This window comes from Musca domestica, unplaced genomic scaffold (genome assembly GCF_030504385.1).
Source record: "Musca domestica strain aabys unplaced genomic scaffold, Musca_domestica.polishedcontigs.V.1.1 14, whole genome shotgun sequence".
In the NCBI taxonomy this organism is placed as follows: domain Eukaryota; kingdom Metazoa; phylum Arthropoda; class Insecta; order Diptera; family Muscidae; genus Musca; species Musca domestica.
Genome location: NW_026712192.1, coordinates 18,262,354 through 18,334,442, shown reverse-complemented (window position 1 = coordinate 18,334,442; position 72,089 = coordinate 18,262,354).

The following is a 72,089-nucleotide window of genomic DNA, read 5'->3' as shown; positions in this document are numbered from 1 at the left end:
TTTAGCTATTATTTGTGATCACTTTTACAAGGGTGAATTAATAAAAACTTTAAAATGGCCATAACTCCTTAAATATTGAGTTTTTGGCGTTTTTAGCTATTATTTGTACTTTTACAAGGGTGAATTAATAAAAACTTTAAAATGGCCATAACTCCTTAAAAATTGAGCTTTCGGCGTTTTTAGCTATTATTTGTGATCACTTTTACAAGGGTGAATTAATAAAAACTTTAAAATGGCCATAACTCCTTAAATATTGAGTTTTGGGCGTTTTTAGCTATTATTTGTGATCACTTTTACAAGGGTGAATTAATAAAAACTTTAAAATGGCCATAACTCCTTAAATATTGAGTTTTCGGCGTTTTTAGCTATTATTTGTGATCACTTTTACAAGGGTGAATTAATAAAAACTATAAAATGGCCGTAACTCCTTAAATATGAGGTTTGGGCGTTTTTAGCTATTATTTGTAATCACTTTTACAAGGATGAATTAATAAAACTTTAAAATGGCCATAACTCCTTAAATATTGAGTTTTCGGCGTTTTTAGCTATTATTTGTGATCACTTTTACAAGGGTGAATTAATAAAAACTTTTAAAATGGCCATAACTCCTTAAATATTGAGTTTTCGGCGTTTTTAACTATTATTTGTGATCACTTTTACAAGGGTGAATTAATAAAACTTTAAAATGGCCATAACTCCTTAAATATTGAGTTTCGGAGTTTTTAGCTATTATTTGTGATCACTTTTATAAGAGTGAATTAATAAAAACTTTAAAATGGCCATAACTCCTTAAATATTAGGTTTTCGGCGTTTTTAGCTATTATTGTGATCACTTTTTCAAGGGTGAATTAATAAAAACTTTAAAATGGCCATAACTCCTTAAATATTGAGTTTTCGGCGTTTTTAAACTTTTAAACTTTAAAATGGCCATAACTCCTTAAATATTGAGTTTTCGGCGTTTTTAGCTATTATTTGTGATCACTTTTATAGGGTTGAATTAATAAAACTTTAAAGTGGCCATAACTCCTTAAATATTGAGTTTCGGCGTTTTTAGCTATTATTTGTGATCACTTTATAGGGTTGAATTAATAAAAACTTTAAAATGGCCATAACTCCTTAAATATTGAGTTTTCGGCGTTTTAGCTATTATTTGTGATCACTTTTATAGGGTTGAATTAATAAAAACTTTAAAATGGCCACAACTCCTTAATATTGAGTTTTCGGCGTTTTTAGCTATTATTTGTGATCACTTTTATAAGAGTGAATTAACAAAAACTTTAAAATGACCATAACTCCTTAAATATTGAGTTTTCGGCATTTTTAGCTATTATTTGTGATCACTTTTACAAGGGTGAATTAATAAAAACTTTAAAATGGCCATAACTCCTTAAAAATTGAGTTTTCGGCGTTTTTAGCTATTATTTGTGATCACTTTTATAGGGTTGAATTAATAAAAACTTTAAAATGGCCATAACTCCTTAAATATTGAGTTTTGGGCGTTTTTAGCTATTATTTGTGATCACTTTTACAAGGGTGAATTAATAAAAACTTTAAAATGGCCATAACTCCTTAAATATTGAGTTTTCGTCCTTTTTAGCTATTATTTGTGATCACTTTACAAGGGTGAATTAATAAAAACTTTAAAATGGCCATAACTCCTTAAAAATTGAGTTTTCGGCTTTTTTAGCTATTATTTGTGATCACTTTTACAAGGGTGAATTAATAAAACTTTAAAATGGCCATAACTCCTTAAATATTGAGTTTTCGGCGTTTTTAGCTATTATTTGTGATCACTTTTACAAGGGTGAATTAATAAAAACTTTAAAATGGCCATAACTCCTTAAATATTGAGTTTTTGGCGTTTTTAGCTATTATTTGTACTTTTACAAGGGTGAATTAATAAAAACTTTAAAATGGCCATAACTCCTTAAAATTGAGCTTTCGGCGTTTTTAGCTATTATTTGTGATCACTTTTACAAGGGTGAATTAATAAAACTTTAAAATGGCCATAACTCCTTAAATATTGAGTTTTCGGCGTTTTTAGCTATTATTTGTGATCACTTTTACAAGGGTGAATTAATAAAAACTTTAAAATGGCCATAACTCCTTAAATATTGAGTTTTTGGCGTTTTTAGCTATTATTTGTACTTTTACAAGGGTGAATTAATAAAAACTTTAAAATGGCCATAACTCCTTAAAAATTGAGCTTTCGGCGTTTTTAGCTATTATTTGTGATCACTTTTACAAGGGTGAATTAATAAAAACTTTAAAATGGCCATAACTCCTTAAATATTGAGTTTTGGGCGTTTTTAGCTATTATTTGTGATCACTTTTACAAGGGTGAATTAATAAAAACTTTAAAATGGCCATAACTCCTTAAATATTGAGTTTGGGCGTTTTTAGCTATTATTTGTGATCACTTTTACAAGGGTGAATTAATGAAAACTATAAATGGCCATAACTCCTTAAATATTGAGTTTTGGGCGTTTTTAGCTATTATTTGTGATCACTTTTACAAGTGTGAATTAATAAAAACTTTAAAATGGCCATAACTCCTTAAATATTGAGTTTTCGGCGTTTTTAGCTATTATTTGTGATCACTTTTATAAGAGTGAATTAACAAAAACTTTAAAATGACCATAACTCCTTAAATATTGAGTTTTCGGCATTTTTAGCTATTATTTGTGATCACTTTTACAAGGGTGAATTAATAAAAACTTTAAAATGGCCATAACTCCTTAAAAATTGAGTTTTCGGCGTTTTTAGCTATTATTTGTGATCACTTTTACAAGGGTGAATTAATAAAAACTTTAAAATGGCCATAACTCCTTAAAAATTGAGTTTTCGGCGTTTTTAGCTATTATTTGTGATCACTTTTATAGGGTTGAATTAATAAAAACTTTAAAATGGCCATAACTCCTTAAATATTGAGCTTTCGGCGTTTTTAGCTATTATTTGTGATCACTTTTACAAGGGTGAATTAATAAAAACTTTAAAATGGCCATAACTCCTTAAATATTGAGTTTTCGGCGTTTTTAGCTATTATTTGTGATCACTTTTACAAGGGTGAATTAATAAAAACTTTAAAATGGCCATAACTCCTTAAATATTGAGTTTTGGGCGTTTTTAGCTATTATTTGTGATCACTTTTACAAGGGTGAATTAATGAAACTATAAAATGGCCATAACTCCTTAAATATTGAGTTTTGGGCGTTTTTAGCTATTATTTGTGATCACTTTTACAAGGGTGAATTAATAAAACTTTAAAATGGCCATAACTCCTTAAATATTGAGTTTTCGGCGTTTTTAGCTATTATTTGTGATCACTTTTATAAGAGTGAATTAACAAAAACTTTAAAATGGCCATAACTCCTTAAATATTGAGTTTTGGGCGTTTTTAGCTATTATTTGTGATCACTTTTACAAGGGTGAATTAATAAAAACTATAAAATGGCCATAACTCCTTAAATATTGAGTTTTGGGCGTTTTTAGCTATTATTTGTGATCACTTTTACAAGGGTGAATTAATAAAAACTTTAAAATGGCCATAACTCCTTAAATATTGAGTTTTGGGCGTTTTTAGCTATTATTTGTGATCACTTTTACAAGGGTGAATTAATGAAAACTATAAAATGGCCATAACTCCTTAAATATTGAGTTTTGGGCGTTTTTAGCTATTATTTGTGATCACTTTTACAAGGGTGAATTAATAAAAACTTTAAAATGGCCATAACTCCTTAAATATTGAGTTTTCGGCGTTTTTAGCTATTATTTGTGATCACTTTTATAAGAGTGAATTAACAAAAACTTTAAAATGACCATAACTCCTTAAATATGAGTTTTCGGCATTTTTAGCTATTATTTGTGATCACTTTTACAAGGGTGAATTAATAAAAACTTTAAAATGGCCATAACTCCTTAAAAATTGAGTTTTCGGCGTTTTTAGCTATTATTTGTGATCACTTTTATAGGGTTGAATTAATAAAAACTTTAAAATGGCCATAACTCCTTAAATATTGAGCTTTCGGCGTTTTTAGCTATTATTTGTGATCACTTTTACAAGGGTGAATTAATAAAAACTTTAAAATGGCCATAACTCCTTAAATATTGAGTTTTCGGCGTTTTTAGCTATTATTTGTGATCACTTTTACAAGGGTGAATTAATGAAAACTATAAAATGGCCATAACTCCTTAAATATTGAGTTTTGGGCGTTTTTAGCTATTATTTGTGATCACTTTTACAAGGGTGAATTAATAAAACTTTAAAATGGCCATAACTCCTTAAATATTGAGTTTTCGGCGTTTTTAGCTATTATTTGTGATCACTTTTACAAGGGTGAATTAATGAAAACTATAAAATGGCCATAACTCCTTAAATATTGAGTTTTGGGCGTTTTTAGCTATTATTTGTGATCACTTTTACAAGGGTGAATTAATAAAAACTATAAAATGGCCATAACTCCTTAAATATTGAGTTTTGGGCGTTTTTAGCTATTATTTGTGATCACTTTTACAAGGGTGAATTAATAAAAACTTTAAAATGGCCATAACTCCTTAAATATTGAGTTTTGGGCGTTTTTAGCTATTATTTGTGATCACTTTTACAAGGGTGAATTAATGAAAACTATAAAATGGCCATAACTCCTTAAATATTGAGTTTTGGGCGTTTTTAGCTATTATTTGTGATCACTTTACAAGGGTGAATTAATAAAAACTTTAAAATGGCCATAACTCCTTAAATATTGAGTTTTCGGCGTTTTTAGCTATTATTTGTGATCACTTTTATAAGAGTGAATTAACAAAAACTTTAAATGACCATAACTCCTTAAATATTGAGTTTTCGGCATTTTTAGCTATTATTTGTGATCACTTTTACAAGGGTGAATTAATAAAAACTTTAAAATGGCCATAACTCCTTAAAAATTGAGTTTTCGGCTTTTTTTAGCTATTATTTGTGATCACTTTTACAAGGGTGAATTAATAAAACTTTAAAATGGCCATAACTCCTTAAATATTGAGCTTTCGGCGTTTTTAGCTATTATTTGTGATCACTTTTACAAGGGTGAATTAATAAAAACTTTAAAATGGCCATAACTCCTTAAATATTGAGTTTTCGGCGTTTTTAGCTATTATTTGTGATCACTTTACAAGGGTGAATTAATAAAAACTTTAAAATGGCCATAACTCCTTAAATATTGAGTTTTGGCGTTTTTTAGCTATTATTTGTACTTTTACAAGGGTGAATTAATAAAAACTTTAAAATGGCCATAACTCCTTAAAAATTGAGCTTTCGGCGTTTTTAGCTATTATTTGTGATCACTTTTACAAGGGTGAATTAATAAAAACTTTAAAATGGCCATAACTCCTTAAATATTGAGTTTTGGGCGTTTTTAGCTATTATTTGTGATCACTTTTACAAGGGTGAATTAATAAAAACTATAAAATGGCCATAACTCCTTAAATATTGAGTTTTGGGCGTTTTTAGCTATTATTTGTGATCACTTTTACAAGGGTGAATTAATAAAAACTTTAAAATGGCCATAACTCCTTAAATATTGAGTTTTGGGCGTTTTTAGCTATTATTTGTGATCACTTTTACAAGGGTGAATTAATAAAAACTTTAAAATGGCCATAACTCCTTAAAAATTGAGTTTTCGGCGTTTTTAGCTATTATTTGTGATCACTTTTACAAGGGTGAATTAATAAAAACTTTAAAATGGCCATAACTCCTTAAAAATTGAGTTTTCGGCGTTTTTAGCTATTATTTGTGATCACTTTTATAGGGTTGAATTAATAAAAACTTTAAAATGGCCATAACTCCTTAAATATTGAGTTTTGGGCGTTTTTAGCTATTATTTGTGATCACTTTTACAAGGGTGAATTAATAAAAACTTTAAAATGGCCATAACTCCTTAAATATTGAGTTTTCGTCCTTTTTAGCTATTATTTGTGATCACTTTTACAAGGGTGAATTAATAAAAACTTTAAAATGGCCATAACTCCTTAAAAATTGAGTTTTCGGCTTTTTTAGCTATTATTTGTGATCACTTTTACAAGGGTGAATTAATAAAAACTTTAAAATGGCCATAACTCCTTAAATATTGAGTTTTCGGCGTTTTTAGCTATTATTTGTGATCACTTTTACAAGGGTGAATTAATAAAAACTTTAAAATGGCCATAACTCCTTAAATATTGAGTTTTCGGCGTTTTTAGCTATTATTTGTGATCACTTTTACAAGGGTGAATTAATAAAAACTTTAAAATGGCCATAACTCCTAAAATATTGAGTTTTTGGCGTTTTTAGCTATTATTTGTACTTTTACAAGGGTGAATTAATAAAAACTTTAAAATGGCCATAACTCCTTAAAAATTGAGCTTTCGGCGTTTTTAGCTATTATTTGTGATCACTTTTACAAGGGTGAATTAATAAAAACTTTAAAATGGCCATAACTCCTTAAATATTGAGTTTTCGGCGTTTTTAGCTATTATTTGTGATCACTTTTACAAGGGTGAATTAATAAAAACTTTAAAATGGCCATAACTCCTTAAATATTGAGTTTTTGGCGTTTTTAGCTATTATTTGTACTTTTACAAGGGTGAATTAATAAAAACTTTAAAATGGCCATAACTCCTTAAAAATTGAGCTTTCGGCGTTTTTAGCTATTATTTGTGATCACTTTTACAAGGGTGAATTAATAAAAACTTTAAAATGGCCATAACTCCTTAAATATTGAGTTTTGGGCGTTTTTAGCTATTATTTGTGATCACTTTTACAAGGGTGAATTAATAAAAACTATAAAATGGCCATAACTCCTTAAATATTGAGTTTTGGGCGTTTTTAGCTATTATTTGTGATCACTTTTACAAGGGTGAATTAATAAAAACTTTAAAATGGCCATAACTCCTTAAATATTGAGTTTTGGGCGTTTTTAGCTATTATTTGTGATCACTTTTACAAGGGTGAATTAATGAAAACTATAAAATGGCCATAACTCCTTAAATATTGAGTTTTGGGCGTTTTTAGCTATTATTTGTGATCACTTTTACAAGGGTGAATTAATAAAAACTTTAAAATGGCCATAACTCCTTAAATATTGAGTTTTCGGCGTTTTTAGCTATTATTTGTGATCACTTTTACAAGGGTGAATTAATAAAAACTATAAAATGGCCGTAACTCCTTAAATATTGAGGTTTGGGCGTTTTTAGCTATTATTTGTAATCACTTTTACAAGGATGAATTAATAAAAACTTTAAAATGGCCATAACTCCTTAAATATTGAGTTTTCGGTGTTTTTAGCTATTATTTGTGATCACTTTTACAAGGGTGAATTAATAAAAACTTTAAAATGGCCATAACTCCTTAAATATTGAGTTTTCGGCGTTTTAACTATTATTTGTGATCACTTTTACAAGGGTGAATTAATAAAACTTTAAAATGGCCATAACTCCTTAAATATTGAGTTTTCGGAGTTTTTAGCTATTATTTGTGATCACTTTTATAAGAGTGAATTAATAAAAACTTTAAAATGGCCATAACTCCTTAAATATTAGGTTTTCGGCGTTTTTAGCTATTATTTGTGATCACTTTTTCAAGGGTGAATTAATAAAAACTTTAAAATGGCCATAACTCCTTAAATATTGAGTTTTCGGCGTTTTTAAACTTTTAAACTTTAAAATGGCCATAACTCCTTAAATATTGAGTTTTCGGCGTTTTTAGCTATTATTTGTGATCACTTTTACAAGAGTGAATTAATAAAAACTTTAAAATGGCCATAACTCTTTAAATATTAGGTTTGCAGCGTTTTTAGCTATTATTTGTGATCACTTTTACAAGGGTGAATTAATAAAAACTTTAAAATGGCCATAACTCCTTAAATATTGAGTTTTCGGCGTTTTTAGCTATTATTTGTGATCACTTTTATAGGGTTGAATTAATAAAAACTTTAAAGTGGCCATAACTCCTTAAATATTGAGTTTCGGCGTTTTTAGCTATTATTTGTGATCACTTTTATAGGGTTGAATTAATAAAAACTTTAAAATGGCCATAACTCCTTAAATATTGAGTTTTCGGCGTTTTTAGCTATTATTTGTGATCACTTTTATAGGGTTGAATTAAGTAAAACTTTAAAATGGGCATAACTTCCTAAATTTTGAGTTTTCGGCGTTTTTAGCTATTATTTGTGATCACTTTTATAGGGTTGAATTAATAAAAACTTTAAAATGGCCATAACTCCTTAAATATTGAGTTTTCGGCGTTTTTAGCTATTATTTGTGATCACTTTTATAGGGTTGAATTAATAAAAGCTTTGAAATGGCCATAACTCCTTAAATATTGAGTTTTCGGCGTTTTTAGCTATTATTTGTGATCACTTTTATAGGGTTGAATTAATAAAAACTTTAAAATGGCCATAACTCCTTAAATATTGAGTTTTCGGCGTTTTTAGCTATTATTTGTGATCACTTTTACAAGGGTGAATTAATAAAAACTTTAAAATGGCCATAACTCCTTAAATATTGAGTTTTCGGCGTTTTTAGGTATTATTTGTGATCACTTTTATAGGGTTGTTCATAATATTGCTATTAATTTGCCCAACACTGTTGGTTGGGCATTTACCGGCGGCCGCATAAATGGCATCATAACAAAATGATGTAAATAATGTAAATACATACACATACACACATACATTTATGCAGCCACCGGTAAATTCCAATGCTGAATTCTAATAACTAAGCATCGTCAACAGCCAAAACAGGTTTGATGTGACGATGCAAATTTGGCAATAATCAGTTCTTTTTCAATTACCGTCGCGAGCGCAAGTTTCCCCCCCGAGTGACAAGTGTCTGTGCAAAAACAAAAAAAGCTAACAACATTTATATTTTACAAAAACCAGTGAACATTGAAATACAACAAAAGGTATCAAAATTACAAAAAAACAGAAAATTACAAATCTATATATATAAAAGAAAGTTGTGTTAGTTACTACGCTTATAACTTAAGAACCGCTGGACTGATTTTAACGATTCATACAAATTCGGAATTGTCTCCTCTCCGAAAAGGATAATATCCAAAAAAATCGCGTAAAAATGTGATATTTTAACATTTTCATTTTGACTTTTGAAATGTACAATAGTAATGTTTTATTTTGCATGATTTTTTTCCATTTTGACTTACTTTTTTCTAATGTACATTTGTAGTGTTTTTTATTTTTTATTTTTGAATTCAAATATTAATACCAAATTATTTAATTGACTTGATTTCTTGAGAAATGAAATTGATGGCGAGTTACATGGAAATGTAGTACCAAATTATGTGGTGGCGAAACGGAATAGATGATGTCGAAATAATTTAATGGAATCGAATTTTAAAATAGAAGTACATTCTATTGACAAACTATATAAGGATCTTTAAACATTTGCTGTAAAAAATCAGCGAACAAGTTGAAGATTTTTTCAATGTGTTATTCTTCTTTTGTCATTTTTTTCAATTTGTATTATCCAATTGAATTCAGTAATTTTTTTTGTGAACAAAATAAAGAATAATTTTTCACTATATACAAATTTTCACCAAAAAATGAAATGAGTGGGAAATACGATGTTAACTGACATCTACCTTTCAACTCCAGCGCCTACATCGTGGTTCAGCTTGAAGATGCGAACACATTTAAACAAACAAAAATGACCGAAAAAGGCTAATGGGGCTCATTTCAAAGCGTGGAACTACTTATTTCCTGTCACAATAATCCGTCCAATGTACAATCAGAAAAATACCAAATATAAAGGGTGGAAAATAGTAGAGCGAATGGGATTCTTAGTAAGAAAAGGATTTCTATCCTTCCAGAAATTCTTCCCAAATATTCAAGATACCTTAAATGTCTTTTGCAGGTCATGATCATGACCATCATACAGATAATTGCCACATAGGAATTTATTTAAGTAAAGTCCCCACATTGGAGTATCCCCAAGTCCACTTTCACATCTAATTGGTGGTCAGAAAAGAAAATTTTGTTTTCTATTGAATTTGTAACCCCCAAGAGAATATTGGTTGGGCCACGTTTTGGTATAACCCTTATATAAATGTATCCCTGAATTCAGCTGTGACCGTGGTCTTGGCCACGTTTTTCAACTGATTTGGCCATTATTTGCTGTATTTAGGCTACTTTTTGAGTACAGAACCATCTTACAGAAAAATGTCAACATACGTAAATATTTTGGTACAGTCCCCATATAGTCCTCAGGCCTGCCGATCTATAGTGATGTTTACCGATTGGCGGACAACAACGCGGGTATTGTTTAATCGTCATTGAATTTTACTATGAACAAGAAAATATACTTTTTGGGGACTCTCATGCGCAATTTGATGTGCTATGGTAATGGGTGTAAAAGCGTAATTAACTTTGACTATTCAGAAATTATTTTGCCCTCCTTCCATAGTTATTTATTTCTACTTAGTCGAATCAATATTTATATTAAAATTTGTTCACCTTTATGAGGTAGATTTGTAAAATATTATGCTCTGCAAAATTTGCATTAAAGACTAAAACTACGGGCCGGCAACGCGGACCGGGCCAGCTAGTATATATTAAACAAAAACTTTCTACAACCTACAATATACAACAAAAGGGTTAAAAAATTGTAGAAAAAGAATAAGAATCATTGTGAAACTAATTGCTAAAACTTACCTGCTAACTTAAAACTTATAATTAAGATAAAACTTAAAACCTAGTGAATTACAAACTAAATATAATTATATAAATAAAGCAAAACTTATGAACTAGTGAAAACTTAAAACTATTTTATATCTAAAATTGCACTACCCCAAAATCCAAATAAAAGAACTAAAAATTAAACAAAAAATATTTATTATAATTTAAGAAGGCTCAAGGCAAAAAAGGTAAGCCTAAAAACATTTGGTCCTCCAGAGCCGGATCAAAAAGTGAAGTTTTTTAAATTATTAAAAACGAAAAAAAAAAAACTTGTGAGGTCCGTCCAAAAGAACAGTGAAATAGAAAAAAAAAAAATAACAGTGGGTGTAAAAAATAAGTGCAAAGAAAAAATTAAATTAAAAAAAAAAAAAATAAAATTTTTAAAATTGTAGAAAAATTAATTTTTTCTTCAATTTTAAAAAATATACAATTTACAAAAAAAATTACAACAAAAGAGACTATACACAGTGATACACGAAAGACAATATACAGTGACACAAAAAACAACCACAACACGGAGAATTTTGGAGCCAGCAGTAGGACGGACACACGCAGCACAACAACAACAAGGTACAACATCGAGACCCGGAAAAACCCCAAATTCAAAGTGAGTACTCGTGAAATTTTCTTTTTTGACACAAAAGGGCATTTCGGGAGCAAGCAAATCTTTAATATTTGCATTGACCCGCATTTTCCCATAATTTGCATTAACACTTTGACCCATATTCAAAGCTGCTAGTTGCCCACTCAGACACAGTGACGGAAAATTTCCCAATTTTGAGCCATTTTTCTGGACGGACATTTGGCTTTTGACCCGGGAAAAAGCAGGCAGACATATTCTTTTCTGAAAAAACGGGAATTTTCAGCCATATACAAATATATATATACTAAAAATTTTGGAATTTTCTGAACGTGGAGTTCAGGTGAATACATAAGCGCCATATTGACACAAATACATAAGCTTTTAATTTTGGAAAATTGGCGTCACTAAACTTGGCAAACATATAAACGCCATATTGCAAAAACTATATACAATTTTTTTTGGAAACAAAGCGTCACTCGAAATATATAGTCGCCATATTTTTTGGAAAAATTTGGCGTCACCCGAATACATAAACGAGTAAATAAAAACCGTTTAAAAAATAGCGTCTGGTGGACAGACAAAAAATAACCTAAATTTTTTTGAAATTTTTGCAAGCGTCTGGTGGACAGACATACATTTGAAAATTAAACTACAAATTTTTTTGAATTTTTTGGAGAAAAAATTGGCAAACAAGCAAGCGTCTGGTGGACAGACATACATTTGAAACTTCAACTACAAATTTTTTGAAATTTTGGAGAACAAATTGATATCGGAGTCTGGTGGACAGACATAAAATCGATCCCATATATTTACAATTTTTATTATACCCTCAGCCATATGGCTACAGAGGGTATATATCATTTGATACGGTCAAAACGTGCCTAGTCGAAATAACGGTTTTAGACACTAGGTCTCTTTGGACCAAATCCGTTTCAGAACATTTGGAGTCGATCTAGCGATGTCCGTCCGTCTGTCTGTCTGTCTGGCTGGCTGGTGCGCACGATAACTCTCGAAGGGAGTATCCGATTTAGACCAAACTTGGTACATCGTAATATTTTTGTCAAACTTAGATCGAGTTCGGAGATGGGCAATATCGGTCCACTCCTTCTGGTACCTCCCCCACAAAAGGTCGAAATTTTCAAAAAAAAATATATTCTTTGCACAGAAAGTGAAAGGATAATCCGATTTTGCTCCAACTTTGCATATGCTAATATTTGCGTCAGTGCTAGGTCAGGTGGGAAAATGGACCATATCGGTTCACTCCATCAAGTACCTCCCACACAAATGGTCAAAATTTTAAATAATTAAAGCTCTTATAAAATTTGATCTAAGAGTCCGATTGTCTTCAAATTTCACACATCCCAATTTTTATATTAACGCAAGGTCTGGTGTTAAGATGGGCAAAATCGGTCCACTCCTTCTGGTACCTCCCACACAAAAGGTCGAATCCCACACAAAAGGTCGAAATTTTCCAAAAAAAGATATTTTTTGCACAGAAAGAGAAAGTATAGTCCGATTTTGCTCCAACTTTGCGAGTCATAATATTTTGATCAGTGCTAGGTCAGGTGCGAAAATTGACAATATCGGTCCACTCCATCAGGTACCTCCCACACAAAGGGTCAAAATTTTGAATAATTACAACTCTTATAAAATGTTACGTAAGAGTCCGATTGTCTTCAAATTTCACACATCTCAATAATTTTATTAACCCAAGGTCTGGTGTGAAAATCGAATGTATCGGTCCACTCCCTGTGGTACCTCCCCCACAAAGAGTCCAAATTTTGAATTATTACAACTATTATAAAATGTTATGTAAGAGTCCGATTGTCTTCAATTTTCACACATCGCAATAATTGTATAAACCCAAGGTCTGGTGCCAAGATAGGATACATCGGTCCACTCCTTTTGGTACATCCCGAAATCGAAATTTTCACAAAAAGATTATATATTTTCTGCAAAGAAAGATAAGCTATAATCCAATTTTGCTCCAACCTTGCAAATACTAATGTTTGCGTCAGTTCTAGGTCAGGTGCAAAAATGAATAATCCATCCACACTCCATCAAGTCCTTCTGGTACCTAAGGGTCAAATTTTTGAATAACGAAAACGTTTATAAAATCCGAAATAAGCGTCAGGTTCTCTTTATATTTCATATATCCCATTATTTTCACTAACAAAAGATCTGTTGTGAAGATGGGATATATCGGTCCACTTCTTCTGGCACCTCCTCTACCAAGGCTCAAAGAAAGCGAAATAAGCATCCAACTCTCCCAAAATTCCACAAATACAAACATTTTTGATAAATCATTATCTCTTGTGCTGATGATATGTATCTGTGAACCCCTTCTGGTACCTCATTCACAAAGGTTCTCAATTTTCAATACTTGTATCTGTCATAATTTGCGAAACAAGTCAGCGATTCATTACAACTTGCTACATCTAAATATATTTCTCTTTACCAGAAACCTGAGATGAATATGGAATTTGCGATTTTCCATAAATTGGATATAAATGTTCGATTTTCTTGTAATATTGCCCAATATGTTTATATGTATTAGAGAAGCATAAAAATATTGGCCCATTCTTTCGGAACGTACTCCTCAAGAGGTTAAACATTTGAATAATCATACCAGAAGTCAAAATATGTTTAAGTAATCGTACATTGGCTGAGGGTATACATCTGTCGGCAAAACTGACGGATAATTTTTAACTTGTTTTTATTCTAATTTTAACCTTTTTCCCATTTAGCACAATATCTATTGCTCTAAGGAGCTTAAAAAATTTTTCTGTGACCCAAAATTAATTTCTTGCATTTTTCGCAGAAATATTTTGCTGGTATACTTTTTTTGATTTTGTGACACATAACACGACAACTTTTCGGGAAAAAAATTTCTTCATTGACATTTTTGACACTTTCTTGAATTCTTTGCTGAAAATATTTGGATTTTGACCCAAATTATTTTCTTTTGAAATATTTTGCTGGGACATAAAATTTTCCGCTGAAATATTTGGACCTTGACCCAAATCAAATTTTTTGGAAATTTTTGCTCAAATTTTTGGATTTTTGACCAAAATTATTTGTTTGAAATATTTCTGCTGAAATATTTGGATTTATACATACATAATTTTCTCTAATTCTCGTTGCGAATTTTATCGAAAAAATTTGGCGAATTTAGAAAATTTGTTGAATCAGACAAATTTTCACAAGCAATAATCAAAGTTATTGGCTTTTTAAAAATAAAATCCTCCTGTCATAGGATATTAAGTGATTTTAACAAAAAATTTAAATTTTTTTTTGACAACCCAACACACATTTTTACTTCGTTGAAATTTTTTTGGACTCTCTGAAATTTTTTGGAATTTTCAACTTCTCGTGGATAATCAAATTAGACTCTCGTTTTTTTTTTTTGAAGAAATTGTTTACTGCGCAAAACATCTCTGGTAATTTCTGCTTTGCAATTCTCGTTTAAACACTTTTGTTTTAAAAACTTTTGATTATTTGTCGAATTGCAAAAATAAAATCCTCCTGTAAGTGGACTTTAAGAGATTTTTTTTTCCTTTTTGCTCATTTTGGCGAAATTTTGACCCTTCTGATAACCCAGCAAACATTTTTAATCAAGTCAGTCCGGCGTCAAATATAAAGAAAATTTTTGAATTTTTGGAAAAAAAATTTTAATTATTGAAAGGAACGAAATATAATTTGACTCAAACCAATAAAATAGGATCGTTTTCGTCGACAACTATTGAGAAAAAAACTTATCCTCATTTTAACAAATAAAAATTTGGATAAAAGTTTAAATTCTAAACCAAGTTAGTCCTTTTCATTGGGCAACTTTTCTTTTTTGTAAACAACAAAATTTCGTAAAGGTTAACGCTCAGCTTGCAAAATGGATAAATCTTTAAGCGATAAATTCACAAATTGCGTCAACGATCTTCTGGATTATATTTCAATTTTTTCAATAACCAAACCTGATGACACGGTACATACATTGGAAACAACAAGGATGGAGTTGGACTCTGCATGGGACCAGGTCAAGAGAGCCTACATAGACTGCCGGGATTATGTTCCAGAAGAGGAAGGAAAGCCGATCGATAAAAATAAACTGAGAAAGTACTATATGGATACCATGGGATCGTACAAAAAAGCGCTGAGTTCAATAAATGGACAAATTCAAAATCTTTTGGATGAAAAGACACAGGAAAAAATGAAAAGAGAGTCAAAGATGTCACAACAAGGAAGGGAAGTGGATTTTACTAATGTATCGCGGCTACCTCCATGCGATACCGACACATTTAAAGGTGGTTATAGAGAATGGCCAACTTTCAGAGATCTATTTTCGGCAATTTACATAAACAACTCAAAATTAAGCAATGTCGAAAAATTATTCCATTTAACGCAAAAGACAGCAGGAGAAGCTAGAGAAATTATTTCACATGTCCCACTAACTAATGATGGATTTACATTAGCATGGAAAAATCTCACAGATCGTTACGAGAATAAAAGAATGCAAATTAATGAAGAAATCAAGACACTTTTTAATCTACCTGGAGTTTCTACTGAATCAAGTCACACTATACAAAAACTACAACGCACTGTTAATAGCAGCATTCAGACACTGGGGATGCTTGATGTCGATGTTAAAGGATGGGATCCGATTTTAATATACATTTGTTCAACAAAATTACCTAGAGGCTTTTTAGAAGAATTCGAGAACTCATTAAGCGATTGTAAACAAATTCCAAAATGGGAACCGTTTGACGCTTTCTTAACAAACAAATTCAAAACTTTGGAATCAGTCGGAAATATAAAGCCCTCTACATCGAAATTTGCTCAACAAAAAGCAACTAACAATCACACGCCTAGATTTTTGAAAACATTTCAAACAAATGTCTCAAAAAATACAAACAACTTTGGAGGAAGACCTACTAATGTTATATTACCTCAACAAAATAAGCCGAAAAATGCTCAAACTTGTCAAGTCTGCAAATCAAATCATTTCATAAGAGATTGCAGCGAATTTTTGAAAAAGAGTTTGAATGACAGAATTCACATCGTGAAAGCTTCACACTTATGCTACAATTGCTTGTCATCAAATCACGGAGTAAAGGATTGCAAAAGTCGCTTTGGCTGCCGTATTTGTACTATGAAACACAATACTTTGTTACACAAGGGAACGGAAACCCAAACAACCAGCTCATACCTAGCTCGAGTGGAAGCACGACCTAGTACTAGTGCTGCTGCTCTTACAAATCAAATACAGTCCACTACAAACCTAGAACCAACTACTATTACTACTTTGACCCTCCAAGATAAGCAAATTTGTGAGCGACAATCTGGAGGAACACTACTCTTCACAGCAATAGTACAAATTGAAACCAAAGGACAACTTTACGATGCCCGAGCTCTAATAGACTCAGGATCACAATCCACCTTTATTTCGGAAAAGATGAAAAACTTTTTGAAGTTACCTACACGGAATAACTTAGTTCATGTCACTGGCTTAAGTCAATTTGTTTCTGAGACTTCTACAAAATCTTGCTTGTTCACTATGAGATCCAAATACGACCCTAGCTTTAAACTGGAAGTCTGGGCTCCAGTTTTAAAGAACTTACCTTCAAATCTACCACCACAAAACTTAGATGAATCACAACTTCGAGATGTAACAGCATTAGAACTGGCTGACCCGAAATTTTACGTTAGTCAACCAATCGATTTACTTATTGGAATGGACATAGGACCATTAATATTCACAATTGGAACTCCAATGAAAACATTTGGATCAATTTTAACACAAAAAAACAAATTTGGATGGATAGTTGGAGGACCCATACCAGGAAGCATCCTTCAACGAAAACAAATATCACTTCTAAATACAACTTCATAAGAGAAAGTACTTACACGTTTTTGGGAGGTGGAAGAGACCCCTAAAAAAGTTTTACGGTCAGAAGAAGACCAATTTTGTGAACAAAACTACACGGAAACAACAATACGGAACAAGGATGGAAGATATGTGGTGACTCTCCCATTCAAAAAATGCGAAGAATTGGGGAATTCCCGAAACATAGCCCTAGCTCAATTCTACAGAATGGAGAAAAAACTTATGAAAACACCAGAGATCAAAGAACAATATGATGCCTCAATACTAGAATACTTAGAACTTGGTCATATGAGGAAAATCAATCCGAATGAAATAGATAAAATGCCAAATTATTATCTACCACATCACGCTGTGATAAAACCAGATCGACTCACAACGAAGTTAAGAGTCGTATTCAATGCTTCTTGTACTTCATCAAACAAAACAAGTCTCAATGACATACTATATCCTGGACCCATTCTTCAACAGGATTTAGTATTGCAAATCTTAAAATGGAGATTCTTCAAATATGCTTTTAACGCCGATATTACAAAGATGTATCGCCAAATACTTTTGGATTCGAATCAAACAAAATATCAAAGAATTCTCTTTAGAAAGTCTCCGGAAAACCCAGTAGAAGATTATGAGCTGCTAACAGTTACATTTGGAGTTAACTGCGCACCATATTTAGCATTGAGAACTCTTCTTAAACTAGCAGAAGATGTAAAAGAATCATACCCTAGAGCCGCAAATATAATTTTGAATAATTTGTATGTTGATGATGTATTAGCTGGCGGTCACACTGAAGATGAATCAATAAAAGCTCGAAAAGAATTAACTGCTGCTTTAGACTCTGCTGGTTTCACACTCATGAAATGGGCATCAAATGATCGCAAAATAATACAAGATATTCCACATGAACATTTGCTACCACTCAATTGGCTAGACATTTCCGAAGATGCTTCAACTAAGACCCTTGGAATTCGATGGAATATCTCAGGCGATTATTTTTCTTTCACACCACCCTCAATGGAAAATAAAAGTGTATCTTCAAAACGAGAAGTTTTATCAACGATAGCCAAATTGTTTGATCCATGTGGATGGCTGGCACCGGTGGTCGTCGTAGCTAAGTTAATAATGCAACAAATCTGGCTAGACAAAATTGACTGGGATGATCAATTAAAGCCAATAACACAAATGAACTGGAACAATTTTGTCAAAAATAGCAAAGATATTGAATATCTCAGAGTTCCTCGATGGATTCGATACACGCTAGATGGTTCTGTAGACATTCATGGATTTTGTGACGCGTCAGAAAGCGCGTATGGAGCCACTCTTTATATTCGGGTGGAAAATACTGACCATACCACACATACATTCTTGCTAGCAGCAAAGACTCGTGTCGCTCCAATTAAAAAATTATCAATACCCAGACTCGAGTTATGCGGGGCAGTATTACTATCAAAATTAGCAAAATCCATTGTAAATAGCCTACAAATATCAAAATATTCGACACAATTTTGGACCGATTCTACCATTGTCTTAGCATGGTTAAAAAAGCCTCCTTGTCATTGGAGCACATTTGTTGGAAATAGAGTCTCGGAAATTGCTGATAATGTTGGACAAGAAAATTGGAGACATGTTGATTCGGAAAATAATCCAGCTGACATTGCGAGCCGTGGATGTTCGCCTGCAGAGCTAAAGACTAGTGATCTCTGGTGGCAGGGACCTCAATGGCTCAGAATGCCAAAAGACCGTTGGCCATCGTATGAAATCCCAAATGACACAAATTTGGAAGCCAAAACGGCAAAAGTCATGACCCTTTTCGCAGAAAAGGAAGACCCTTTAAAAAATTTCTCCTCTTTATCTAAATTTTATCGATCATACGCATATGCCCTAAGACTCTGGAAAAATACTGGAGCAAATAGGCAACACCTTCGAACCTCATCAAAAGACCTTACATCAGATGAAATCCAAGATGGAAAACGATCTTGCATAATTCGTACCCAGAAATTCGTATATGCAGACGAATACAACGCACTTATGAAAAAGACTCAAATTTCTCCTTCAAGTCTTCTCTTGACACTAAACCCGTTTATAGACTCAAAGGGTATTATTAGAGCAAATGGCCGATTGGTACAATTGCCAGCCCTTACCTATAGCGAACGTCACCCAATAATATTACCACATGGCGCAAAACTTAGCAAATTATTAGTCGAATTCACTCATAAGATTACCTTACACGGGGGTAATCAATTAATGACCCGAGTATTAAGGTCCGAATTCTGGATATTTGGACTCAAGTCGCTTATCAAACAAACCATACGAAAATGTCGAATCTGCTTAATTCACAAAAAACAAACCCAAACTCAAATAATGGCTTCGCTACCACCCGAAAGCACTTTTCTTTCTCGACCCTTTACAAACACAGGGGTAGATTTTGCAGGACCCTTTAACATTAAAAGTTATTCAGGAAGAGCCTGCTTTATTACAAAAGGCTACGTGTGCCTGTTTGTTTGTTTCGCCACTAAGGCTATACATTTAGAACCCACAAGCGATTTGTCGACATATGCCTTTCTTGCCGCTTTTTCTAGGTTTATTAGTCGGCGAGGTTGTCCGTCTTGTATATTTTCGGACAACGGAACTAACTTTGTGGGAGCGGTTGATCTATTAAAGCGAGATAGATTAGCTTTCATGAAGAATATTCAAAATAGCACAATTCAAAATAATTTCACTCAAAATCTTACTTGGACATTTATTCCTCCTGGTGCTCCGCACATGGGCGGCTTGTGGGAAGCTGGCGTCAAATCATTTAAAATTCATTTACGAAAAAGTATCCCAAAAATGAATTTCACTTTTGAAGAATTTACAACTATTTTATCAAGAATTGAAGGCTGTCTTAACTCACGACCCTTAAGTCCTGCTAGCGACGACCCAAACGACCTTTCCCCTTTGACACCTGGTCATTTCTTAATAGGAACACCTATTCTTACCCCAGCTGAACCAGACATTTCAGATACAGATTTAAGCTTAGTCAATCGTTGGAAAAGACTCAAAGTTATTTCACAATACTTTTGCAACAGATGGAAATTAGAATATCTTCACGAACTTCACAGAAGAACTAAGTGGAAATATGAAAAGGAGAACATCAAAGAAGGAGATTTAGTTGTCGTAAAAGATGATAGATTGGCTCCGCATGAATGGAAGTTAGGTCGTATCGAAAAAACGTATCCAGGTAGTGACCAAAATACCAGGGTTGTAGACATACGGACGGCAAGTGGCAACATTAGCAGACCCATTACAAAAATTGTCAAATTGTTTTCCGACTGACTAGTCGGATTCCCACTCAAAAAAGAATTTAGTACTCGCCTTAATTTCTTTTCAGATATGGCCGCTTACTTGCCCAACCAGGACTGCCGTCTGGACGATCGCAACCGTAGCCCAGACTCACCTGCCCGTCCCACAGCAAGAAGCGCCAATCGACCCATACGGCCCATCCATCGACCCAGTTCCACATCCCCTGAAAGGCGACAGAGAAGTCGATCCGACGCAAGACCCCGCCAACGCCAAGAAAGACCGAGTTACTGGCAGTATTCATGTGGGCTCTGCCAAGATGACCATGCCCTCAGTGCCTGTGAACGATTCCGCAGACAGACGCCCTTCCAGCGGTATGAGACCGTGGAGCGTCGGGGATATTGCCGAAATTGCCTGGCGAGAAGTCATTTGGCCCCCGACTGCCCGTCTTTAACTGGTTGCCGGAGATGCAACGACCGGCACCATACCCTATTGCACGGGGCGTCTCAATTAGATGAGGTATCCCTGAATATAGAAGCCGTCACCACCCCAGCCTTCGCATGGGATTTGGTTTTTGTACCGACGGCTATGGTACGCATAACGGCCGAGGGCATGGAGGGTTTTAGTATGCTGCGAGCCATTATTAGCCAATCTGCGACGATGTCCAAGATTTCATATGCCGCGTTCCGTCGCCTGGGTCTGCAGTCGCGAAGTACAAGGGGAAGCGATTCACCACCTTCACCGTTTCGCCCCGCCGCACGAACAGTACTTGGAGTCTGAAGGTAAATGCCGTAATTATCGAAGATCTCCCAAGACGCATTTACTCGGACCCAATACTTGAAGACCCCACTAGATGCTTCACGAGCTTAGCTGACCCTGATCCCAGAGGAAATAGTCCGATCGATGTGGAACTGGGAGCGGACACGTACTCCGCCATAAGGAAAGATGGGTGTACAGCAGCTGGAATTGGAGATTTGCCCAACACTGTTGGTTGGGCATTTACCGGCGGCCGCATAAATGACATCATAACAAAATGATGTAAATAATGTAAATACATACACATACACACATACATTTATGCAGCCACCGGTAAATTCCAATGCTGAATTCTAATAACTAAGCATCGTCAACAGCCAAAACAGGTTTGATGTGACGATGCAAATTTGGCAATAATCAGTTCTTTTTCAATTACCGTCGCGAGCGCAAGTTTCCCCCCCGAGTGACAAGTGTCTGTGCAAAAACAAAAAAAGCTAACAACATTTATATTTTACAAAAACCAGTGAACATTGAAATACAACAAAAGGTATCAAAATTACAAAAAAACAGAAAATTACAAATATATATTAAACAAAAACTTTCTACAACCTACAATATACAACAAAAGGGTTAAAAAATTGTAGAAAAAGAATAAGAATCATTGTGAAACTAATTGCTAAAACTTACCTGCTAACTTAAAACTTATAATTAAGATAAAACTTAAAACCTAGTGAATTACAAACTAAATATAATTATATAAATAAAGCAAAACTTATGAACTAGTGAAAACTTAAAACTATTTTATATCTAAAATTGCACTACCCCAAAATCCAAATAAAAGAACTAAAAATTAAACAAAAAATATTTATTATAATTTAAGAAGGCTCAAGGCAAAAAAGGTAAGCCTAAAAACAGGGTTGAATTAATAAAAACTTTAAAATGACCATAACTCCTTAAATATTGAGTTATCGGCGTTTTTAGGTATTATTTGTGATCACTTTTATAGGCTTGAATTAATAAAAACTTTAAAATGGCCATAACTCCTTAAATATTGAGTTTTCGGCGTTTTTAGCTATTATTTGTGATCACTTTTATAGTGTTGAATTAATAAAAACTTCAAAATGGCCATAACTCCTTAAATATTGAGTTTTCGGCGTTTTTAGCTATTATTTGTGATCACTTTTACAAGGGTGAATTAATAAAAACTTTAAAATGGCCATACCTCCTTAAATATTGAGTTTTCGGCGTTTTTAGCTATTATTTGTGATCACTTTTATAGGGTTGAATTAATAAAAACTTTAAAATGGCCATACCTCCTTAAATATTGAGTTTTCGGCGTTTTTAGCTATTATTTGTGATCACTTTTATAGGGTTGAATTAATAAAAACTTTAAAATGGCCATAACTCCTTAAATATTGAGTTTTCGGCGTTTTTAGCTGTTATTTGTGATCACTTTAAAATGGCCATAACTCCTTAAATATTGAGTTTTCGGCGTTTTTAGCTATTATTTGTGATCACTTTTATAGGGTTGAATTAATAAAAACTTTAAAATGGCCATACCTCCTTAAATATTGAGTTTTCGGCGTTTTTAGCTATTATTTGTGATCACTTTTATAGGGTTGAATTAATAAAAACTTTAAAATGGCCATAACTCCTTAAATATTGAGTTTTCGGCGTTTTTAGGTGTTATTTGTGATCACTTTAAAATGGCCATAACTCCTTAAATATTGAGTTTTCGGCGTTTTTAGCTATTATTTGTGATCACTTTTATAGGGTTGAATTAATAAAAACTTTAAAATGGCCATACCTCCTTAAATATTGAGTTTTCGGCGTTTTTAGCTATTATTTGTGATCACTTTTATAGGGTTGAATTAATAAAAACTTTAAAATGGCCATAACTCCTTAAATATTGAGTTTTCGGCGTTTTTAGCTATTATTTGTGATCACTTTTACAAGGGTGAATTAATAAAAACTTTAAAATGGCCATAACTCCTTAAATATTGAGTTTTCGGCGTTTTTAGCTATATGAATTAACAAAACTTTAAAATGGCCATAACTCCTTAAATATTGAGTTTTCGGCGTTTTTAGCTATTATTTGTGATCACTTTTATAGGGTTGAATTAATAAAAACTTTTAAATGGCCATAACTCCGTAAATATTGAGTTTTCGGCGTTTTTAGCTATTATTTGTGATCACTTTTATGGGGTTGAATTAATAAATACTTTAAAATGGCCATACCTCCTTAAATATTGAGTTTTCGGCGTTTTTAGCTATTATTTGTGATCACTTTTATAGGGTTGAATTAATAAAAACTTTAAAATGGCCATAACTCCTTAAATATTGAGTTTTCGGCGTTTTTAGCTATTATTTGTGATCACTTTTACAAGGGTGAATTAATAAAAACTTTAAAATGGCCATAACTCCTTAAATATTGAGTTTTCGGCGTTTTTAGCTATATGAATTAACAAAAACTTTAAAATGGCCATAACTCCTTAAATATTGAGTTTCCGGCGTTTTTAGCTATATGAATTAACAAAAACTTTAAAATGGCCATAACTCCTTAAATATTGAGTTTTCGGCGTTTTTAGCTATTATTTGTGATCACTTTTATAGGGTTGAATTAATAAAAACTTTTAAATGGTCATAACCCCTTAAATATTGAGTTTTCGGCGTTTTTAGCTATTATTTGTGATCACTTTTATAGGGTTGAATTAATAAAAACTTTAAAATGGCCATAACTCCTTAAATATTGAGTTTTCGGCGTTTTTAGCTATTATTTGTGATCATTTTTTAGAGTTGAATTAATAATAACTTTAAAATTGCCATAACTCCTTAAATATTGAGTTTTCGGCGTTTTTAGCTATATGAATTAACAAAAACTTTAAAATGGCCATAACTCCTTAAATATTGCGTTTTCGGCGTTTTTAGCTATTATTTGTGATCACTTTTATAGGGTTGAATTAATAAAAACTTTAAAATGGCCATACCTCCTTAAATATTGAGTTTTCGGCGTTTTTAGCTATTATTTGTGATCACTTTTATAGGGTTGAGTTAATAAAAACTTTAAAATGGCCATAACTCCTTAAATATTGAGTTTTCGGCGGTTTTAGCTATTATTTGTGATCACTTTTACAAGGGTGTACTAATAAAAACTTTAAAATGGCCATAACTCCTTAAATATTGAGTTTTCGGCGTTTTTGGCTATTATTTATGATCACTTGTACAAGGGTGAATTAATAAATGGTCATAACTCCTTAAATATTGAATTTTTGGCGTTTTTAGCTATTTTTTGTGATCACTTTTAATGGCTATAACTTTAAAATGGCCATAACTCCTTAAATATTGAGTTTTCGGCGTTTTTAGCTATTATTTGTGATCACTTTATAGTCCATGAAATATTGAATTATGAAATAGTGGCTTTTTTTGGTTTTTAGTTATGGTTTGTGGCCAGTTATTCGAGCGTTAATTATTGAATGGTTTAAAATGGTCATAACTAATGTTGGTTGCGTCAGATTTTAAAATTAAAATGCTCTATTGCCATGATACGAATTCAATAAGGAAAAAAATGACTTCATGCTAATTTTAGTGGGTTAAACTGCTAATTATTCATAGGGTTCCCGTTTGATTGCTGTCCTCACAGTTTTTATACCCCCAACCATAGTATGGAGGGTATATTAAGTTTGTCTTTCCGTTTGCAACACCTCGAAATATGCATTTTAGACCCTTCAAAGTATATATATTCTTGGTCAGCATAAAATTCTATGTCGATTTAGTGTCTGTCCGTCTATACGTCTGTGGAAATCACTCTAGCTTCCGAACGAGTTGAAGTAGATTGATAAAATTTACCTCAAATGTATGTTATGTCTGCATAACATGGTATTGAAAAAGGGCCATGTAAGTTCACCTTTTGGTATAGCCCCCATATAATAGTACCTCCCTATATTGATGATTTTAGTTACATTACTAACCGATTGTTTTTTTAAATTTCTTATTTGAATATTGTAATGGATTATGACAAAAGTTGCCTATGCAGGTCCACGTCGTCGTATATACCCTAATATAACGGCTACATTTGGTATTTTTAAAATTTTAACAGAATTTTTAACGGATTTTATTTTTATACCCTACACCACAAGTTGGTCAGGGTATTATGTCTTTGTGCATTTGTTTGTAACAGGCAAAAGGAAACGAGATAGACCTTTAGTTCCTCTTGATGATCTGCATAGAATCACTTTCTGAGTTGATTTATGCATGTCAGTCCGTCCGTCCGTCCGTCTGTCCATGTATTCTTGTGAACAAAATGCAGGTCGCATTTAATATCTGATTGAGATGAAATTTTTCAAACAACATTTTTTTGGCCCAAAGACGAACCCTATTGAAACTGGAGATAATCGGTAAACATTTAGATATAGCTCCCATATATATCTCTGTCCGATTTGCCTTTTATTGTGCACCAAACGTGTAATATCAGCCCGAATAGTATGGAATTATGCTCATACAACCAAATTAGGCCTGAAAATAAGTATGCCAAATTTGATCGAAATCGGTTCAGATATAGCTATAGCTCCCATATATATTGTTCATCTGATTTCTTATTTTTGTCCTCCGCAGCCGTAATATGCACACCGTAACTACGATATTCAGGGAAATATATGAAATATAGCTCAGAAATACCTTTGCTAAATTTTATCGAGATCGGTTCAGATTTGGATATAACTCCCATATATAACTTCGTCCGATTTACCTTTTATTGTGCACCAAACGTCTAATATTTGTCCAAATAGGATGGAATTTGGCACTTACGACCGAAATTAGTCTAGAAGCTAGTATGTTCATCCGATTTGTTACATTTGTTGCCCACAGCCTTAATACCACTCAGAAATATCTTTGCCAAATTTTATCGAGATTGGTCCCGATTTGGATACAACTCCCATACATATCTTTATCTGATTTCAAATTAATTTTGCACCAAATGGGCAATACAAGTCCGAATTTAAAAATACAAATGCTTCGACATATTTAGTCCTTTGAACTTTAAATAAAAACTTTTAATTGTTATGTGGAGCTCAACTAAATTAGCAAAGTGGTGTAGGGTATCATAAAATTGGCCCCGCCCGACTTTAGGACTTTCTTTACTGTTTTTTTTTTTTTTTTTTTGGAATATTGCCAAATTCGTTCCAAATGGTGGAGGGTATTCCAATTTCGGCCCGGCCGAACTTACAGTTTTTTTACTTGTTTTATCAAGATATCTTGGTTATGGAAGCTTCATTTAAATTTTCCATTGAAATAAGAAAACATTATCTAAACGTTTTGGTTTCTTATTTGCTTTATCGCCCATCATTAGTTGTTCATTTCCCAGAAATACTTAGAAAAACAGTGAAGAGAGCACTCATGAACATTTAATGAAATGCGGTTTGTCTCAAACAGTCATGGAGCTTTCTTCCTCTACTTCTCATTTCTTTAATACAAACCAATACCACTTCATTTTCAATTTCCACTCGGTATATTAAAACCAGTAAGGGAAGCTCAAAAGTCGGGCGGGATCGACTATATGATACCCTACACCACTATGCATATTTAGTAGAGCTCTCGTAAAAAGGTTTATACAGGGTATTTCAGAGCTCTATGAGATATTTGGTACAAAATCAAAATCTATCTAATTATATCGTGCATTTTACGAACTATAGCTATCTCTGAACCGGGTTTCTCCAAATTTTACGTATTAGCTTCTAGACTGGTGATTTGGGCTGATATTGACCATTTAGTGCACATTTAACCCAAAATCGGATGAAGATATATATGAGAGCTATATCCAAATCTGAACCGATTTCGATAAAATTTAAAACAGCTATTCCTGTGCTCCATCTAATACCTGGTACCAAATATCACGGTTGTAGAGTGAATATTACGAATGTATGGGACTAAAACTCTAAATCGGATGAAACATATATATGGTTGCTATATCTATATCTGAACCGATTTTCACTAAATTTGATATACTTGCTTCTAGGCTGAATTTGGTCCGATGTACTAAAATTCAGTCCATTTGGACTTATATCGGCCATTTGGTGCACAATTAACCCGAAATCGGATGAAGATATATATGGGACCTATATCCAAATCTGAACCGTTTTCGATAAAGTTACAAGCAGCTATTTCTGGGCTGTATCTTATATCTGGTACCAAATATCATTCTTGTGGAGTGCATATTACGAATGTGAGAGGCTTAAATACCAAATCGGATGAAAGATATATATGGGAGCTATAGCTATATCTGAACCGATTTTCTCCAAATTTGATATACTTGCTTCTAGGCCGAACTCGGTTGGGTGTGCCAAAATTCAGGTAATTTTGACTGATAGTGGACATTTGGTGCACATTTAACCCGAAATCGGATGAAGATATATGGGAGCTATAGCTGTTTCTGAACCGATTTTCTCCAAATTTGTTGTATTTGCTTTAAGGCTAATCTCGGTCACATGTGCCAAAATTCGGGCCATTTGGGCTTATATTGGCCATTTGGTGGTCAATTAACCCGAAATCGGATGAAGATATATATGGGAGCTATATCCAAATCTGAACCGATTTCGATAAAATTTAAAACAGCTATTTCTGTGCTCCATCTAATACCTGGTACCAAATATCACGGTTGTGGAGTGCATAGTAGGAATGTGAGGGACTTAAAGATCAAATCGGATGAAAGATATATATGGGAGCTTTAGCTATATCTGAACCGATTTTCTCCAAATTTGATATACTTGCTTCTAGGCCGAACTCGGTTGGGTGTGCCAAAATTCAGGTAATTTTGACTGATAGTGGACATTTGGTGCACATTTAACCCGAAATCGGATGAAGATATATATGGGAGCTATAGCTGTTTCTGAACCGATTTTCTCCAAATTTGTTGTATTTGTTTTAAGGCTAATCTCGGTCACATGTGCCAAAATTCGGGCCATTTGGGCTGATATTGGCCATTTGGTGGTCAATTAACCCGAAATCGGATGAAGATATATATGGGAGCTATATCCAAATCTGAACCGATTTCGATAAAATTTAAAACAGCTATTTTTGTGCTCCATCTAATACCTGGTACCAAATATCACGGTTGTGGAGTGCATAGTAGGAATGTGAGGGACTTAAAGATCAAATCGGATGAAAGATATATATGGGAGCTTTAGCTATATCTGAACCGATTTTCTCTAAATTTGATATACTTGCTTCTAGGCCGAACTCGGTTGGGTGTGCCAAAATTCAGGTAATTTTGACTGATAGTGGACATTTGGTGCACATTTAACCCGAAATCGGATGAAGATATATGGGAGCTATAGCTGTTTCTGAACCGATTTTCTCCAAATTTGTTGTATTTGCTTTAAGGCTAATCTCGGTCACATGTGCCAAAATTCGGGCCATTTGGGCTGATATTGGCCATTTGGTGGTCAATTAACCCGAAATCGGATGAAGATATATATGGGAGCTATATCCAAATCTGAACCGATTTCGATAAAATTTAAAACAGCTATTTCTGTGTTCCATCTAATATCTGGTACCAAATATCACGGTTGTGGAGTGCATAGTAGGAATGTGAGGGACTTAAAGATCAAATCGGATGAAAGATATATATGGGAGCTTTAGCTATATCTGAACCGATTTTCTCCAAATTTCATATACTTGCTTCTAGGCCGAACTCGGTTGGGTGTGCCAAAATTCAGGTAATTTGGACTGATAGTGGATATTTGGTGCACATTTAACCCGAAATCGGATGAAGATATATATGGGAGCTATATCTAAATTTGATTCGATTCTCACCAATTTCAATAGGGTTCGTCCTTGGGCCAAAAAAATATTGTTTGGAAAATTTCATCTCAATCGGATAATAAATGATTTTTGATTTGATTTTTGTTCACAAGAATACATGGACAGACGGACGGACGGACGGACGGACAGATGGACTGACATGCATAAATCGACTCAGAAAGTGATTCTGTGAAGGTTCTCAAAAGTAACTATGGGTCTATCTCGTTTCCTTCTCCATGTTACAAACAAATGCACAAAGACATAATACCCTTACCACTATGTGGTGTAGGGTATAAAGATGATTCTAAAAGTTTAATGTGGGTAATGGATTTCTTTCTGTTTTGTTTGACGTCGGAATGGGATTGTTTGTTTTGGAAAGTAGGAAACGTGCTGACGATACCATGTATGGCATGATGTTGTGACTGTGCGTGTGTGCATGTGATTTTTAAAACTGTTGAGTCTTTTCAGTTCACTGTTGCATTCCGCTGAGTTTTTCTTCGGTTGATATAATCTGATTTAATTTAATTGTTGCATCTTCTTTATGAGCCAAATCGGCTTATTATCTTTCTCTAAGATTGTAATTATTTAAGAATACTTGTAAGTCTTGACGCTTGTTGCTGAAAAAAATTGTACTGCAAATGTTACATTTAAAAGAGCTTAGACGAGAGATAAACAATATATCTTTGTGAATTTGGCGCTGAATAAAAAATTGGACAAGTTACATTAACTGTTTTCCAGTGTTGTAATAGGTGGGATTATTTTTGCGTTTACCATTTTTAAAGTATTCTGTTAGAGGATTCATAAAATTTTTCAACAATACAATTTTTTCAATAATGTCGGGCGGGCCGACTTTATGATACCCTACACCACTTTGCTAATTTTGTAGAGCTCCGCATAACAATTAAAAATTTTTATGGGAGAATTCAATCATACACGCTATAATGATAATTATAATTTAAAGTTCACAGGACTAAATATGTGGAAGCATTTGTATCTTTTAAATTCGGACTTGTATTGCCCATTTGATATATATGGGAGCTATATCCAAATCGGAACCGATCTCGATAAAATTTGGCAAATATATTTCTGAGCTGTATTTGATATATTTTCGTGAATATTGTTGTTACGGAGTGCATATTACAGCTGTGGGTAACAAATACAACAAATCGGATGAACAATATTTATGGGAGCTATAGCTATATCTGAAGCGATCTTCACTAAATTTGACATATTAGCTTCTAGATTTAATTCGGTCGTAAGTACTAAATTCCATCCCATTGGAAAATTCCATCCCTCAGCCAATGTTCGTTTATTTAAATATATTTTAACTTGCGTTATGAATATTTCAACTGTTGACCATTATTCTGTTCTGTTCAGTCTCGTAGTAGTGGGCCAATATTGACCATTTTACTGAAGTCTCATAAAAATATTACAACGTGCCAGATTTGGCCTATATCGTTTACTTCCTACACTTCATAAGACATAATTTTTGAAAAATGTTCAAATGTGCGTGATGTACTAGGTACAGTGGACCGATGTATTCCACTTCATCTAATACTGATAAAAATATTGGGATTTGTAAAATCTAAAGAAAATTGATCGTTCATTGTTAATTCGATAGGAATAATTGTTAGTAAAAGTTTTAACATTTTGTGGGGAAGGTGCGAGAAATATTGGAATGTGTGAAGTTTAGAAACAATTATTATGCTTATTAGGCATTTTATGATCATTTTGGTAATTAAAAAATTTAACTCCTTCGTGGGAGAGGGGCTAAAAGGTGTAGACCGATATATCCCATCTTCACACCAGATCATATATAGAGATTGCGAAGACTTTTTCACATTTTTAAACCCTACACCACATTGTGTATTTGTTTGTAACACGGAGAAGGAAGCGAGATATACCCATAGTTACTTTTGAGGATCTTCATAGAATCACTTTCTAAGTCGATTTATTTACGTCTGTCCGTCCAAGTATTCTTGTGAACAAAATGCAGGTAGCATTTATTATCCGACTGATATGAAATTTTGCAAACAATATTTGTTTGGCCCAAGGACGAACCCTATTGAAATTGATGATAATCGGATCAGTTTTAGACATAGCTCCCATATATCTTTAACCGATTTCGGGTTTGTTGTTCTCCAAATGGCTATATAAGTCCAACTAACCTCAATTTTGATAAATTCCTCTCAGCCTAGATTCGCCTAGAAGAAAGTAAATTAAATTTAGAGAAAATAGCCCCCATATACATGTGTCATCCGATTTGGGGTTTTAAGTCCCTCACATGTGTAATATGCACACCTGAAGAATGATATTTGGTACCGGACATCAGACATTGTCTATATAGGTCTACGTTATCGTATATCCCCAATACAGCGGTACCCCGCTTTGGAAACTTTTCAAGTTCCTTCAAAATGATGGAGGGTATTAAAAGTTCAGTCCTTCCGAATGTAGCTGCTTTTTATACCCTCCACCAAAAAAGGTATGGAGGGTATAATAAGTTCGTCATTCCGTTTGTAACTCATCGAAATAATCATTTTAGACCCAACAAAGTATATATATTCTTGATCAGCGTAAAATTCTAAGACGATTTAGCCCTGTCTGTCCGTCTGTTGTAATCACGCTACAGTCTAAACGAATTAAGATAGGAAGCTAAAATATGCACATAAAAATATGCACATATCTCTCTTTTGTCTGCAGGCAGGTCAAGTTCGAAGATGGGCTATATCGGTCCACGATATCGTATAGCCCCCACATTTTTCAATGGAATTGTCTGAAAATCCACACAAGTAGTTCCCTGTGGGTACTTTATACGTCGGCAGAGAATTATCTATATAGGTCCACAATATCGTATAGCCCCCATATAACGGTACCCCCACGGTATTCGGTATTTTGATGATTTTAGCCACATTTTTCAATGGAATTGTCTGAAATTCCACAAAAGGAGTCCCTTGTGGACATTTTTCCCCTTCAAAAAGAATTGTCTATATAGGTCCACGATATCGTATATCCCCCATATAACTGTACCCCCCGATATTCGGTATTTTGATGATGTTAGCCACATTTTTCAATTGAATTGTCTTAAAATCCACACAAGTAGTTCCTTGTGAGTACTTTACCCCCTGAGAGAGAATTGTCTATACAGGTCCACGATATCGTATATCCCCCATATAACGGTACCCCCGATATTCGGTATTTAGATGATTTTACCCACATTTTTCATCGGAATTGTCTGAAAATCCACACAAGGAGTTCCTTGTGGGTACTTTATACCTCGGCAGAGAATTATCTATAAAGGTCCACGATATCGTATAGCCCTCATATAACGGTACCCCCGATATTCGGTATTTTGATGTTTTTAGCCATATTTTTCAACGGAATGGTCACAAGGTGTTCTTTGTACACAAGAGGTTCTTTGTGAGCACTTTACCCCCCGACAGAGAATTCTCTATATAGCTTAACGATAACGTATGGCTGCCATATAACGATACCTCACGATATTCGGTATTTTGAAAATCCACACAAGGAGTTCCTTGTGAGTACTTTACATGCAGACATAGATTTGTCTTTATAGGTCCACAATATCGTATATCCCCACATATCGGCACCTTCTTATATTATATATTTTAAAGATTTTTTTTGAAAATTTTCTAATTCGTTCCAAATGGTGGAGGGTATTCAAAGTTCGGCCCGGCCGAACTTACTGCTTTTTTACTTGTTACTTGTTATTTTTGGAGATTTTACAGAATGTCGTTCGATAAACTTTTACATTCTTAGTCAATTTATGTGTGCACCAAAATAATTTATTTTATTTCGCCCAAAAATACCTTGAATATTTACTTCTTTAAATTCATACGTAATTGCTTGCAAAATTTGTGTTGATGTATTTCTTAAATTTTCATTTACCACAAGAGTCTTCTATTCTCAGTTCCAAAGACAATTAAAATTTTTACAAATTTGCAACAAATTGAATGGCAAATTAAAAACGTTCCAATTTCTCGTTTTTCTTACTTGGAGGCGTCATCATTGATATGTTTGTATGTTTGGATATCCTATCCTAATTAATCGAAAATGGAATGGAAGAAGCAGAGATAACCAATAAGAAACACATACACAATCTTGGCACATATGTATGTATGTGGTTACATACAAATATTCTCTTTGGTAAAACAATATTTACCTGCAGTGCGAATCTGATGCTGATTATTTCAAGTTAATATTACATTTCAAAAGATTTTCACTTAACGTTCCTTGAGGTCTGGTGCAAAGTGCATAAAACAGATCTGCACACGGTTGTTGGGAACATCGACAAGCTATTTGCTTTCATTGCCATCGTTTCTTGTATGAACAGTTAATTAATTTACCCCCTACTTAAATGAGATTGTTCTAATAGTCTTTAGATGTAGCGTTAACAGCTAAATCGACCTAACTCACCAAAAAAATGATTTTCTTTTCATAGAATGCATTCAATTAGCAAGAGAATCTCTTCTAATCATTTCAAATTTATGACCTTGAAAAATTCTTAAATGGAGGAGTTGCATACATTTTTTACATTCCCAAGTTAGTTTATACCACGGCTCAACGCTTCATACATGATCTCGGTATAAACGTAAGTATCCCCAAACTCAAATACCACTTCAATTGGCGCAGCTACTTAATTTCTTGTTTAACCTGCAGTCCTGCAGCCACTAAGTGCACACTTGGAATATTGACACTGATGTTGTGGTCCGCCATTAACTGAAGATGTGGCGTTTTAGTAGCTTGCTTGCTTTAAATGTTAGAAATATAATTAGTTAAGGAATCTTCAAAAAAAAAAAAAAAAACAAGTTAAAAGCAGTAAGTTCGGCCGGGCCGAACTTTGAATACCCTCCACCATTTGGAACGAATTTGGAAATAAAATCCTGAAAAAATTTTGGTAACATTTTAAAAATGCCGAATATTGCTGTTATATTGGTGCCTATATGACGTGGACCCACACAGGCATTATTTGTCATGAGTCATTACCAAATTCAAATTCGGAGCTTGAAATAAATGCGAATAATGTAGCTAAAATAATCAAAGTATAGAATGTAGGGAGGTACCGTTATATCGGAGCTGTGCGAAGACCTGAACCTGCGTAGACAATTTTTTGTCATATTCTGTAGAATCCATTACGAACTTCAAATACGACATTCAAACAACTTCGGTGAGTATTGAACCTAAACTCGTCAAAATACCGAATATAGGGAGGTACTGGTATATGGGGCCTATACGAAGACCTGGACCTGCATAGACAATTTTCTGTCACAGACTGGAGTTTCCATTACGAACTTTAAATGCGTAATTTGAAAAAATTTTGGTGAATAAAGACGCTAAAATCACCAAAATACCAAATATAGGAAGGTACCGTTATATGGGGGTTATACGAAGACGTGGACCTGAACAGACAATTTTCTGTCTTAGGCTGTAGTATCCGTTTCGAACTAAATTTGAAACTATTCAAATACTAAATTTGAAACTATTCCGGTGAATAATGTCGCTAAAATCATCGAAATACCGAATATCGGGAGGTACCGTTATATGGGGGCTATACGCAGACGTGGACCTGCACAGACAATTTTCTGTCTTAGGCTGTAGTATCCGCTTCGAACTTCAAATATCAAATTTGAAACAATTCCGGTGAATAATGTCCCTAAAATTATCAAAATACCGAATATCGGGAGGTACCGTTATATGGGGGCTATATGAATACGTGGACCTACATGGCCCATTTACGAACTTAACCTGCCTCCTGTAAAAATAAATAAATAAACCGTTCGAAAGATAGCGTGATTACAACAGACAGACAGACAGACGGACATCGCTAAATCGACATAGAATTTTACGCTTATCAAGAATATATATACTTTGTTGTGTCTGACATGAGGATATTCTAGGAGTTATAAACGGAATGACAAAGTTAATATACCCTCCATAGTATGGTGGAGGGTATAAAAAGAAATCAAATATTTATAAGCATTTATCAAATTTAAACCAGTAAAGGAAGGACAAAAGTCGTGCGAGGTGGAGTATATGATAACTTAGTCAATTATGCATATTTCATAGAGCTCCTTGTAACAAATACACGTTAATATTGGGAATTAAATCATACCAAATAATGGGTAATTTTTTAAGAGTCACAAAAAAGTTCTTTATTTGAATTTATAATTCATTCAATATTATTTAATTTTTGTACATTATTAATTTATGAAAATTACGATCGGGACTGCGTCACAAACGTTCCATTCGCATAGTCCAATTTTGGCATCTTGCCAAAGAATAAATAGTTCAATGTTCTCTTTCAATGCTTCAATTGAACCTGGCTTATTCGTATAGACATGAGCTTTAACATAGTCCCACAAGAAAATAGTCTTAAGGCAGAATCTAGGTGCCCAACTGACCTGTTCCGAACGTGAAAAAAAGTTTATCGAACTCGCCCCTCACTCGCAAGTAAAGATCCTGCATTTTGTCAAAAAAAGTATCAGTAGGTTTTTCCTACAGATGTATATCCTCAGCGAATGTATGTTTGTATACATATATATTGATTTGCGTTATGATTATCCAATCCTTCACGGGAGATATTTTAAAGGATTATTTCGTATCAGACCTAAGTCTGATGCTTTATATGAGATATGTGATATTTTCTGGAAAATATTCATATGTGTGCGATGTGATGTTAAATTTATGATTAACAGGTACATTGAGGTACATACAGTTTGATGAAAATCGCTGACTTCTTTCGCATGTTTAAAGGTTATTATTATTACAATTTTTGACCCATTGCACTAGGGGGCCGATGGCAAGTTTTTGATGCATATTTCATATTTCGAAGTTAGTCGTTTGAAAAAAAAAATAGTGGAATTATGTTCAGAGCACTTCCGAAACATCGAAAACACAAATTTAAAATCTGACAAAAACTTACGGCCTTATGTCGAGTTGTCAATGATGCCATATTTCCTTTTCGCCATTACTTGAAATTTAAATTTAATCTTGCCTCATATTATTATTGGTGCCAAACAAAAACTGTTTGCATTATATTAGCAACAAAATGTGGAAAACGCGTGGAAAATAATTATTAGAAATAACAAGTAAAAAAGCCGCAAGTTCGGCCGGGTCGAACATTACATACTCCACCATTTGGAACGAATTTGGCAATTCTCCAAAACAATAAAAACCATTAAAAATTCTGTTAAAATCTTAAGAATACCGAATGTAGCTGTCATATTAGGGTCTATAAACTGGACCTGCATAGGTAACATTTGTCATACGCTATTACAATATTCAAATGCGAAACTTAAACAAGTAAAAAAGCAGTAAGTTCGGCCGGGCCAAACTTTGAATATCCTCCACCATTTGGAACGAATTAATTTCAAAAAAATAAAATCCATTAAAAATTATTTTAAAATCTTTAAAATCTATATATATAAATGAAAGTTGTGTTAGTTACTACGCTTATAACTTGAGAACCGCTGAACTGATTTTAATGATTCATACAAATTCGGAATTGTCCCCTATCCGAAAAGGATAATATCCAAAAAAATCGCGTAAAAATGTGATATATTAACATTTTCATTTTGACATTTGAAATGTACAATAGTAATGTTTTATTTTGCATGGTTTTTTCCATTTTGACTTACTTTTTTCTAATGTACATTTGTAGTGTTTTTTATATTTTATTTTTGAATTTGAATATTAATACCAATTTATTTAATTGACTTGATTTCTTGAGAACTGAAATTGATGGCGGGTTACATGCAAGTGTAGTGCCGAATTATGTGGTGGCGAAACGGAATAGATGATACCGAAATAATTTAATGCGGTCACACCAAAGTTAAAAGATAATTACTTTTACAAAATCGTTAAAAAATCACGAAAAAAGAGATCTCATTGTAACAATTCTCAAAACCGGAAAATATCGAAGAAAAAATTCAAATGGAATTGAATTTTAAAATAAAAGTAAATTCTATTGACAAACTTTGTAAGGATCTTTAAACAGTTACTGTAAAAAATCAGCGAACAAGTTGAAGATTTTTTTAATTTGTTATTCTTTTGTCAATTTTTTTCAATTTGTTATATCATATTGAATTCAGTGGATTTTTTGTGAACAAAATAAAGAATTATTTTTCACTATATACAATTTTTCACCAAAAAAATGAAATAAGTGCGAAATACGATGATAACTGATATATACCTTTCAACTCCAGGGTCTACATCGTGCTTCAGCTGGAAGATGCGCAGATATTTAAACAAACAAAAATGACCGAAAAAACTAATGGGGCTTATTTCAAAGCGTGGCCCTACTTCTTTCATGTGACAATAATCGTATTGAGAGCTCAAAATGCAAAATTTTTTGGGAGTACAATCAGTAAAATACCAAATATAAAGGGTGCAAAATAGTAGACCGAATGGACTTTTAGTAAGAAAAGGATTTCTATCCTTCCAAATTCTTCCTGAACATTTAAGATACCTTAAATCGTTTTTGCAGGTCAGGTCATCAATGTATGATTTAAGCCATTTTTGGAGTCTTCGCCACTTTCTTCTATTTTTGGCCCTTATTTGGCATCTTTGTTTCTAAGGGGGTAGAGAACCTCTTCGCATAAAATTTTCGGAGTAGGGCCCATATTGGTCTTGACCACTAAAAAATTGTATTAATGCTACCCTGGGGTAAGGAACCATCGTACAGATAATTGCCACATAGAAATTTATTCATGTGAAGTCCCCACATTGGAGTATCCCCAAGTCCACTTTCACATCTAATGTGTGGTCAGAAAATAAAAATTTGTATTCTATTGAATTTGTAACCCCCAAGAGAATATTGGTTGGGAACGTAGATTTGGGATATACATCTATATGAAATAAATTGTGAAAACATGAACAAATTACAAATATAAGAAATTAGCACGGGACCGAATATTTGTTGAATCGTCATTGAAATATACTATGATGAAAAATATGGACTTTATGGAGTCTCCAATTTACAATTTAAATGACAAATAAAATTAGTTCCCATATTACGATAATGGGTGTAAAATAGTAATTATATTTGACTATTCTGAAATCAGTCTGACCTCAATTATGAGGTCATGCTATGTTGTTCTGCTATATTTTTGATTTGGCCTCTATATATCTATAAGGGGTGAAGAAAGTTTTCAATGTAGGTCGATGCTTCGCATTTTACCATATTTCAAAGGATTTGGCAAAAATTGTGTATTTGGGGGTGAAAATCTTACACAAAAATTTCAACATATCTACAAATTTTAGAATTTTCTCCATGTAATAGTACCAACTCAAGTCCACCTTTTGGCGGACAAACAGACCGACATGGTTAGGGGGATTTATGAGGACTCCAATGCACAATCTGAGGTGCTAATGGGTTTAAAAAAGTAATTAACTTTGCCTATTCTTAAATCAATTAGCCCTCAATTATGAGTTGTACAAAGTGCAGTAAATTCCAAATTACTGCTCATTTGACTAAAAATTAAAAACTAATCGACCAGTACGTGAACATTTATAACATTCATATCTTTGAATAATTATGCTTTGACAAATATGCATAATAGACAAAAACTACGGGCCGGCAACGCGGACCGGGCCAGCTAGTATCTAATATAGGAAGGTGCCGATATATGGGGGGATATACGATATTGTGGACCTATAAAGACAAATCTATGTCTGCGTGTAAAGTACTCACAAGGAACTCCTTGTGTGGATTTTCAGATAATTTCATTGGAAAAAGTGACTAAAATCATCAAAATACCGAATATCGCGGGGCACCGTTATATGGGAGCTATACGTTATCGTTAACCTATATAGAGAATTCTCTGTCGGGGTGCTCACAAAGAACCCCTTGTGATCATTCCGTTGAAAAATATGGCTAAAAACATCAAAATACCGAATATCGGCGGTACCGTTATATGAGGGCTATACTATATCGTGGATCTATATATAATTTTCTGCCGAGGTATGTAGTACCCACAAGGAACTACTTGTGTGGATTTTCAGACAATTCCGTTGAATAAGGTGGGTAAAATCATAAAAATACCGAATATAAGGGGGTACCGTTATAGGGGGATGTACGATATCGTGGACCTGTATAGACAATTCTTTTTGAGGGGGTAAAATGCCCATAAGGGACACCTTTTGTGGAATTTCAGACAATTCCATTTAAAAATGTGGCTAAAATCATCAAAATACCGAATACCGTGGGGGTACCGTTATATGGGGGCTATACGATATTGTGGACCTATATAGATAATTCTCTGCCGAGGTATAAAGTACCCGCAAGGAACTCCTTGTATTGATTTTCAGACAATTCCGATGAAAAATGTGGGTGAAATCATCAAAATACGGAATATCGGGGGCTACCGTTATATGGGGGATATACGATATCGTGGACCTGTACAGACAATTCTCTCTGAGGGGGCAAAGTACTCACAAGGAACTCCTTTTGTGGAATTTCAGACAATTCCATTGAAAAATGTGGATAAAATCATCAAAGTACCAAATATCTGGGGTACCGTTATATGGGCGCTATACGATATTGTGGACCTATATAGATAATTCTCTGCCGAGGTATAAAGTACCCACAAAGAACTCCTTGCGTGGATTTTAAGACAATTCCATTGAAAAATGTGGCTAACATCGTCAAAATACCGAATATCTGGGGTACCGTTATATGGGGGCTATACGATATCGTTGACCGATATAATCTGCCTGCAGACAAAAGAGAGATGTGTGCAAAATTTTAGATTTCTATCTTAATTCGTTTAGACTGTAGCGTGATTACAACAGACGGACAGACGAACGGACAGGGCTAAATCGTCTTAAAATTTTACGCTGATCAAGAATATATATACTTTGTTGGGTCTAAAATGATTATTTCGATGAGTTACAAACGGAATGACGAACTTAATGTACCCTCCATACTATGTATGGTAGAGGGTATAAAAAACCGAAAAGCATTCTTTAAAAGATATAAAGGTATTTTTGGCTTGAGACAAAATCTTCAACTTATTAGCTTCATCTGATTCGTCCTTATCAACTACATATATTTTAACGAGTATGAAAAAGACAAAAGTCAGGCTGGGCCGACAATATGATACCATACGTCACTATGCACACTTAGTAGATCTTTTATAAATTACATGTGTTTTAATCCATGTAACTCGCGTGATGAGTGCGATGGTGCTGAACCCTCTTGAAATATCAAAGGTCTGCGGCCAAAATCTTTGCGTTTCGAAGGCTTTAATACACCCTCCGGAATATTTTCGCGATAATTTCGGCATTTATTCTGATGTCACGGTCGATTAATACGAGCGGAGAGCGACCATCGGCTGTTATGGCGGCCTACACAATCACCATTGCCGGCACTTGAGTTCTGGTGGCCAACCGAAGGTGCACATTTTCAGCTGACCTTTGGCAAGTAAATACGACAATTTTGTTTTTTTTTACAAACTGCTTTACAACGAATATTTTCTCATCGGAGAAAACCAAATTAGGCGGTTCAGCACTTTCGGCCGAGCCAACTTTTTTTTGGAAAATTCTCACCAAAATGCTTTTGTACGCTTGTATACAATATAATGAGCTGTCATTGGAATAATTTTAACAGCCGTCGGACGAGTGGCTTTGAAATGACAGCAGTCTGAAGTTGGTTGCAATCTGAACCGATTTCGACCAAATTTGTCAATCTGAAATTGGATGAGCTATATCAATATTCTTGCTACATCTATATTCTTGCCAATTCGAAAGAAATTCGGCCGATGATGTTCTCATCATAAGCAGTACCTAAAAAACGAACTTTGGAAGGTCTACCTCGTTTCTGTGATGTTTTGCCTCAAAACATGCCATTGGCCATGCATTTGTGCATTGTGGTGAAGGTACCGAAAGAAGTGGACCGATATATCCCATCTTCACAGTTGATCTTGTGTTAGTAGAAATAATGGGATATGTGAAATATGATGAGAACCGGGTTCTTATTTCGGATTTTATAATCGTTTGGGTTGTTCAAAACTTTGACCCTGTGCGGGAACGGTACTAGAAGGAATGATCCGATCTCTACCATCCTTATAACAGATCTTGTGTTGATAAATCTGAAATGTGCCAATCTGAATGGAATCGGATGTTAATTACGTGTTTCATGAGCTTCATGGATATTCAAAATTTTGACCCTTTGTGGGGGAGTTACCTGATGGAGTGGACCGATATATTTCATCTTCACACCAGACCATGGATTAATAAAAATATTGTGATGGGTGTAATTTGAAGACAATGGGGGCCCTTCCTCACATTTTATAAAAGTTATAGTTATTCAAAATTTTGACCCTTTGTGGGGAGTTACCTGATGGAGTGGACCGATATTGTCCATTTTTGCACCTGACTTAACACTTGCAGAAATATTTGGATTTGCAAAGTTTGCTCACAATCTTTTATCTTTGTATGAGGTAAATTATTTGAAAATTTTGATCTTTTTCAGGGGAGGTACCAGAAGGAGTGGACCGATGTTACCCGCCTCCAAACTCGATCTTAGTGTGACAATAATATTACGATGCTTCAAATTTGGGGCCATATCGGATACTCCCTTCAGGAGTTATCGTGTGCACCAGCCAGACCGGGGGACGGACGGATATCGCTAGATCGACTGCAAATGTCCTGAAACGGATTTGGTCCAAAGTGACCTTTGGGTTGCGATGAAGCACAGTTTGGCTGTATCAAGTGATATATACCCTCTGTAGCGATATGGCTATTCCACCGAAAAAAACTCGTTTTGCTATAAGTATATTTGACTGATGCACTGTATATGTATAATAAACGGATTCCAAAAGAATCTAAATCTGAAAATTTCCAAAAATATGGAAGAGGGGGAAATTTGAACGATTTAAAGTTTAACAAGTAAAAAAGCAGTAAGTTCGGGCCGAACTTTGCACACCCTCCACCATTTGGAACGAATTAAAAAATTTTCAAAAAAATAAAATCCAATAAAAATTCTTTTAAAATCTTTAAAATATCTAATATAGGAAGGTGCCGATATATGGGGGGATATACGATATTGTGGACCTATAAAGACAAATCTATGTCTGCGTGTAAAGTACTCACAAGGAACTCCATGTATGGATCAGATAATTCCATTGGAAATAGTGGCTAAAATCATCAAAATACCGAATATAGGGGAGTACCGTTATGTGGGGAATATACGATATTGTGGACCTATATTGACAATTCCGTTTCAGGGGTAAAGTGCTCACAAAGAACTCCGTGTTTGGATTTTCAGACAATACGATTGGAATATGTGGGTCAAATCATAAAATACCGAATATCGGGAGGTACCGTTATATGGGGGATATACGATATCGTAGACCTGTATAGACAATTCTCTCTCAGGGGGTGAAGTACTCACAAGGAACTACTTGTGTTGAATTTAAGCCAATTCCATTGAAAAGCGTGGCTAACATCATCAAAATACCGAATATCGGGGGTTACAGTTATATGGGGGATATACGATATCGTGGACCTATATAGACAATTCTTTTTGAGGAGGTAAAATGCCCACAAGGGTCTCCTTTTGTGGATTTTCAGACAATTCCATTGAAAAATGTGGCTACAATCATCAAAATACCGAATATCGGGGGTACCGTTACATTGGGGCTATACGATATTGTGGACCTATATAGATAATTCTCCGTCGAGGTATAAAGTACACACAAGGAACTCTTTGTGTGGATTTTCAGACTTTACCCACATTTTTCAAATTCCGTTGAAAAATGTGGGTAAAATCATCAAAATACCGAATATCGGGGGGTACCGTTATATGGGGGATGTACGATATCGTTGACCTGTATAGACAATTCTCCCTCAGGGGGTAAATTACTCGCAAGGAACCACTTGTGTGGATTTAAAGACAATTCCATTGAAAAATGTGGCTAACATCAACAAAATACCGAATATCGGGGGTACCGTTATATGGTTGCTATACGATATCGTGGACCGATATAGCCCATCTTCGAACTTGACCTGCCTGCAGACAAAAGAGAGATCTGTGCAAAATTTTAGCTTCCTATCTTAATTCGTTTAGACTGTAGCATGATTACAACAGACGGACAGACGGACGGACAGGGCTAAATCGTCTTAGAATATTACGCTGATCAAGAATATATATACTTTGTTGGGTCTAAAATGATTATTTCGATGAGTTACAAACGGAATGACGAACTTAATATATCCTCCATACCTTTTTTGGTGGAGGGTATAAAAACGCCGACAAACATGTCTTCTTTTCAGCACTACGTTCATAATCTACTGAGTAATTATTGTTTGTGTTGCACAGTGTTATCAGAGTTTCAGATTTAGAGTTCTTGCTTTTCATGATCACTAATATACCAATGATAAGATGTATAGAACCTTTTAGAAATTTTCGTGCCTCTCTATTTTAAATTTCCCATATTATGTACAATTAAGTATTTTTTTGTAACATTTTGAAAAGATTTTTTACATCATTTTGTTTGTCATTATTACAATGCCATGTTCCCCACTATTTGAGTTATTTGCGTACCATTTAGATTCGAATTTCCAAAAATCCCATCTTGTCGATTCCCTTCGGCCAAAAGCGATCCACATGAAAAAATTGTATTTCAATGTCAGCCGTTTCGTCTGGACATTGATGAACTAATTGCCATTTACGTTGTAACATACATAAAAAAGGATGTATAAGTTTGGTCTGGTTAAAATCTCAGCTTTACTTTCCCAAGTACAGCATACCTCAATTGCATGCAAAAAAGTCTTCAATGTACATTTAGTTTGTAAAACTATGTTTGTATGTATGTGGGCGTAGAAAAGTATTTAAATTTTGTTTGCCATTGTTGTGGTTGTTGTTTTCCATTACATCATCAAGTGGAAAAAGTACAGAAACAAGTTAAAAACTGTTGACCAAAGTGGTTAAAGTTTTTATCGACATCTCATGGGAGGGATGCATTAAACTTTAGAAAATTATGTTTTATTTTTAAACTTTTATATAATTTCTGATGGCCGGAAATTGACTGTTATACATTTATAGTGTGTCAAAATGTATTTAATTATTATTAATTTTTAAGTGTAGTAAACTGCAACTTAAACACTTGGGCATTTTGTGCCATTATCACACACATCACATTATGTGATAGGTTCAAGGCAAATGTATATATATTATAACTCTTTAGTAAATACGTTTGCTGAGACATGATGCTTTTGAATATTGAGTTAGAATTGACAATGCTGGGTGAATTGTCTCTTCAGCAATGTAGGTAAATATTGATCTTTGATAAGATTATGATACCCTTTTCAGATAACGAACAAGCCATGGGGACTACAATAATTAATAAATTTTCTCCTACTCTAGGAGTATCTTTTAAGGATGGCTATGAGCACAATGGACTGGCGAGTTCCAGTAACTTCACTACATCATCGTCACCAAAACTTTGCGATTATAGAACACAAAATTCTACTTTAGTACCGAAAATTTCAAAGTCATACGTTGTCAGTTTTTATACCCTCCACCATACATAGTGTATAAGTTCGATATGTTCCACCACAACTTTCCAATACTCGTCAATCACGGATGCTGATTGGCACACTGGCATCTCCTCTACAATTCCCTTGGCGGATACCGTAGTGAGCGGATCGCCGCTGGGTATTGGTTGTTGGCGGTAGGCTCACCTTGCTGTCATTAGAAGTATTTGTAATAAAAAGAGACAAGGGATCCTCTGCGATCACATAGAACCTCTGCGTTCACTTGTCTGTGTTTGTATATGTAGTTGTAGATAGACATGGGACCCTCAGCGGTCACTCAGAACCATTGCGTTCACTTGTCTCCTAGAAACGAAAGCGAACACACACGGCCTCTGTCGCCACCCCAATTACTTAAGGTAATTTGTCTTTGAAAAGAAAGATACAATAAATCATGGATTTATATTAAAAATACTAATTCTCTCATCTGTGTTTTATTTCTTATATTTTGTCGTTCTTTTTACACCACACACGCGTATCACCCGCACCTCACCAAACCTCTCACCTACACATCACCTCTCACATAATAACTCTGGGGAGTTTTGTTGCTCTTGCCGCTATACGAAGCCTTTCCCCCACTCCCCTGAGTTAAACATTTGGTCCTTCGAGCCGGCCAATGTTTAACTCAGGGGAGTGGGGGAAAGGCTTCGACAGCGGCAATGACAACAAAACTCCCCAGAGTTATTATTGGTCGCATCGAGCCGGATAGAAGCCATCCCTTTGTCGTTGCTCCCTGCATTGCATGAAGAAATCATTGGATTCTCTTTCATCATTATCATTAACACTAAGAAACAGGTACGTAAATTCAGATTACCATTTAAAGTGAGCTACCCGCGGTTTCTTAGTGAATATTTAAATTGTTTCGGTTTGGTCGAATCTCAATTGCTCTACGCGCGTGCTACATATGAAATACAGTCCACTCTCGTCTTTGCATAAAATATTATTCATTGTACTGATCAACCTACGTTGCGTTGATCATACATTTGCCTTTCGTTTGAAAACAAGTCAGTTGTCGACTCGTATTAACACTTCTTGTGTTAATCAAGTGCATTTCCCTACACCAAGTAGCTTTGTCGTTGTGAAAATAATTTGCTTTCTTTATACTGATCATCCGTTGTCGCGTTGATCATACAAAAATATTTGATGCTCTTGCTCTGCTTCGTTCATTATTTCCATTTCTAACTCTCATTTCAAATGTTGAACCCTTTGTGAGAATAGAAAGTATCCCCCTCGCTGTTGCTCTACTCCCTCGCCTTAGTTGAAAAAAAATTTGCATCACCACAGCATACATGCACATTCTTTTATATTTGGTCATTTGGTTTATTTGTTGTTCAATTTCTCACCAACCAAACGTTCGCTGTTGTTATCCCCCTTCACGTTTCAAAGGTTGAGCCCTTTAACGAGAATTGTTTGTTTCTAATTAGCAATAACAACTCACTTGTAATAACAGTGCATCCATCTGTCGATTGGTTATTTTGTCGTCGTCACCAACGCGCATTTATTGTTGTTGCAATTCTTCTTCGTTTGTTTCTAACCATCGATCAATTCTCACTTGAGAATTTGCATTGCCAAAAATTGCAACAAAAATACTTCATCATTCCACGCGCCCTTTTTAGCGTCGGTTTGATATTCAGTAAAAATAACAACAAAGTGTTTCGATCTCCAACACTCACTGTTGGATCGTTTGTGGCGTCGCTTGTTGTGTGGGTGCGTAGCTGCTTACGCATAGTCATTTCTCTGCCGACGTCGCTTGTGTTTTATTCCTCTTTGTGCGATATCCGTTGTTGGTTCGGCACAGTGGGGTAAAACAGTACAAATTGTGATTTTTTGCAATTTATTTTAGAAATTATTTTTTGTTAATTTTGTGATATATTTTTGACTAGTAGTAGGGTTTTTGGAATTTTTGGACAAATTCACCCTACCTTCGGCATTCTTTGCAGGCATATTTGGCTACATATATTGGTGAAAATTAATCGATTTTTCTGGCCAGATTTGAAAAATTTGTAAATATTATTTGACATTTGGCTGAATAATTGCAACCTACTAGGATTTTTGGAATTTTTGGACAAATTCACCCTACATTAGGCAGTATTTGCAGATATTTTCAAAACGAACATTAGTTGAAAATATTCGTTTTTGTGGCTATTTTTGTACATTTTGGTCAATTATTTAATTGTTGTTTGTAAAATTGGTGGCTCTTCGTGGGGTTTTGGTATTTTTGGAATAATACACCCTACTTTTGGCATACACTAAAAATTCTTGTTAAAAAATCTTTGTTTGTTAGCATATTGGAGAAATTTTAGTCTTTTAAATTTCGTATTTGTCACATAGGAAAAGTTTTTCTTAAACTTTCTCCTATTTAACTCTGTTGTAACATCTACAACTATTTGAAGTATTTGGAGGTTTTTATTTGTGGAAATTTCTTTTTTTCCTTTGGACGGTAGAAACCTTTGTTCAAATTTTCTTTTCTTTGCATATCAAGTTTTTGCTATAAATTTAGTAATAAAATGTCGATCACTCCGCTCACACGTTTTTCTAGAGCCGCTGACATTGTCCTGAAGAGTGTAGAATATTTCGAACAAATTGATGCCACAAAGTTCACGGTTTACAGCCTCGAAATTCGACTTTCGGAAATTCGAGAATTGTGGGAAAAGGTGCTGAACACATACACTGAGTGTAAGAACTACCTCACGGCATCCGAGACTGCACAGGCTGACCATTTTGATGTCGTTGAGGATAAATACAACAATGTATTTATTGCATACCATTGGTGTTTGACCACCATAAAGAAGCACCTTGACCGCCTAAAATCTCCAATTAGTAATAATTGTTCGTCTGCGGTGGCTCCTCCGTCCTCACCTCCAGAAGAATCTATTATTTCACTTAATAATACAGTTGTGACACCACCTTCAGGCTTGCTTTCGAGCGAACCTCTCTTATCGGTTCCTGTGCAGTCTGCTTCTCCAAACGTCAATACTTGCTCCAAATCTTCTGCCACCAATACTTGCTCCAGTTGTCCTTTCGAGTACAATAATTTCGCCTTACCTCCACTTGACATAGAAGTCTTTGCTGGAGATTTTGTGTCTTGGCCCACCTTTCGTGACCTGTTCACCACACTATTTGTAAATAATATTCGGCTCTCAAATATAGAACGTCTTTGTCATCTTAGGCAAAAGACTATCGGTGAGGCTCGAGAAATCGTGGACAGATTTCCACTCACAAATTGTAGTTTCCCCTTAGCGTGGAAAGCTTTGTCGGATGCGTATAATAATAAGCGCATCGTGGTGAATAGTCACATAAAAAGTTTGTTTGATATTCCAGTTTTAAAGTTTGAAACTTGTTCGGGATTGAAAACTATCCAACGTGGAGTAAATAGCTGTCTTGCTGCAATGGCCGTCTATGACGTCGCCACGGATCAGTGGGATCCAATTATTGTACATATTTGTTTGCAGCGTTTACCTTTAACTACTTTGGCGTTGTGGGAGCAAAGCATCAAAAATAAGTCGTTGTTGCCTTCCTGGCCAGACTTAGATGCTTTCCTCACAAACAGAATACAAACTTTGCAGTGTATTCAGAGCATCCATAAAAATCAGTCCACCCAAAAGTACTTGCCCAAAATAGCCCCCTCTCCTATTCCATCTACTAAATCATTGTGGCCAAAGAATGTTCATCCTCCCAGGCCTGCAAAGAAATCGTTATCTTCAAACAGTATTTCACCTCATTACTCCTCCACTAGATCGTTGGCATCTAAGCATGTTCGTACATCTAGTTCCATTAGTAAGCCATTGGTACACGAGCCAAAATGCGTTGCTCCATCTCTTCGGCCAAACACTCATTGCCCAATTTGTCCTAACCAAAGTCATATTCTCCGACTTTGTCCACAGTTTATTAAACTTTCGTTTGAGGACAAATTCTTGATTGTTAAAAAGAATGAACATTGTATCAATTGTCTCTCACTTGGCCACGTAGTTAAAAATTGTCACAGTACAAATAATTGCTAATCTTGTAAGCAAAGGCATCACAGCCTTCGCCACCGGCCACAAATTAGTAGTTTTGTTGGATCACTTTGTTCAGAACAATCTCAGGTATCTGCAAATCTTGAATCTTGCCAGTCTTCACAAACACACAGTGTGCAATCTAAGAAATCCTCTCCGGCTTGTACTTCAGTCAACAGTCGAGATTCGATGTATAAACAGACTTTACCTCCGGCTTTTACCAAAGTCAAAAGTCGAGGTTTAAAGTCCCCTCCGGCTTTTACAAAGGTCAAAAGTCGAGGTTCAAAGACCCCTCCGGCTTTTACGAAGGTCAAAAGACGAGATCCAAAGCCCTCTGAAACGCACCCACTCTCTGCAAAACATAATTCAAACAGTCAGTCTCCCAACACCATTGAGGAAAATGTGCTCTTGGGAACTGCACTGGTAAACATTGTTCATAATGGTAAATCTTATATTACCCGTGCAATTGTAGACCCTTCTTCTAAAGCATCAATCGTTAGTAAAAAACTTTAAAATGAACTTGGCATTTTAACTCACTCTGAGACTACTTGTTCTAAACCTGTTGCACCAAGAGAAGTTTGTTCTCTTCAGTTGTCTTCCCCTAAAAATTCATCTAGAATTGTCCAAACTAAAGCGTTAGTCTTACCTAAAATCAAGGGGAAGTTGTTCTCGTCACCATCCTTTTGTAATTTAAAGACTCGACTCCTAATCTTGATTTAGCGGATTCTTTCGATAATAGCCCAATAGATTTGCTGCTTGGCGCTGACCTATATCCTAAGATACTCGAAGCTGAACCACCCCAAATTGTTTTGGATTCGTTGTTGGCCCAAAAATCTATTTTCGGGTACATTCTCACCGGTTCAGTACCTCCCTCGACTGTAACGTAATATTGCACCGAAAATTGAAATCGACCAATTAGAAAAGAATCGTATCATTTATAGTCGAAATTTGCTAAAAAAAAATTAATTGCGCTAAAGATTGAAATTGTAGACCGAATCTATCGGTAATTCGTCATATCGATTTGATAATTTTAAAATCTGCAACTATAGCTCACTTAGGAATCTGAATTTACGTTCTTTCCTAACTCATAATAAATTGATATTAATTGTTAGACTCGTAGTTCTAGCAAGTGGGCCGGAATGTATAAGTTCGATATGTTCCACCACAACTTTCCAATACTCGTCAATCACGGATGCTGATTGGCACACTGGCATCTCCTCTACAATTCCCTTGGCGGATACCGTAGTGAGCGGATCGCCGCTGGGTATTGGTTGTTGGCGGTAGGCTCACCTTGCTGTCATTAGAAGTATTTGTAATAAAAAGAGACAAGGGATCCTCTGCGATCACATAGAACCTCTGCGTTCACTTGTCTGTGTTTGTATATGTAGTTGTAGATAGACATGGGACCCTCAGCGGTCACTCAGAACCATTGCGTTCACTTGTCTCCTAGAAACGAAAGCGAACACACACGGCCTCTGTCGCCACCCCAATTACTTAAGGTAATTTGTCTTTTAAAAGAAAGATACAATAAATCATGGATTTATATTAAAAATACTAATTCTCTCATCTGTGTTTTATTTCTTATATTTTGTCGTTCTTTTTACACCACACACGCGTATCACCCGCACCTCACCAAACCTCTCACCTACACATCACCTCTCACATAATAACTCTGGGGAGTTTTGTTGCTCTTGCCGCTATACGAAGCCTTTCCCCCACTCCCCTGAGTTAAACACATAGTATGGATGGTATATTAGGTTCGTCATTCCGTTTGTAACTCATCGAAATAATCATTTTAGACCCAACAAAGTATATATATATTCTTGATCAGCGTGATATTCTAAGACGATTTAGCCCTGTCCGTCTGTTGTAATCACGCTGCAGTCAAAACGAATTAAGATATGAAGCTAAAGTTTTGTCTGCAGGCAGGTCAAGTTCGAAGATCGGTCCACGATATCGTACACATTCCACATTCCAATGGAATGGTCTGAAAATCCACACAAGGAGTTCCTTGTGAGTACTTTGTCCATTGGAAGAGAATTATCTATATAGGTCCACGATATCGTATAGCCCCCATATAACGGTACCCCCCGATATTCGTTATTTTGATGATTTTAGCCACATTTGTCAATGTAATTGTCTGAAATTCTACACAGGGAGTTCTTTGTGAGCACTTTACCACCTAAAAAAGAATCATCTATATAGGTCCGTATGATATCGTATAGTCGCCATTTAACGGCACCCCCCGATATTCGGCATTTTGATGATTTTAGCCACATTTTTCTATGGAATTGTCTGAAATTCTACTCAAGGAGTTCTTTGTAAGTATTTTACCCTCCGAAAAAGAACTTTCTATATAGGTTCACGATATCGTATATCCACCATATAACGGTACGTACCAATATTCGGTATTTTGATGATTTTAGCCACGGTTTTCAATGGAATTGTCTTAAAATCCACACAAGGGGTTCCTTCGGAGTACTTTATGCCCTAGAAGAGAATTGTCTATGTAGATCCAAATTTTAGCATAGTGCTCATATAACGGAACCAGCAGATATTCGGTATTTTCATGTTTTTTGGGACATTACTCACGAAAATTGTTTCAAATTTCGTATTTGAAGTTCGGACAGCCTATGACAAAATATACTTATGCAGGATCACATATTCGTATAGTTCCCATATAACGGTTTTCATAAGAGCGGTATTTTTCGAAAGAATTTTTCTTGAAACATTTCAAGTTTCTTCCAAATGGTGGAGGGTGTACAAAGTTCGACCGGCCGAATTTTCTGCTTTTTTACTTGTCAATACATGAGTCATTGTCGGTATATTCGCGTAAACAATAGACTTCATAAAAATTCAGACCAAAAAAAAAAAATAAACAAGTAAAAAACCTGTAAGTTCGGCAGGGCCGAATTTTGAACTCCCTCCACCATTTGGAACGAATTTGGCAATTCTCAAAAACAATAAAATCTGTTAAAATCTTAGAAACACCGAATGTAGCTGTTGTATTAGGGTCAATACGACGACATGGATCCGTATAGGTAGGTTTTGTCATAAGGCATTACAATATGCAAATGCGAAACTTATAAAAAATCGGTGAATAATGTCGCTAAAATCATCAAAATACCGAATATCGGGAGGTACCCTTGTACATAATATATATTTGAGTAATTTTCACGGACGGACAGATGGACAGAGGGAGAGTCAGACGGACATCGCTAAATCGACATAAAATTTCATGCTGATCAATTGGGGTCTAAAATTTATATTTCGAGGTGTTACAAACGGAATGAAAAACTTAGCATAACCTACATACTATGGTGTATGATATGTGGCGCCGACTTGTTGAAACCACATGCCCTCCAAAGCAAAAAAAACTGGTTACCATTTCACGATACCAAACACTCATTTTTAATAAAAGAACAGTCCAATGATTCCTCCAGCCCAAAACCACACCACACAGTGACACGTTGTGGATACATTTGCTTATCGTGAATCACTCGAGAATTCCCTCACCCCAAATGTAACATTTCTGCATACTGACGAAGCCATCAATATGGAAATGGGCCTCGTCACTAAAGATAAATTTATCGTCCCGTTTTAGTAATGATAATAGTATCAGGTTGTTTCTTCAATATCCAATTAACAAGCTCCATTCGCTGTCCATGGTTAGCTGGCTCCAGTTCCTGAATCAATTGAACTTTGTATGCCATGAAGATGCAAATCTTTCTTCAAAATTTGCTTCATAGTGGATTTGGAGACACAAATTTGCTGAGCCCGCTTTCGAATTGAGGTGGATGAACATCATCATTTACAGCTGCTATATTGTCGGTCGATCGAACAGGTCCAGATACGGCAAATTTGTCCATTAAACATCCAAACATTGACATTTCGAATGGCTTCAAATTTAAAATAGTTTACAAATATGGTCTAAAGGAGCTACATCGCACGATCTAGGAAGCCTATTGATGGGTCGTATTGTGGAATATTCTCTCCTTTGCCTTCACAGCACATGACGAACAATACTCATTAACTTTAAAATGGTGGCTACATTTATGGTTTTGGTTTCAGCTGACGGATAAAGCTCGCTACTGTGGGAGAATTTCCTGGGTGCTTGGTGATTTTGAAATCATTTACTGTTCTCCAACCTAACAGGAACTGTTAGCTGGGAATGTCTTTTTTGCTGGCTCATTAACTTGAGTGGCCATCAATACATTGTTACAAGATTTTCGGTCTTGCTGTTCGCCATTGGAATTTAGGGCTCGCAGTTCTTAGTGGAGCTTCGGACTCTCAGTCCCAACCAAAATCTAAAGAAGTAACGTAGATGTAGTCGTTATTCGCAGTGTAGCCCGACTAACTAACCTTCGAGCGCCGGTACAAATTCCTGATTATTTACTCATCGTTCACGACCCAACCACCTTTGAGACCATCGCTTTCCACCGTAGTTCTCGATTATACCCGACTATCAGCATCCTGATCAATTGCACCTGAAAAGATATATATTAATTTAAACGATTCACCATTGACACTGCCTTATTAAGAGTTTTGATTTCCTATGCTAATTTTTAAGATTAAGTGGGTCTGGTCAAGTTATAAAAAAGTTATTCTATGGCCATGCATTTTTTTGTAAAATTTTAAGGAATCTCTACATTTTTTATGGTCCTTAGTCAACCATACAACATGCTGCAAATGAGCTAAAATAACTACGTTGCATTAATTAAACTGCCGTAAATGATTTCTGTCTGATCTCTTCATCAAATGCTCATGAGAGAGATGACAGCACATGATATAATAACAATGGTTTATTATATGTTTTTCCCCCATACAATGTTTTCTCACATTCTTACACACACATACATGGTCTGCAACCAAGTTATTCATATTGACATCAAAAACTATTATCCTTTTATCTTCTTCGCCAACGCCGACTGGGTCTCTTGAGACAATGACAACTATATATAGTCCATACAACTTAACCGACCATTATTCTCGGGCAAAAATTGTCATATCGTCTGGCATAGTCATAAACTTTCTCTCCATATGTGGCACATCCGGGAACGAGAACGCATTCACTTACTGTCGTTTCGCTTTGTTTTTCTTTTTGTGTTTTTCTGCTGCGTTAGACAAGTCGCATACTGTGTGACCGTAATACATTTTACAACGTCATGCCATTGTTGCAGATGATTGTCATCAAAATGCCATTACGGATGGGACAATTGTCATATATGTACAGATGCATGCAAGTATTTGTATGGAGAGTGAGGAGAGGGTGTTTTTGATTGTCTAAATGTTAGCATACATCACGCTGGCGACGCATTCATGAATAAAATTCGTTAATATTTTCCTGGAACTCTGTTGGCTGTAAAAAAAATTGTCAATGAATAGATAAATTGATCGTAGACAGTTTTTTTTATCAATTATCGATATTTTGACAATATTTTAAGGTGAGTTATTGTTCTTAATTTGTAAATTTCAAACCTTGTAAACTGTTTTCCCTTAATTTGTTATACCCTATAACACTATGTGTTTGGGGTATTATAGGCTTCATTGGGACAAAAACTATGTAACACCCCGAAATATTGTCCTGAGCATAGGATATGTGTGATCCGTTATCCGCCTGTTCATGTTAATTTGTAATCACGCTACAAGTCGCATTTATGGATCGATCCTCACGAAATTTCGTATGATGAAAGATAGATTCATTGACAAAACTGAATAAAACTGAATTTGCAGTTACTCTACAGGCCGAAATTATATATAGCAATCGACTCGGAATTTGAATGGGGTTAGACTTTAGGGCTGGTGAGAATTTTACAGAAAAAATTTATTCGTGATGGAATTCAAGCGTGATAGTGTGATTTCTTTATATTTGGGTGGAAAACCACAAGTGGCTATCGTTGGAGCACTCCAGCATTTAAATGTGAATAAATCTTTTGTGTCTCGTACCATCGCTCGTTACCATGATTCTGGTAGCGTGCCCCGACGTCAAGGAAGTGGACGGAAGAAAACAGCAGAAATGGCTCGAAAAGTAAAGAAGCGACTTTAAACGACGCAGATCTTGTACATTCCGACAGGACTCAGCATCATTGCACTCAGAACGCGCCACCCAAGAATGGTTACAAAATGAGGTTCCTTGCTTCATTGACAGCGCACATTGGCCACCAAAATCTCCGGATTGCAGTCCGTTGGACTATTCTGTCTGGAGTATTTTGGAAAGCAAGATTGGCATTAAAAAATACCAAAGTAGTTGATCTGACCTTAACCGTTCGTGATCTTATTTGTAAGCGATATCTGATATATGGTACCAAAGATCATTGTTATGGAGTGCATATTACGAATGTCCGGACTTAAATCCCAAATCGGATGAAACATATGTATGGGAGCTATAGCTATATCTGACCCGATTTTCAAAAAAAATTGAAGTACTTGCTTCTAGACTGAATTCGGTCGGATGGGCCAAAATTTTGGTAATTTTGTCTTATATTGGCCATTTCGTGCACAATTAACCCGAAATCGATTGAAGATGGCCCGATTCTGATTGATCAGACAAAAAAAAAAAAATATTTGAATAGACAGTATGGTCCATATAATTTGATACTTGAGGATTATTTTATTCAAATGCTGACCGCGATTACGCCTCGAATCAGCTTAGACCTATTTTGACATACTTTTTCCAACATTTCGCCCCATATTTCACAAAAAAATGCTTCAATGTTGTTGGTCTGCCTACATAGACATGGTTTTTAATATAGCACCAATCCCAACTCCACCCCACCCAAAATAAGAATTAAAATAAATAAATAAGTAAATCCAAGGCGTTAAATCGGCCATTTGAGCGGTCCCGATCGTGAAATAAAATACTCACCGAACTTGCCTCTCATTGTTGCGCATACTTTTTGGGATTGTCGCCGTCTTGGTGAAACCACATGTCATGCAAATCAATCCCCTGAATTTGTGCAAAAATAAAATTGGATATTCTCTCACGTTGACGCTCCAAAATCGACAAATTTGCCATTGAGCCACAAATGAGCTTCGTCGCAGAACACAATTTTTCGATAAAAAGAAGTGGACTTTCGGCCAGCTTTCCAAGAGTCCATTCACCCGGAATTATGTGTTGCGGTAGATAGTTCAGCTTCACTTCTTACACCAGTTGTATTTTGAAAGGCGGTACATCTTACGTCTTTCGCAAAATTGTCCATGTTGTTGAGAAACAGAAGTCCAATTTCTGTGAACGGCGACGAATCGATAATTGAAGGTCATCATTAACCCTGGTCGATACAGATGTGACATTTTCATACCCTACACCACATAGTGGTAAGGGTATTATGTCTTTGTGCATTTTTTTGTAACATGGGGAAGAAAGTGAAATAGTTACTTTTGATGATCTTCATAGAATCACTTTCTGAGTAGATTTATGCATGTCAGTCCGTACAGATCGCAATTATGGCCCGATCTTCACGAAATTTAGAATGCAGGTAGGGCTAGGGCCAAAATAGAACCCTATTCCTTTTGCAGATGATCGCATAATACTTAGGGGTTGAAATGGACCAAAAACTGAAAATTTTCTTTTTTTTGCAGTTGCCCTACAGGTCGCAATTATAGCCCAATCGAAGCGGTAGTTAGCATGGGGCTAGAGCTTAGGGCTGGGCAGAAGTCTTGCAATTAAATAAAAGTCAAAGTCAAGTCATTAAAATGCGAATATTTTTAATCCTGGTGAAATCGCAAATAGACAAACAGGTCAATTGTGACCGTTTCGTAGATGCCGATAGTAAATATATCGGATATATATAGCGAACTATATAGAATGTGTATATGCAAAGGAAGGGGATGTTAACTAGAATGCTTATATATCTCAAAAATGGCTGGACCGATTTTGACAAATTTTGTCAATTCAGAATGCCCTCTTGGCGTAAAAGAGTAAAACCTTAAAAATCGCACAAAAAGATACCAATAATGATGTTAATATAGATTTTGTAGTATATTGTGACATTTTTTTTTCATATTTTTTATCACATGCGATTTCTTCAAATTGACTTATAATATTATTTTGGAATACTTTTTCACCTTTCAATACAGGCTGGGGTTATTATATACAGATTGCAATTATCGCCCGATCCTCACCAAATTTGTCACAAGTGTAGGGTTACGCTCAGAAGGGCTACCCCTATTGTTTTCAAAGATGTACGCAATATATTTAGGGGTTGAAATGGACCAAAAACAGAAAAAAATCCTAATTACACACTTGAAGTAAATCGACACGCCTGAAAAGGGAGTTAAGGGCAGGGAAGAATTCTAGCATTTTGGATGGCCATTGGATTATATTTATCTGTAAAATGGACCATTACAATTAACAGCACAACGGAGTGCGTAAATATTGGGCAAATGTCCCTGTTTAAACAGCTAAGGGTAATAGTGTGTTCCGTGACATAATTTCAAAAACGAAATCTTCCACAATGGATTTGGACATAAAGGTTCATCTAACATATTATGGTGTTGTGGGGTATCACATGGTCGGCCCCGCACGATTATAGACTTTGCTTACTTGTTTCATATAATCCTTATCGAAATCAATATATATACAGCAATGTTATTTGGTCCATATTTTGTCTACTAAATACGTATAATTGTGTAGGGTATCATATAGTTGGCGCCGCCCGACTTTTGATCTTTCCTTACTGGTTTCAGTTTGCACTCTACATAAGCGAGTTGGTGGTTTAATGTCAAAGAATGTTAACTTAGTGCGAAATTTATTCATAATAGCCGCTTCAGTGAGTCGATTAAACTGGCCATAAAATGGAAGAACCTTTCTTAACCGCGCTCGTAATTTGACAATAAAATGTAATTGTTTTGTAAAATAAAACAAGAAACGTGCGTAAGCTTATTAAGCCAGTGTTGTCAAAAAGATAATCACTAAAAAATCGCTCTTTTTTAGTTGTTTTGAGATTAAATTCAAACAATTAAATCGTTAGCTCTGTCATCAACATTGGATTTTTTATAAAATAGAGGTTGTAACTAAGTGCACACCGAGGTGTTTTTAAAATTCTAGCTTCAGTTACTGAATTTATCGACTTTGGTTCAAATACATACATACACATATTCAATACAGTTCCCCCTTCCATTATGTGTAATCTATTCCAATTTAAATAGTTATCCTGATTTATTTGTTTTGTTTGTTTACAACAATCACAGTGTATGTAGGTAGACACATATGTACGTGTCCTTTCACTTTTCACAAAAAAAAAAGAAATACAAGTAAACAAAGATTTGTCCCAAATGGCATTAAAAGCTGAAAATAATGTTAACGACTCTTAACAATGAAACAATAAAGTAAACGTTGGATTCATGTTTCAGGAGTAGCAGCAGCTACGGTCCGGTACGTGTTTACAATATTGCCCGGACTATAAACGGTACGGTATTCAATCACGTACGATTTGTAATAATATAGATTGCGAAGGAAATTGAGCAGACTTGTTTCGTTGCTTGTCCACTTGATTTGAGTGGTCGCCAGGCACTACAACTTTGTTTGCACTCAGGGTGACATTAGGTATGTTGTTTATGTCAGTAGTTTATGAACGGGCCATAAAAGAAGACAATGTAAACAACAACGACAACAACTAGGGTAAGTGTGCCTAAGTTCGGCATGTCCCAATAGTCGGCACTTTTTATTTTTAAGCCCAAATAAATGAAACTATTATAACTAAATGTATTTTGTTTACTTCAAATATATTGTAAGCTATCTTTGTGTACAATTTCGCTAAGAAAAGATGATTTATTCTAAAAAAAATTAAATTTTTATCTGTGAAGGTTCTCAACAATCCATATTCTTAAGAAAAGTACAATAAAGACGTCGAATCCGTTTGACTAAACAAAAATATTATATTTTAATGAAATTATTTATTATTATTAATTATGCTTACAAAAAAATTGGTATGCCGACTGTTGGAACATGCCATACCGACAATTTGCAAGTGGTGCCGACTACTGGCAAAAAAGCATTGTTTTAATAAAACTACAAATTTATGAAATTTAATAAAAAGTTATTAAAACTTTATTTATTATTGCAAAAACTATACAAAATTTTCAATCTGAATAAATTAACTTTGTAATAATTGAAAAGTTCCATTCAGAATTGTGAGCGATGAAAAACGCGAAAATCCTAAAAGTGCCGACTACTGGTACACTTACCCTACCTTGGAAAATGTTTGTTGACTCGTTTTCTTCTTCTTAATAATAAAAAAATATTCAGAGGATTTTTTTCAACAATGAACAGTACAAGTTGCTGCAATAAAAATAATAATATAATTTTCATAACTTATTTGTAGATTTTGGAGTTAGATCTAATAAAATGTAATATTATTTAATATAGACAAGTTAAAAAGTATCAGTCGGTTTTGCCCACAGACTGCTACACTCAGCCTTTAGTATTATTCAAAATTTTGGCCCTCTATAGGAGTGCAACCGATGGAGTAGAACAATATTGTCCATTTCGCTTTTGTCCTTAGTCAGACATAATTATTGGAAATGACAGGTTTGGATAATGTGTATATATTTTTTAAAATGCTCAACTTTTTTGAGAAATTATCAGAAAGAGTGGGTCAACATACCCCATACGCACGATTTTGAAAAAAAAAAATTGTGGGGGATGTATCAAATAGAGGAAACCAATATATATTATATATCTCCATAGTACATCTTACTACGTCGTTTCAAATTGCCTCATGTTTGTTTATTCAAAATATTGATCCGTTGTGGGGGTGGTATCAGAAGGAAAAGTTCGTTTTATCCGTTCCTGACCTTGTGTTCGTAGAAATATTTGGATGTGCGAAATTTGAAAACAAGGAATGGGACGATATATTCCAAATCTTATTCAAATTTTTACCTTGGTGTCAATCAGTATATTTCATTTTCACACCCCATCTTGGTTAAAATATTGAGATGAGCGAAATTAAAAGACAATCTGATGCATAGTTCTCATTTTATGAGCGTTTTATATATTCCAAATTTTGACCTTTGTGGAGAAGGTATTCAAAGAAGCGGTCCTATATATCCCATCACATCAGATCTTCACATCAGATCTTGCTTTGGTACAAATTTTGGGATGTGCGAAGTTTGAAAATAGTCGGATGCTTATTTCGCATTTTATGAGCGTTTTGGTTATTCAAAATGTTGACTCTTTGTAGGGGAGTTACCAGAACAAGTGGTCCGCTATACTCCATCTTTACACCAGATTTTGCAATGGTAAAAATATTGGTAAGTGTGAAACGTGAAGAGATTCTGCAGTATCCATCGCATATTTTTTGTTGCAATACAAATATCAGGATTTACAAAGGTTTAACAAAATCAGACTATCCGTTCTCTTCCTATGCGTAAACTATTTTCTATGAAAACTTTGACCATTCGATAGAGTTAAAAGTGAATCATCTTCGGTCAAAAAGCTAAGGGTAACTGCTGGGCAGGGCTCTAGGACATTATTTAAAAAAGAAAATCTTCCAAATGGATATGGACATAAGGCGGCTTCCAATATATTTTAGTGTTGTAGGTTATCACATGGTCGCCCACGCACGACTATAGCCTTTGCTTACTTGTTTTTTATACCCTCAGCCATATGGCTATTGAGGGTATATATAAATAACAGTTTTAGGTCTCTTTGGACCAAATCCGTTTCAGGAAATTTGGAGTCGATCTAGCGATGTCCGTCCGTCCGTCCTCTCGAAGGAAGTATCCGATTTGATCCAAAGTTGGTACATCGTCATATTATTGTCAAACTTAGATCGAGTTCAGAGATGGGCACTATCGGTCTACACCTTCTGGTACCTCCCACACAAAATTTCGAAATTTTCAAAGAAAATAATTTATTGCACAGAAAGACCAAAGATAATCCGATTTTGCTCCAACTTTGCAAATCCTAATATTTTCATCAGTGCTATGTTAGGTGCGAAAATAGACAATATCGGTCCTCTCCATCAAGTACCTCCCCCACAAAGGGTCAAAATTTTGAATAATTACAACTCTTATAAAATGTGATGTAAGAGTCGGATTGTCTTCAAATTTCACACATCCCAATAATTTCATTAACCCAAAGTCTGGCGTTAAGATGGAATATATCGGTCCACTCTTCCTGGTACCTCCTCCACAAAAGGTCGAAAAGTTGAATATCCATTGAGCTCATAAAACGCGAAATTAATATCCGATTCCATTTAGACTTGGCACATCTGAATATTTCTATTAACACGGGATCTGTTATAAAAACGGTAAAGATCGAACCTTTCTTCTGGTACTATTCCCACAAAGGGTCAATGTTTTGAATAAGCAAAACGTTCGGATTTTATACGAAATAAGCATCAGATTCTCTTTATATTTCACACATCCTATTATTTCCACTAACAAAAGATCAATTGTGAAGATGGGATATATAGGTCCACTCCTTCTGGTTCCTCCCCCACAAAGACTGAAAATTTTAAATATCCAGGTCATAAAAGCGAAATTAACATCCGATTCCATTCATCCGATTACTTGTTAAATAAGCAAAGTAATTGTTTACCATCCCTTACCTATATTATATGAACCACTGTTCGCCGAATACAGTATTGTCTCACTTGCTTAATTTTATTTACATTATACCTTAAATTATGTAAATATTTGATGAAATGAAATAACAACAAGCTAGTCCTTTAAATAGCTGTAATATTAGGCAGGACTGCCCATTAATTTTGCATCAAAAATCCTCCAAAATTCAAACTAACATTGAAGAGAGTTGACTACAATCTCAAAAGAGAAAATGTTATGAAAATGTTAGTCGATGTGTTGTGTTGTTGTAGTTTTTAGAGACTTACTCAATCAAAAAAGTATTGTCTGGCTAGCCGTAACAGCAATCAGTTTTGATGACCCACATAACACAAAACGACACACACACATACAATTCATGCCAATGATTTTTGTTTGCCATGCCAATGAGTTTGTTTTCTCGTCAAAGAGAATTTGTATCTACTTTTAAAGAGAAATATATACGAGATTCAGAGATGGAAAATTAAACATGTAAAAAGGGTTTATGGTGCTTTCCATGCGTAGGAATATATGCACATACATTGATATTTACTGATGAAGTGTTTTACGTCCCAGGGAACCAAGATAAGGTCAAATAGATTGGAAAATATCGGCGGTACCCTACACCTCTAAGCATATTTAGTAGAGCTCCCGTAACAAAATAATTTATTTGAAGTAGATCATACCACATCATTTGGCTTTAGAGCAATTACAGTTTGATTTCAGAGGGAACTAATATATGGGAGGCATATCCAATTCTGACTCGATTCCCACTAAATTTGACATAGACATTTTAATATTTTTTATTCGAAATAACATCGATATAGAGTGAATGATATCACTTCGAGAAGGAACATATTTAAAAAAATTCTATCGGAGCCGAGTTCCACAAAATGGAAACGTATGTCCCGAAATTCACTCCATTTGGGCTGAAATTAGCCATTATTTGCACAATAAACCTGAAATCGGATTAAGGATATATATGGGAGCTATATTTAAATCTTAGCCGTTCTCGATAAAATTTGGCAAAGGTATTTCCAAGCTCTATATGATATCTGGTACCAAATATCGTTGATGTCGAATGCATATTACGAATTTGAGGTACTTAAACGCAAAATCAGATAAAACATATTTATGGGAGCTATAGCTATATCTGAACCGATTTTCACCAAAATTGATGTACTTGCCTCTAGACTGAATTCTGTCGGACGTACCAAAATTCAAAATTTTGGACTGATATTGGCCATTTGGCCAACCCGAAATCGGTTGAAGATATAGATATATCCAAATCAGAACCGATCATGATAAAATTTGCTATAGGTATTTCTGGGCTGCATCTGATATCTGATACCAAACATCATTCTTTTCGGGTGCATATTACGAATGTTGGGGACTTAAACACCAAACCGGATGAAACACACCACATAGGAGCTATGGCTGTATGTATAAAAATTCAGGACTTTTAGTCAGATATTGGCCATTTGGTGCACAATTACCACGAAATCGGTTGAAGATATATATGGGAGCTATATCCAAATCTGAACCAATCTTCATAAAATTTGGCAGAGGTACTCCCGATCCTTATAAGACATCTGGTACCAAATATCATTGTGGTCGAATGCATATTACGAATGTGAGGGACGTAAACACTAAATCGGGAAAACATATACATGGGAGTTATAGCTATATCTGAATCATATTTGACGTACATGCTTCTAGACAAAATTCAGTCGGATATGCCAAAATTCAGGTCATTTGGACTGATATTGGCCATTTGCCAATACCATTTCACAATTAACCCGAAAGTTGTTGAAGATAGGTATGGGAGCTATGTATACATCTGATCCGTTTAGCACCAATTTGAACAGGATTCGTCCTTGGGCCAAACATACATTGTGTGGAAAATTTTATCTCAATCGGATAATAAATGCGAACTGCATTTTGTTCACAAAAATACATGGACAGACGAACGGAAGGGCAGAAAGTGATTCTATGAAGAACCTTAAAAGTAACTAAGGGTCTATCGATCTTCCTTTTCCATGTTACAAACAAATATACCAGTATGTGTTGTTGGGTATTAATATTGGTATGGACAAAATTACAAGGAAATCGAACATTAATCAGAAATCATAAATTCCATATTAATCTGATTTGTTTTGCAAGTTATGAACGATAAAAGTATTGGAAACTTTGACCCTTTATAAGTGAGGTACCAGAGGGGTTCGCAGATAAACATTATATTCACAACAGATCGTGCGTTAACAAAATTGTTTGTATGTGCAAAATTCGAAGAGAGTTGGATGGTTAGAAAAATCTTGAACCCTATTTTGGGGAGATACCAGAAGAATAGATTCGATCACTGCCATCTTTATAATAGATCTTGTGTTGATGGAAATATTCCGATGTTCCAAGTTCGAATGGAAACAGATATTAATTTCGAGTTTTATGAACTTCATGGATATTCAAAATTTTGAGCGTTTGTGGGGGAGGTAGCAGAAGGAGTGGACCGATATATTCCGTCTTACTGCTAGATTTTGGGTTCATAAAAATAGTAGGATGTGTGAAATTTGAAGACAATCGGTCTCTTACATCATATTTTTTAAGAGTCATAATTATTCAAAATTGTGACCCTTTGTGGAAGAGGCACTTGATGGAGTGGACCAATATTATCCACCTAGAACTGACGCAAATATTAGGATTTGCAAAATTAGAGCAAAATTAGATTATTGCTTCCCTTTCTGTGCAGCATTTTTTTGCAAATTTCGACCATTTGTACGGGAGGTACAAGAAAGAGTAAACCATCTTAACACCACACCTTGGGTTAATATAAATATTGGGATGTGTGAAATTTGAAGACAATCGGACTCTTACATCACATTTTATGAGAGTTGTAATTATTCAAAATTTTGACCATTTGTGGGGGAGGTACTTGATGGAGTGGACCGATATTGTCAATTTTCGCAATATTGTCCATTGAGGCAAATATAAGGATTTGCAAAGTTGAAGCAAAATCGGATTATCGTTTTTCTTTCTGTGCAAAAAATATATATTTGAAAATTTCGAAATTTTGTGGGGGGCTACCAAAAGGAGTGGACCGATATTACCCATCTCCGAACGCGATCGAAGTTTGATCATAATATTACGATGTATAATGTTTAAACCAAATCGGATACACCCTTTAAGAATTATCGTGAGCACCAGCCAGATAGATGTATGGTCGGATGTGGCTCAATATGCATTTCATTTTTAGCACAGATGAACTAATGAATTTAACGCATTTTCAACCCCGCCCGGAATGAATATTCCTATAATGAGATGACAAAAATAAAATAAAATATTTAAATGTAATCTCACGGTTCACATCAAACCTACCACGTAACTACATAACTATTTCGTTCCAATTTATTTCGGAATGTACCAAATATGGTACTATCTAAACTATAATTTCTAACTGTTCAAATGTACTCCGTGTGTCTGTAAATGAGTTTGCAATTAAATTGTGCGCACACATTTACAATTGGTTTATCCATTCCTGTGGAATCAATGCCAATTATGTGCTTTTATCATTCATTCGTTCGTCCGTTCGTTTTACAAATGTACTAACACATGTTTCATACGTATGTAGGTAGCTATCAATGTGAATGCAGGCTGCCAGCCAGCCAGATAACACATGAATCTATGCGATATAATCTCCACAACCACAGTCAGATTTAATATTTAATGGTGTGAATGTATGTTTGTCATTTTGTTATATTTGTTTTGTAAACTCCATCTGAAATCTATTGCGAGCGGTGATGGTTTTAATGTCGCAGAATAAGTGTTTAACTGTGCGAAAAGCAAAATACTTGAAACTAAAATTAGACTGTTCTTAAATCAGTCGAATTTCGTTACATAAAAATATTTTCGGTGTCTTGACGAGTTTAGGTACAATACCCACCGAAATTGTTTGAGATGTCTTATTTTAAGTTCGTAATGGATGCTCAGCCTATGAAAGAAAATTGTCTATGCTGGTCCAGGTCTTCGCACAGCTCCGATATAATGGTACCTCCCTATATATCGTTTATTTCACGTTACGAATTGGAATATGACAAACAATGCTACGTAGGTTCACATCGTATAGACCCCTATATAACGGCTATATTCGGTATTTTTAAAATTTTAACTGAATTTTTTAAGGACTTTATTTTTTGAAAATTTTCAAATTCGTTCCAAGTGATGCAGGAGGGTATTCAAAATTTCGCCCGGCCGACCTTACTGCTTTTTAACTTTTTGTACTCTCTATTCAGTAATCGTGAAAGCGGGTGAAGGTATATATTGAAGCTATATTTAATTCAACACACACACGAAACTGCTGAAGCTGGAATCTTGAAATTTGGCATGAGTGTCAGTCTTGGTGCTTAGGAGTGTGATAAAGCTGGGCTTTAGGACATTTTTTTACTAGAAGGATATGAAAAGTACAAAAGTGTACTGAAAACGTAATACTTTGTATAAGACAAACGGAAAGAGCTAGAATTCTGGAATAAGAGTCACTGAGCCTTCAAACGGCTAATGAAACCATCATACGCTGCCCGAATGTTGCTCTCCGGTATTTTGGCCCATACCCGGTGAAGCGCTTGCTTGAGGTGATCGATACTTTGGTGTTAATGACAACTTTAACTTCCAAAATACTCCAGACACAATACTTCAACGGATTGGTATCTGGAGATTTTGGTGGCCATTGTCCGCTGGAAATGAAGCGAGGAACCTCATTTTGTAACCATTCTTGGGTGGCGCATGTTGAGTGCTGTGGTGCTGAGTCCTGTTGGAATGACCCAGGTCTGCGGCCAAAATGTTTGCGTGACCAAGGCTTTAATACAACCTCCAGAATATTTTCGCGATAATATTCGGCATTTATTCTGATGCCATGGTCGATTAATACGAGCGGAGAGCGACCATCGGCTGTAATGGCGGCTCACACTATCACCGGCGCTTGAGTTCCAGTGGCCAACCGAAGGTGTACATTTTCAGCTGATCTCTTTGGCAAGTAAACACGATCATTTTGTTTGTTTACAAACTGCTGGACAACGAATGTTTTCTCATTGGAGAAAACCAAATTTGGAAGTTCTCCACTTTCGGCCAAGCGAAGCAACTCTTTGGCTCTTTTGAGTCTATTTTATTTCTGTTGTTCTGTCACTTTTTGGAAAGGATTATCCGATTTTATTCCAACATTGCAAATTCTAATATTTGCATCTGTGCCAGGTCAGGTGCGAAAGTGGACAATATCTGTCCACTCCATCACGTCCTACTCCACAGTCGGTCAGTAAGAGTCCGATTGCCTTTAAATTACAAACATCAAAATATTTTTTGCAACCCAAGGTCAAGTATGAAGATAGAATAAACCGGTACCCTCCTTCTGTTACCTTCAAAATTTTCAATGTCCATAAAGTTCATTCAACGCGGAATTAACATCCGATTCTATTCAGACTTGGCACATCTCAATATTTCTATCAACACAAGATATGTTATGAATATGGTACATATCTGACCATTCCTTCTGGTAACTCCCCCATGAAAGGTCATAACCATGAAGCACATAAAATGCTAAATTAACATCCGAATCCATTCAAACTTGACACATCTCAATATTTTCATTAACAAAAGATCTGTTATAAATAAAGTACAGATCGGAATATTTCTTCTGGTAACTCTTCCACAAAGGGTCAAAGTTTGAATAACCAAAACATTCATCAAACCCGACATAAACACCCGATCTCTTAATATTTCACACATTCCATTATTTCTACTAACACAAGATCTGCTGTGAGGATGGGATATATCGGTCCACTTCTTCTGGTACCACCCTACAAAGGGTAGAAATTTTAAATATCCATGAAGTTCATAAAACTCAAAATTTACATCCGATTTCATACAGATTTGGTACATCTCAATATTTCTATCAACACAACATCTGGTATAAAGAAAGAGGGACAATTCCTTCTGGTACCTCCTCCGACATGGATTTCAAAATTTTAAAAAACAGAACGCTCAAAGATTAGAAGAAGAAGTATAAAAATGGAATATTTCGGTCGATTATATCTGGTACTTCACGCACATGTTAACGTTTTCTAAATATTATCGCATATCTCATATAAAGTGAAGGAATTAACCAATGGATATATATCAAATTTATTTAGGTTCGGTACGAAATGGTCAGTTTAGGTCCATTCCTTCAGAACCTACTCCAAGAGGGTCAACAATACATTTAAATAATCGAAGCTTTAGCTACGATTAAATTGGTTAGTAGCACAACATTGCTCTGGAACTATTTCTTTCCTTTACAAAAAAGAAAATCATTTTAAAAATCATTTGTGCATCTTTTGCATGCACAAGCTTGACTTTATATGTGTAAATTCTACCATTATTGACATCAGCGAGCCTAAATTACGCATTTTTTTCAAGAACAAAAATAACAAGTAAAAAAGTCGTAATACCGAATATCGGGGTACCGTTAAATGGGGGCTATACGAAGTCGTGGACCTGCACAGAAAATTTTCTGTCATAGGCTGTAGATCCATTACGAACTTCAAATACCAAATTTGAAAGAATTCCCGTGAATAAAATCCCTAAAATCATCAAATACCGAATATCGGAAGGTACCGTTATATGGGGGCTATCCGAAGACGTGGACCTGCACAGACAAAATCCTGTCATGGACTGTAGCATCCATTACGAACATCAAATACCAAATTTGAAACAATTCTGGTGAATAATGTCGATATAATCATCAAAATACCGAATATCGGGATTTACCGATATATAGGGTTCTACAAATCCTATACCTACATGACCCATTTTCAATACCAAAAGTCTTGCAGACGTAATAAAGATTTGAGTAAAATTTTACTTCAAAAATTAATTCAATTCGTTCAGAAGCAAAGGGGATTTCCACAGACGGATAGATATTGTGGATTGTATAAAAAGTATATGCCAAAATATTTCCTTATTATACCCTCCACCAGAGTATGGAGGGTATATTAAGTTTTTCATTCCATTTTTAACACCTCGAAATATGCGTTTTAGACCCCACAATATATTCTTGATCAGCATAAAATTCTATGTCGATTTAGCAATGTCCATCAGTCTGTCCGTCTGTGGAAATCACTCTAGCTTCCGAACGAAATAAAGTAGGTTCATAGAATTTTACACAAATGTGTATTATGTCTTCAGGAGTTTTGGGCCATGTAGGCCCACGTCTTCTTATAGTCCCCAAATAACGATATTCGATATTTTAATGATTTTAGAGACATTATTTACCGGAACTTTTTCAAATTTAGTATTTGAAGTTCGTAATGAATACTACAGCCTATGACAGAAAATTGTCTGCGCAGGTCCACGTCTTCGTATACCCCCCGATATTCAGTATTTTGATGATTTTAGCGACATTATTTTCCGGAACTATTTCACATTTTGTATTTGAAGTTCGTAATCCCTATGCAGGTCCAAGTCATCTTATAGACCCTAATATACGGCTACATTCGGTATTTTTAAGATATTAACAGAATTTTTAACGGATTTTATTTTTTTGAAAATTGCCAAATTTGTACCAAATGGTGGAGGGCATTCAGAGTTCGGCCCGGCCGAACTTACAGCTTTTTTACTTGTTTTTTAATCATTTCTCATGCAAATGAATGCTCTCAATTTTTTCTTTATGCGTTTAATGTTGCCAGCAAAAACCAGGAAATGGACTAAAAAAATCAATCTAACTACAAATATATTTAAAAAACATCCATCCGTTCAATGCCGAATTTAATAATGTTAAATTATTCAGCATTCTTTTTCGCCATTTAAATGCGGCACATTATAGTGTCAAAACGATCACAATTGAATTTAAATATTTAATGGCCAAAAGAAAAATGGAATAGAATTAACACATGCAAACTTCAGTTATAATTTACATTGAATTATCACATTTTTTTATTTATTAATTTTATGTGTTTTTTTGTTCCATGCTCTCTCTTGGCAGATGGGGTTACCTGTCCCTAACAAGATGAAGAGCTTTTAGTTCATAGCCTCGTGCTTAAAGTAGTTGTAGAAAAACCAAAAAATGGCTACATACCATTTTGGATGAACACCAAAAAACAGTGAATTAGGCTATGGTCCGATAGAGACGACCATACCCAGCAAAATACTCATCATTAATTAGATTAACAAACAATTATTTTAATAAGGGCATTTGCCACGAAATTGGCCACAATGAGTCAATAAATAAATATTTATATAATCGACTTTTTGTAGCATATTTGGGACAACATCCCCTTGTTAAAATAGTAAATTGTTAACCCGTTTTGTAATAGGAATTTTTACTGAGTATTGTCGTCTTCATCCGACGATATTATAGTCACTACTGTGTTAATACTTTAACTATTACACACAGTGCGATGAAATTCATTTATTTTCAAAAATTACACGAAAAATCGAAAAGAGTTAAAAATTCGAGTCTTCTCTGTATCGGCGTTTTGTTAGTTTACATCGGGAGCCAATCAAAATAGGTCGAGGAAGGTCCACCAAATTTTTATACCCTCTGCTATATGGATACAGCCTTATTGAAACAAAGGTTTTATTCGCCAGGTCTCTTTGGAACATTCCGTTTCACATAGATCGAGTTCGGTGATGGACAATATCGGTCCACTCCTTCTGGTAACTCCCCCATAAAGGATCGAAATTTTCGCAGAAAATATTCTATTTCTGAGAACGAACCAGTAAGGAAAAGTCAAAAGTCAGGCGGGACCGACTATATGATACCCTACAACACTATGCATACTTAGTAAAACTCCCGTAACAAAAGAATTTATTTCAAGTAGATCAAACCACCTATCAATATTAGGCTTTAGAGCAGTTATAGTTTGCTATAAAGTTCATGATATCATTTGGAGAAGGATTTTATTAAAATAATATATATCGGAGCCGAGTTGAAAAAAATGGAAACGTAAGTCCCAAAATTCACTCCCTTTGGACTAATATTAGCTATTATTTGCATAATAAACCTGAAATCGGATTAAGGATATATATAAGAGCTATATCCAAGTTTTAGCCGTTCTCTACAAAATTTGTCAAAGGTATTTCTGAGCTCCATAAAATATCTGGTACCAAATATCATTATTGTCGAATACATATTACAAATATGAGGGACTTAAACACCAAATCGTATGAAACATATATATGGGAGCTATACCTATATCTGAACCGATTCTCTACAAATTTGATGCACTTGCTTCTAGACTGAATTCAGTTGGATGTACAAACATGCAGGTCATTAGGACTTATACAGGGTGAAATGAAAAAAACTGCAACAAACTTCAGACTGCTGTCATATCTAAGCCACTCGTCCGACAGCTGTTAAAATTATTCCAGTGACAGCTCATTATATTGTTTACAAGCGTACAAAAGCATTTTAGTGAGAATTTTCCAGAAACAAAGTTATTCGTGATGGAATTCAAGCGTGATTTCTTTATGTTTGGCTGGAAAACCAGAAATGGCTATCGTTAGAGCACTCCAGCATTTAAATGTGAATAAATCTTTAGTGTCTCGTACCATCCCTCGTTACCGTTACAGATACTGGTAGCGTAACCCAACGTCAAGGAAGTAGACGGAAGAAAACAGCAACATTAGCAGAAATGGTTTGAAAAGTAAAGAAGATCGAAACCCGCGTCGCAGTGGCAGAAAAATGGCTCGTAAGCTGAACATATCGCAATATTTCATTTGGCAAATATTTAAAAATGAGCTCGAGGTAAAGCCATTGAAATTCCAAAAAGTGCAAGAACTTACACCGCAACAGAAAGAAAATAGACTCAAAGAGCTAAGAGTTTCTTCGCTTGGCCGAAAGTGGTGAACTGCCGAATTTGGTTTTTTGTAGTTTGTAAACAAAGAAAATGATCGTGTTTACTAGCCAAAGAGGTCAGCTGAAAATGTGCACCTTCGGTTGCCAACAGAACTCATGTGCCGGCCATGGCGATGGTGTGGGCCGCCATAACAGTCGTCGCCGTCGCTCTCCGCTCGTATTAATCGCCCGTTGCATCAGAATAAATGCTGAATATTATCGCGAAAATATTCTGGAGTGTGTATTAAAGCCTTGGGCACGCAAACATTTTGGTCGCCGACCTTGGACATTCCAACAGGACTCAGCACCATCGCACTCAGCACCCGTCACCCAAAAATGGTTACAAAATGAGGTTCCTCGCTTCATTTTCAGCGCACAATGCCACCAAAAGCTCCGAATATCAATTCGTTATACTGGAGTATTTTGGAAAGCAAGTTTGGCCCAAAAAATGCTAAAGTATCGATCACCTAAAGCAACCGCTACCGCAGAGCAACACTCGGGCAGAGTGTGACGGTTTCATTGGCCGCTTGAATGCCATGATTCGTGCCAAATGTGACCAAATCGAACAAATCTAAACTTATTCTAAAATTTGATGCTATTTCTGACATTTTTTGCTCTCATTCAATAAAAATTAAAAACAAGTAAAAAAGCAGTAAGTTCGGCCAGGCCGAACTTTGAATGCCCTCCACCATTTGGAACGAATTAGAAAATTTTGAAAAAAATAAAATCAATTAAAAATTCTTTTAAAATCTTTAAAATATCTTATATATGAAAGTGCCGATATATGGGGGGATATAAGATATTGTGGACCTGTAAAGACAAATCTATGTCCGCGTGTAAAGTACTCACAAGGAACTCCGTGTGTGGATTTTCAGACAATTCCGATGAAAATGTGGGTCAAATCATGAAATACCGAATATCGGGAGGCACCGTTATATGGGGCATATACGATATCGTGGACCTGTATAGACAATTCTCTCTCAGGGGGTGAAGGACTCACAAGGAACTACTTGTGTTGATTTCAAGACAATTCCATTGAAAAGCCTGGCTAACATCATCAAAATACCGAATATCGGGGGGGTACCGTTATATGGGGGCTATACGATATTGTGGACCCATATAAATAATTCTCTGCCGAGGTATAAAGTACCCACAA